The sequence below is a fragment of the Brassica napus genome, chromosome C7 (assembly GCF_020379485.1).
Source record: "Brassica napus cultivar Da-Ae chromosome C7, Da-Ae, whole genome shotgun sequence".
NCBI lineage: Eukaryota > Viridiplantae > Streptophyta > Magnoliopsida > Brassicales > Brassicaceae > Brassica > Brassica napus.
In genome coordinates this window covers 33,716,691-33,788,779 of record NC_063450.1, presented here as the reverse complement: position 1 = coordinate 33,788,779, position 72,089 = coordinate 33,716,691, and the positions used below count along the sequence as shown (strand labels likewise).

The window sequence follows — 72,089 nt, the reverse complement described above, 5'->3', positions numbered from 1 at the left end:
TAAAAATGAGTTCCACTAAAATAAATGAAATGCTGAGGTGGACACCCTAAGCAAAAAGGAAAAACTGAATCATTATAATATAGATTACAATTTATGCCAATAACTTAAAAAAACGAATCTGTTTTTCTCCATCAACTCCTCGTAAGTCAGCATTTATACGAATCTATGCATCTTTCTTTCGATAAAACTTATTCTGTTATATTTTATGATTTGACACTAAAATCGAAACTTGTGATTGTAGAAATGGCGGCAGCTTTAGCTTCAAGAATCTTCCGTGGTAAGAGACTAAATCTGATTAGTATTATTATTGATTGCTAAAAGTGTTTAGGTTGCACCGTTCGATCTTGAGAAACTGTGGGGGTTTTAAAGTTTATGATAAAATGAGATTCAATCTTGTAAGCCGTGATGGGGTTTTTTGAACTTGATGGATAATTTTGAAAATTCGATAGATTATGAAAGAATGATTCAGTTGATTAAACATATGGTTGTTTGTTGTTGATGTTCTCATCAATTATATGCTCAAAATCTGTTTATTTTTATGGGTTTATTGTCTGATTTTGATTCGTACACTAATAATGAGCAGGAGGACGTTCATTACTTGGAGGTCTTAAGAATGATTTAGCTGGATCGATGATTTCTTCCAATGGAATGATGAACGAAAGTATCCTCCTCTCTCAGGTCAGAAACCTTCTTCATTTTTCAGTATTTGTTTGGTTTGATAATAAGTGGATGTTTTGATGTCTGAAAGATTCTTCCTTTTGTTACTGTTAATAAGCAGCAGCAACAGAGAAGGATATTCATTCAAATGGGTACGGTTCTCAAAGTCGTGGACAACTCCGGAGCCAAGAAAGTGATGTGTATTCAAGCTCTCAAGCGTAAGAAAGGAGCTAGGCTTGGCGACACGATCGTTGCTTCGGTGAAAGAAGCCATGCCAAACGGTAAAGTGAAGAAAGGAGCGTGTCGCTGCTCGCTGCTCTGATACCATAAAAGAAGAAAGGGGAAATATCTTCATTAATGTAAATGATGTACAAGTATGACTATATATACAAGTGTGATTTAGACTAAGCTAACTTTACAAGATTAACTTAATACTAAGTGTATACACACTCTATTAGTCGTGTTGATGGAAGCGAAGTTAGGTTCGATGATAACGCAGTTCTTCTTGTTGATAATAAAGGCAAGAAGACTAAAACTGATCGGCAGCCGATTGGGACTCGAGTGGAGTGTTTGGTCCTGTTCCTCACGAGCTTCGCAAGAAGAAACATCTCAAGATCCTTGCTTTGGCTCAACATATTGCTTGAGACAACCAACATAAGCCACCCCTAAACCACTTGGTGTCATCTTTTTCATGTTCTTTCTTCTTTTTTTTGAAAGAATTTTAAATTTATTCACTTTAAAAACCTTTGTACAACAACCTAATGCTACCTTTTATCTACAAGAATAGATCAAAATTTTAATAGTGTTTTGGAAGGTAAAAGAAAGAAACCAAAATTCTCATCTCCTCCCGAACCAGACTTCCATTGCTTTCTCGTGCTTCCACCCAGGTTTTTCATAACCAACTTATCCATGTAGAGAATCAGAAGTGTAGCTGGCTTTGGAGATTCTCCAAAGCATTTTTCTCAGACCAAATGGCATAGACCACAGCTTGAAAAATCTAAAAAACAGAACCATGTTCTTCTGTAAACTCTCTCATAATTATTCTATTTTGTTTTTGTTAAGTCTTCGTTAAACCCACCGGTTATATCTTTTTCTTTGTTAATTTGGAGGTTGAATATTTTTATAAAGGCCTCCAGCTCTGTTTGTGTTATGTTTTTCTTTTGGTTCACGAAATATAAAACTCAATAGTCCTGATCAGATTGAAAATTGGTGTACGTCTACATGCTTAAGACAGCTGGAAGACGTGCAGGTGCGTTTTAAGTTAGGGGTGGTATGGTCCATCGGTTTCACGTGGGGTTTGGTACTGAGACTTGAAATGGTTTTGTGTTGCATAAGTTGGAAACGTATTGAGAGGAGTAGCGAGTGATATTCAACTGAGAATCAGTATGGAAGGGAGGATTGTTAAAGTAGGCGAGTTGAGACGTGGTGAAGAGACGCAAGTAATGTTGCTAGATCTTGGTGTGCATGTCAATGTTCGTCTCTGCTAGCTATGTGGAAGGAGATACGAGTGAGTGTATCAGGAGAAGAGGGTGAGACTACATTGAGCTTGGTTGACGATAAGGAAGGGATAGAAACTGATGATTGTGAATCTGGAGATAGGAGGGATGATGATGACAACATGAACAGCAGTAGTGTGAGGAGAAGCATTAATACTTGAACTTGGGACGATCATGATCCTTTTATGGCCAGAAGATGGGCAATGCGAAACTGTAAATCTCTGATTATGTTAAACATGTTAATTAGTGAGCATTTTTACTTGTAAACTTTCTCAATATTGCTTATGTAGCATGTTACAACATACCATGAATTCATGATTAATTCAAGACTAGAGACTTCATGCAACTGTGATCCACTTAAATTATTGCTAGTCTTTAATGGTGTAGAATGGAATTTTGAAAAACAAAACTTAGATTATTGATTCAAGGGAAAGAGGGACTGATGGAGATAATAACTATCTTTATTATCTCAGTCAGTCCTTTTGTTAATGAGTTTTTTCTTTAAACACTGAATCATTCAATATAGGGAGAAATGAGTTCATGACCAGTTTGGTCGTACATATACGCATAAGAACAAGTAAATACCCCAGTACAATGGAGACAAAAATGAAAAAAAACAGTAGCCAACAAAGACTAGATGAATATCAGTAGGTACCATTCAAGATGGAAAATTTAGTAGACCTCCCATTCAAAGCGGAACTTTGTTAGGATTCGAATCCAAGCTTGATTATTTATATTGCTCCAAAGAACTGAGGAGCCACTGAAATCAAAAGCTTAGAAAACAATCCAGAAAGACGAGGAGAGAAACAATTAACCTTGCTACTTCCCACGAGTAAAGACAATAAGAACCAAAGTATATCATATCGTTGGTCTGTAGCCGGAGAGTCTCAGCCGAGAACCGTTGCACCAAGACCAAAAGAAAACACTCCTTCTTCACCGCCTGAGGCAACAATAAGCAACCTAAATACAGATCTAAACCAGATGAGAACAAGCCAAAGACGAAGCATAAGCCAACACAACTGGCGATTGAGACACAGAGGAACAACACGCATCGCATCCTGGTTTTATTTCATACCAAACTATTATCTTGTTTTCATGTACCGTTATAAATATTTACAAAGTAAATAAAGTATAAAAATTGATCAATATTCTATTTATCTTATTTTTATAATTTACTCCTATACATTATTATTTTAAACAATAGTACCTTATTTTTTGGTTAATCATGAGACTTTATGTTGAATATTTGTCAGTTTGGTTATCATTTTAGTATATTGTGTTGATGTTATGAACCAGATTGTGAATGGCTCATAACCAAGAGATTATGATTTGTAATCTTTCCATTTATCTATGACGGTGTAATCTCCTATACAAAGAACCTCTATGTTATGAACACTACAAGAAACAGACTAATTTCTGACCCTTAATTTCGTTAGATATTGGTCAGAAACACTATAATTTGACCACTTTTTGATCACATAAGACCGTCAAAAATACTCCGTCAGAAAATGAGTTTGGTCAGCGAATGGTCAGAAATTTTTGACCATATTAACTCGACGGAATTGTCGTCAAAAACAAACATCAGAAAGTGGTCAAAATTACTTTTCCATTTTCTGATAAATTTCTGACCATTCTTTTATGTTGACTTTCCAAGAATTTTTCAGATTAATTTTTATTACTATTTTATATTTTATCAGATTTTTCAGATTAATTTTTATTACTATTTGATATTTTATCAGATTATTAATTAACTAAATTATAATAAAAATATGAATATATTAAAACTTAATGGAATAGAATAGATTTAAATTGAAGTTATCTGTAACATAAGAATTGAAGTTTAGCAAGATAAGAATATATATTAAAAAAAAAAGAACTAACTCCTCTCAAGAAAAGTAACTACACTTTGAACTGGTTGTTCTCAAATGCCAGACCCATTTGTTTACAAGATACCAACAACTAACTTCTACCTGGAAACACAGCTATCTATCTTTACGTACACACAGCCTTGTTTAACTTCTATTGCAGCTGGTGTTTTCTTCCCTTTGTACGATGTCGAATCCGGACTTTCTGGAAATATGCATAGGAAATCATTTTTATGTTAGAAAGTTGCATCTTGAATAATATGTTGAATAAACAACAAAAAAGTTCATTAAATAAAACTTACCCGGAATTCATCCTCAGGTGATAGACTGGTCTCACTGATCTCTCGTTCTGAAGTCACAGCTGACTTCAAGTCATCATCTACTATCCATTGACCATCGGATAACCTGCAGTTACAATGAAGAATAAACTGAAATAGCAAAGAAGAAGAAAATCAAAAAGGAGAGAAATAGAAAAAGGGATGAGAAGAAAATGAAAAGAGATTGGATGACGCCGTTTGAGGAGGAAGCTGACCTTAGGACACTACAAGAAAACAGCGGTATTCTGACGCACATTCCGACGGAAAATGAAATCCTCGGAATATCCCGAGGAAGGAAATTCCGAGGAAACACAAAATTGGGTTTCCTCGGAATATACCGACGGAATTCCGAGGAAATATCAATCCGTCGGAATATTCCGAGGAAATTCCGGGGAAAAATGGGTTCCTCGGAAAAAACCGATGAATTCCGAGGAAATATTATAGCCGTTGGGGGATTTTACAAAATTCCGAGGAAATTCCGACGAACTAGCCTTTTCCGTCGGAATTTCCTCGGTCTGTCAGCAGGATTTAAACTATAAATACAAGCACTCCCCTTCCTCTTCATTCACTTCATATCTTCATCCTCCCTCTTACTCTATTTACACACGAATTTGATTCATAAAAAATATGTCTTCTTCAAATTATTTTCGTTCCTGGATCGATCGACCTCATTTGGATCCGAACACGAGATTGCTTACGGAAGAATACCAACGAGGTATAACTGAATTCATGGGGTTAGTTCACCGACAACTGGAAGAAAAAACAGGTATGTTAAGATGTCCTTGCTCTAATTGTAAAAATAGAAAGGTTATTAAAGAGTGGGATGTTTGGACTCATCTATATTTGAGTGGGTTTACACGAAGTTACAAAATTTGGTATCATCATGGGGAAACTGATTATGAACATGGCAGTACTAGCGAACCTCAGCCAGCGGTTAGATTAGAAGAACCAATTAGAACGGATGTAGATTATGGTGTAGGTACTGAGCAGATGGTAAATGATCATTTTAGAGGGGAAGATTTACCCAATGCACAAGCTAGGAGATTTTATGATATGTTGGATGCTGGAAAGCAACCATTGTACGAAGGTTGCAGAGATGGTCATTCAGCTTTATCATCTGCTACAAGATTGATGGGCATTAAAACAGATTATAATTTGGCTGAAGACTGTGTGGATGCGATTGCTGATTTTGTAAAAGGTATTCTACCCGAGGATAATGTAGCTCCTGGTTCATACTACGAGGTTCAGAAACTCGTAGCTGGTCTTGGTTTATCGTATCAGGTAATAGATGTATGCAGCGACAACTGCATGATTTATTGGAGGGCGGATGAACAGCGGGTTACATGCAAATTTTGTGGAAAGCCTCGTTATAAAGATACGAGTGGAAGAGTTCCAGTGCCATATAAAAGGATGTGGTATTTACCTTTGACGGAAAGGTTGCAGAGGTTGTATCTGTCTGAACGCACAGCGCAACCAATGAGATGGCATGCGGAGCACTCAACAGATGGTGAGATCAGACATCCTTCAGATGCAAAAGCGTGGAAGCATTTCCAATCAAAGTATCCCGACTTTGCGTATGAGAGAAGAAATGTCTACCTTGGATTATGTACTGATGGTTTCAGTCCGTTTGGCAAGAGTGGAAGACAGTATTCTCTATGGTCCGTCATTCTTACACCATACAACCTACCCCCAAACTTGTGCTTGCGACGAGAGTTTTTGTTTCTCTCGATTCTCGTTCCCGGACCAGAGCATCCTAAGAGATCACTTGATGTGTTTCTTCAGCCACTAATATATGAGTTGCAACAACTATGGGCTCAAGGTGCTGAAACATACGATGTTTCGTGTAAAAATAACTTTCAAATGCGGGCAGTACTAATGTGGACAATAAGTGATTTTCCAGCATATGGTATGTTGTCTGGATGGACAACGCATGGAAGGCTATCATGTCCATATTGTCAAGATAACACTGATGCTTTCCAACTAAAACACGGAAGGAAAACGTGTTGGTTTGACTGTCACAGGAGATTCCTACCACCTGATCATCCATATCGTAGGAGTAGGAATTTGTTTACGAAGAACAAGAGGGTGTTTGACAGTCCACCTCCGGAAATTTGTGGGAAAGATTTGAAGATACAACTAAGAGATTTTGGTGCAGAAAGGACGCCAGACGTCGGTGGACATGAGCGTTTTCCGGTAGATGCTGTTGGAGAACTACATAACTGGCACAAAAAAAGTATTTTCTGGGATCTGCCATACTGGGAGGATCATCTGCTAAGGCATAATTTAGATGTCATGCATATTGAGAAGAAATTTTTTGACAATCTCATGAACACGATCCTTAATGTTCAAGGTAAAACAAAGGATAATTTGAAGTCAAGACTGGATTTAGTCGATATATGTGCTCGTTCAGAACTTCATGTTGATGAGAATGGTAGGGCTCCTTTTCCCATATACCGACTTGATGCAGCGGGAAAAGATGCGTTCTTTGATTGGATTTCAAACGATGTGGAATTTCCAGACGGTACGCATCAAATTTGCCTTATAATTCTGTTTCCCGCACACGCATCGATCGATGCGTTTTTGAACAAATACGGATCGATCGATCACATTCTTACGCTTTGGTCCATCTTAGTGATCGATCGATCCGTTTTTGGACATATATCCATCGATCGATCCGTTTATAAAAAAACTTACAAGATTTTTCGAGGACATTCCGAGGAACATTTGAGATTCTCGATCGATCGATGGGATAGTCTCATCGATCGATCACATTCTTACGGTCCGGTCCATCTTAGTGATCGATTGATGCGTTTTTGGACATATATCCATCGATTGATTCGTTTATAAAAAAAACTTACAAGATTTTCCGAGGTCATTCCGAGGAACATTTGAGATTATCGATCGATCGATGGGATAATCTCATCGATCGATCACATTCTTACGGTCCGGTGCATCTTAGTGATCGATCGATGTGTTTTTGGACATATATCCATCGATCGATCCGTTTATAAAAAAACTTACAAGATTTTCCGAGGACATTCCGAGGAACACATGAGATTCTCGTTCGATCGATGGGATAATCTCATCGATCGATCACATTCTTACGGTTCGGTCCATCTTAGTGATCGATCGATGCGTTTTTGGATATATATACATCGATCGATCCGTTTATAAAAAAAATTGACGTATTGAAACCCCAAACACTAGTTCCTCGGAATTTCCTCGGAATATTCCGAGGAAATTCCGAGGAAGAAGAGGGTTTCCTCGGAGTTCCCTCGGAATAATCCGAGGAAATTCCGAGGAAATAGGGTTTTTAAACCGAAAACAACGTTTTGCGGTTTGAATAACACCTATATAACCCTTATTAAGTGTCTTACGTTCATTATGAAGTCAAATATTTGTTCCTTACCGTATAATTAACACTTTTCCGATTGTATTAACGAAATCCCACAACATAAGAGAAACACTTATACCTTTTAATGAACGGTAAAGGGAATACTTTCAATTAGTTTTGAAATTTGTTATTTCATGGTTTATGCTCATCTATACAAAGAATCCTCAATGGTATGCATTACAATTGTATAAGAAATGAAATACGGCAAAAAAATTGATGTTTTGAAACCCCAAACACTAGTTCCTAGGTATTTCCTCGGAATATTCCAAGGAAATTCCGACGGATATTTTACTATCCGTCGGAATTTCCTCGGAATATTTTCATTTTACCGGGCAAATATTTCGCGAAAATTGAAATTAGAATTCCGACGGATAATGTCCGTCGGACCCTAGGTTTTATAACCACGAGCCCCTTCTTCTTCCCCATTTCTCTCTTCTTCCTCTGCGCGACTCCTCTCTTCTCTCCGGCGATTTCCCCCTGAAATCCGACGATATCTCCGGCGATCTCCCCCTTCTCTTACACAAATCATGTAAGGACCCTATCTCACTCTCTTAGGTTCTATTTGTTAGGTTTTTGTGTAGTTTTGATAGATTTTTGTTAGGGTGATTGGTTAGGATTGTGATTTGGTTGTATAATAGGTTTAGAATTATGATTTGGTTGAATAATTTGTTTTGTTGAATTGATTAAGAATTTTTTATAATTTTTTTATTTTTTTGTATTTATAAAATCGATTTTTGTATATAAAATCGATTTTTGTATTTTACAAATCGATTTTTCTATATAAATTCGATTTTTTAGATTTTACAAAAAAAATTTTGTATATAAATTCGATTTTTTGGATTTTACAAAACATTTTAAATATCTATAAAACTTTTTTTTGTGATTAAAAACTATTATTTGGGATTTAAAAATATTTTTAATATATATATATATTATTAAAACTATTTTTTTGTAATTATTAAACTATTTTTATTTATTAAAACTATTTTTATATATTTATTAAATATTTTTAATATATATAAATCTTTTTTTGTGATTAAATTATTTGGGATTTTTTTTTAAAAAAAAATTAATTTATATATTTTTCTATTTATTAAATATATTTTTTTAATTTACAGGTCTCATGATTATCAGACCCAGCCTCGACAGCGTCGTGGTCGTGGTAGTACGGGGAGCCCGTCTCGGGATTCCAGCCATTTTCAGGATTCTCCTTCGCCCCACAGCTCCAACCATACATCTCCCTCTGCTGCACCCGCTCCTGCTCCTCTCGCTCCCGCTGCTGCATCCGCTCCTGTTCCCCCGGGTCCTCCAGGAGTGATGCGTGTTGCGGAGTTGGTTCAACAGCCCGGTCGTGACCATCTTCCGTATCTCACTCCGTATCCACATGGACGGTACAAACATGGTAATTAAACATTTTTTTTTCTTTAAATTTGGATTCATTATTAACCGTTTATTCTTTTTATTAGGTTCAACCGATCCGGGAACGGGATCAGCGCATGGATCAACCGTATGATGTACTCGGCCCTCGACAGTGGACATCCGACTTTCACTCACTTCCCTACCGACAAGCAGGTTCTGTGGTTTCGTCAGTTTGCGGTAAGTATTCTAATTTTTTACTTATATTTTTAATCTTTAATATAAATTTTCTACTAATTGTGTTTTTTTTCCAGCAAGAGTTCAACTGGAATTCCGATGAGACGCTCTTTATCTATCACCACTTCGTCCATAAAGTTATGGACAACTATGGGAAGCAGATCCACGAATGGAAGAAGAAGTGGGAAATCAATAAGGTTCGATTTAATTTATTAAACAATTTTTTAATTTATTAAACTATTTTTTAATTTATTAAACTATTTTCTTTTTTTTTTATTAAAAGGTCCCAAAGTCGATGAACGACACGGTCTGGAAGGAGTTGTGTGCTCATTGGGATAAGGAAGAGACGAAAGAAACTTCTTCCACCAACTCCACCAACCGCAGGAGCGACCGTAAAGGGAAGGGCATCTACAAGCATAACTTGGGTGCTCAATCTATTGCCACTCTGGGAGATCGCATGGTAAGTTCAACCGCTTTTTCTTCAATTATCTGAGTTTCAGAATTTTAATTTATTGTGCATTTCTTCTAATTTCTAATGTTTCTTTAATTTATGTTTTTTTTTCAAGGCGGAAGAAAATGATGGCGAGCCGGTTGATGATCTCGCCCTAATGAGGAGGGCGTACACCAACAAGAAGACCGGCCAGATTGATGACGGTCTTGTGAGGGACGTGGTCGACCTGGTCCAAACTCAGGTGGTAGACGAAGTGTCTCAGCTTCAAACCGAGGATGACGCTTCGGCGGCTTCGACCAAGTTGTCCCGGTTTCGAATCAACGAAATCGTTGAATCCGTAAGTTCTTTTTTTTTAAAGTTCAATTCATTTATTTCTTGGTTTAAATTTGTAAATTTGGCTATTTTCTATTCAGTCGGTTTCAAAGAAGAAGGGACGTTTGGTCGGTTTGGGTCGTCGCACCCGGTCGGTTCCTCCTTCTTCTGCACCACCGCCCTTTGTTGATCCAGAAGTACTTACGGCTCAGTTGAAGGACAAAGATGATCGTATATCTTTGTTGGAGACCCAGATGGCGGCTCAACAGGCGGGCTATGAGGCACAGAGGAGGCTGAACCAGCAAATGATGGAGATGATGCAGAGGATGTACCCGAACGAGGTGTTCCCGGACGTGCCAGACCCGTAGTTTTTTTTTTTTCCAAAAACTCAGAATGTTTAATTTTTATTTGTGAAACTTTGAATATTAATTAATATGATTTCAATTTTAATTTTAATTTCATATTTTCGAATTTAAATTTCAGAAATTTTATTTTTTTTTTTAAAAATTAATATTTTTTACATTCCGAGGAAATTAATTATATTTTTTACTCGATCGATCGATGCATTTTTGGACATAAATCCATCGATCGATCTGTTTACAAAAAAACGTTCGGAATATACCGAGGGACCTGTTCCTCGGAATATACCGAGGAACTGTTCCCTCGGTATATACCGAGGGACATTTCCCTCGGAATATTCCGAGGAACCGGTTCCTCGGAATATACCGAGGGACATGTTCCTCGGAATATTCCGAGGAATATGTCCGTCGGTATATTCCTATCGATCGATGTATATATGTCCAAAAACGCATCGATCGATGAACGTCCGAGGAAATATCCCGACGAAGTTCTCCCTCGGTATATTCCGAGGACATTTCTGACAAACTAGTGATCCTCGGAATTTCCTCGGAAGTTTGTTTCCTCGGAATTCCATCGGAAAATTCCGAGGGATTTCCGAGGAAAGAAGAAATTCCGAGGAATTATTTCCGACGACTTGTTTCGTCGGTATGTCGTCGGAATAACGATATTCCGACGAAATTCAGATGATTTTTTCCCTCAAAATCCTTGCTGTTTTCTTGTAGTGGGAGAATGAGGCAAGAAGATTTGATATCTAGGTTAAATTAGAGACATCATCAAAAAATGGTCAAAATGTGGTCAAAATTTTCTGACCACTTTTTGTCTATACATTTTGGTTAAAAGTTTTTGATCATTTTTTGACCATATTTTTTATTTATCACAAACTGGACAAAATAAGGTTACAATTATTTTTGACCATTTTTGTTGGTTAGAAATCAGTCAAAAAATTTGACCACTTATTGATGATACGTTTTGGTTAAAAAAATTTAACCAAATTTTGACCATTTTGTCATTCATCACAAAATGGACAGAATAAAGTGATAATTATTTTTAACCATCTTTATTGGTCAGAAATATGGTCAAAATGTAATGTGTTTTCTTGTAGTGGAATAAACATAGACTTTTCCATTACTTTTATAACACGTTATCAGCACGAAACTCTAAATCCCTAAGCTAATACCCAAATCGAAAAACCCTAAAACCCTAACCCTAGCCGGCGATCCGACGAACCCTAAACCCGATCGCGTCTCTTGTTCCCGCATCTGTTCCAGCTCGCGTCTCCGATCAGCTTCAGCCCAAGGCGTTCATGATCCTAGGTCAGACGTTCGCGACCCGAGAGCAGCTCCAGCACGCGACCTCTTCCTCGTTCGCGACAGCATCAGACTGCTCGCGTCCGACGATCAAGGCGTTCCCGATCAAGCAACAATGGACGTCCGCGACCCGATAGAAGCGACTCGATCCATTCCAGTTCGCGTCCCGTTCGTGTCCAGCTCGCGGCTCAACTCCTTTGGTGGTCCGATTCAACAATCATATAAGGTTATAAGGTAATTAAAAACCTAAGAACCCATAATCGAACATGGATTGATTGATAAAGAATGAAACCCTAAAACCCTAATCTTTATGAATCAAAACCATAGGGTAATAGATCAAAAATCCTAATTGAGTAAATCGAAGCTCTAAAAGTTCGATACCCTAAACCCTAAATCATGTTCCTACATGATTAAAACCCCAAATCGGTTTTTACAAGTTAAAATCCGATAAACCCTAACCCTATATCTATAAACCTTAAACAATATAAGTATCAGAATTAATTATACTATAATTATCAAATCACATATTAAAACCCTAATCGAATATTTTGAAATCAAAACTGTTTTCGGTTTTGATCATTGAGGTTTTAAATCTGATTGAATCTGATGCTATGTTGCTAGAATTGTTTGACGGTTAAATTGATAGATTTATTTTCTCATCCTGCTTAGTTAATTGTTCATCCGATCTAAAATTGTTTAAACCGACCAGCTTGTTAAAACATTGATTGAATCCGATAGGTTGTTAGCTTGCTTTGCTTATATAATCCGATAGGTTGATAGATTGATTGAGGTTTATTTGTTTAAAATCCGAATGATCTGATTGCATTATTCTTGAGGTTTAATATTATCTGCTAGGATTGATAGTTTTGTAATCTGATATGTTTTAAATAAAAACCCTAAATAATCCGTATGATAGGTTATATTGATCTGATTTGGATGTCTTTGAGAATTGAGAATCCGTATGCTAGGTTGATAGATTCATGATAAAATCTAATGTCTTGAGGTTTAAGATTGTATGCTAAGTTCGATTAAATTGATTGATCTGATTATATGTTTTTGAGGTTTGATAAATTTGGATACTAGATAAATTATTTACACATGGTTTATGCTAAATACCAATCAGCCTTGAAACTGATTCATTGAAATTCATGCTTGAAATCAATATTCTAGTATTGCTAAAATCAGCTTTCAAACTGATTCATTGAAATTCATGCTTTGAAATCTATATTCTAGTATTGCTAAAATGAGCCTTGAAACTGATTGAGTGATTAGTAAATCTTTTTACTAGTCTTGCTAAAATCCATTGATTGTTAAACCCTAATTGCATGATTAATTGAATCCGTTTTTGCTAGTCTTGATAAACCATAATATTTTGAGCACATAGAAATAATATTGCTGAGACTTGCTAGAAATTGACTGATTGATTAAATGCCTTTAAGATTGATAGTCTCATTGTCCTCACAAGATTGAAATCCGAATTGATTGTTTTTAAGAGTAAGGTTGCATGAAAATTATACCTAAATATTGAGTGATATATGATTTGAGATGTCAAAAATTAACCTGGATTTTGCTGCCCTAAATCTCTCTGGAGATAATTATTTACGGTGGGCATTGGATACAAAGATTATCCTAAAGTCAAAAAAAAAAGACTTGGTGAATGTATCATAGAAGACAATAATGCCAATGAGAATGATTGATACATGGCAATATTAATTCTTAGCCATCATCTTATTAAGAGTCTCAAAGATCAGTATCTGACTATAGAGAATCCTCTAGACCTTTGGACATAGTTAAAAAAATCGAGATATGATCATCAAAGAACGGTGTTATTACCAAAGGCCCTATTTGATTGAAGGAATCCCAGAATCCAGGACTATAAGTCCGTGGATGAGTCTATTGCTAACTGGGCAAAATAATGGATTACTGATGAGAAACAGTGAATTGAGACCTCCTGGATTAACCCCATTACCTGATACCAATAAGGCCGCAGAAGAAAAAAAAAAAGGTAACTACGTCCAGAATTATAGACCACACGGCCATGGCCGTGGAGGGTGGAAAGGACGTGGCCATGGCCACTATAACACATTTGGCCGTGGGAATCACTATGGCAGAGGCCATGGGTATCAACCCAATTTGAGCCATGGTCAAGGCAGTGGTCGTGGTATATCCTTTAAACCACAAAGCTCGACCAAATCAGTGTGCCATAGATGTGGAATGAGGAACCATTGGGCTAAGATATGAAGAACTCCCAAAGAGAGTCTGAAAGGGAAGAATCCTGAAACCCACTTGGTCTATAAAGATGGTGAAAATAATTCCGAACATGATCAAGATGATCTTATGGAATATGAGACTTATGATTGCCTAAAAGAATCAAGTTGATAATCTGATTTCGACATCAAACTTGTGTGATTACTTTGCTTGTATGCTTTCTCTGATTTTTATCTCCTTGAATTTATTTCTATTACATTGTCTGCTTAGATTAAATGAATGAATGATTTTTCTATATGAGTACACTGAAAAACGCCAATGTAAGTACTAAAGCAGGTATTGTCAGTCTGAAAGAAGACTATGGCTAGGCTAATATATTATTGTCTAAGGGTATGCATCTAGAAATCAGTGATAACTTATATTCACCCAGCTCTAAGAGCAAGAGCAGCCTATTGAGTTTTAAAGATATAAGAATGAATGGTTTCCATATTGAAACAATAGGCGAAGGAAACAAAGAGTTCCTTCAGATATATGTATAAAATCGCCCAAGGCCATAATAAGTCCTAAAGACTATACCTGCATTCTCTACTGGCCTAGAATATGCATAGATCAGTATGATAGAGGCTAAAAGCCTGCGAAAATATACACTTTATGGCACGACTGGATTGGCCATCCTGGTCCAAACATGATGCGAAAATTGATATTCAAAAGGCACACATTAAAAGATAAGAAGAGTTATCCCAAAGAATCTCACGTGTGTAGCATGTACACAAGAGATACTCATTAGGCCATCACCTGTAAAACGGCTACGAGCCCCTTTTTCATAATAAAGACAATATGTCAAGATAATACTGGTGAATACATGTCCCAAGCGTTTAAATGATTATGGTATGTCCATGGGGGTAAGTGTGGACAATTCTGTGATACATGTCCATACCAAGAACGGCTTGGCCGAAATCTTTTAAAACGCAAATAGCTGATTGATAGACCCTAACTTATGAGGTCAAAACTCCCATACACAGCTTGGGCCACACGAAATTTACATGCACCTAAGTTAATACGCATCAGGCCATTTAGTGAGCATAGATATCCCCTATCACAATTATTAATGGGTCAAGAGCCAGACATACCCCATCATAAGACATTTGGATGTGCTGTCTATGTACTAATTGCTCCACCACAGAGAACTAAGATGGGACCTCAAAACGAGGATGAGATATATGTTGGATATGATTCTCCCACAATAATAAAGTACCTTGAGCAAACTATGGGTGATTATATTTGAGGCCATGTACACAGATTATTTGAAGACCAAGAGGAGAAAAAATAATAAAGCTGGTAAAACAAATGGTAAAAGAAATAGAATGGAATCAACCATCAATGTCTTGGCAAGATCCTCGGACTAAAGAATGTGAAATAGACGTCCAAAGATTATACATTTACAAAGCTAGCTAATCAAATGCCAGACATATTTGCTGACCCGAAAAAGAATGACTAAGTCATATATAAACCAGCTTTTAAAGCACCAACGAATTTGATGTCCAAGAAGAGACACAGTCAAGTTGCTACAGATTCTAGACAACGTATGAAACGTGGTAGACCAAATAGGTTCCAAAAGATAAGAATCCTCAGAAACAAAAGAAAGGTCCAGAGAATGATAATCAAAATCCAAATCCGAGGTTACTAAGGAAACCATCCCTGACATGGAGATAAGGCCGGCCGGCTCTAAGGTACATGTACCAAACAATGTAGCTTGGGACGCCAAGCTGCAAAGTATTAAAGGTCCTGATAATAATGAATCTCAATCGATTATATCATGTCTGGAACATAATGGAACCAATAAGGAATGTCGACATAAGATGATTTATTTGCATACAAGGTAGCACTTGAATTTATGAATATAAGCGAGGATCATGAACCCACGTCAATATAAGAGTGCGCACTCGTAGAATAGATTGGATTGAATGGAAACGTGAGGTTAAATAGTTTAAAGAAGAAAGGCGTATTTGGCCATATGATGTTAAAACCAATGGATATAAATGGGTCTTGTGAGGAATAGAAATCGTGAGATATAAAGCTGATGTTGCACAAGGATTCTCACAAAGACCAGTAATAGATTATGAGGAGACATACTTCCGTGTGGTGGATACAATTACTTTTAGATTTCTCATAAGTCTGGCTATATAAGAGAGAAAATTAGACTTGCAGCAAATTGATGTAGTGACTGTATATTTATATGGTCCACTGGATAATGAAAGTACTAGAGGGTATTGAGCTGAAAGAACAGCAAGTTCTCGAGAACAATATTGATAATCATCAAAGTATATGATCTGAATATCCTAGGAACCCCTGGATTCAATTTCTCAAACAGTTGAATATCTCAAGAAAGAGTTTGAGATGAAAGATCTTGGAAAACAAAGTTTTGTTTGAGATTACAGCTTGAGTACATTAACAATGAAATCCTTGTGCATCAAATAGTATATACAGAAAAGGGTACTCAAGAGATTTAATATGGACCAGTCTCACACATTATCTAGTACATGGGCGTGAGATCACTTGTTTTGGACACTGATCCATTCAGTCCAAAGGTGGACGATAAAGAAGTCCATTTAGTCCTGAGATGGACGATACATAAGTCTTGTTTTAGACACTGATCTGATTGGTCCATAAGAAGGACGATGAAGAAGCCTTTGATTTTGGTTTATTTTATACTAACCAGCCCAAAGAGGGGTTATTTGGTTTTGTTGATTTGTTTTTCAGACAAGTTATGTTTTACACATGGTGGTACACGCATATCACAGCAACATCATCCAAGATTTCGTGTGTGTGTATTTGAGGTCGATGACTCAATGTGTTCGATCAGATTGTGGCATGACCGATGGTAAAGAAGAACCAACTATCATGTTCGAGGACGAATCATATTCTGCCCAAGATCTTCATCACCCACAGATTGCAGAAAATTTGAGGGGTCCTAGGGACCTTCAGTAATGTCCAAATCAGGGGGAGTAATGTGTGTTGTACTTTTTTTCCTTCACCATGGTTTTGTCCCAATTGGGTTTTCTTGGTAAGGTTTTAATGAGGCAACATTAAAGCACATTACAAGCTCTAAATGGTTATGACATCCAAGGGAGAGTGTTATGAACCATATTGTGGATGGTTCATAACCAAGAGATTATGATTTGTAATCTTTCTATTTATCTATGACGGTGTAATCTCATATATAAGAAACCTCTATGTTATGAATAAAGATAGACTTTTCCATTGCTTTTATAACAGTTGCATCTATTTTTCAAAATTAACTATAATTTTGTTATAATTAAATTAGAGTTCTGATTAATTTTGTTAGCTGCAATTAGTTTGTTTGTTATCTTAGATTTGTTAATATATTCTAGTGAAATTATACCTGATTTGATTTACATTAAATTTGAGAGTAAATTGAAAAAATAAATTAAAGCATATGATCGATTCATAGAGAATAACAATATTTCCATACCTCGTGCATTATTACAGTATTAAATTTTTATTTATTTACGTTTTGAGTCATCCCATAAGTTTTATATATTAAATAGTATATTATCATTGATAATAATATATTGCTATTTTAGTTATACATTTGATTTGAGTTTACAAATTTGGATTGGTCCAACTAATCATATCGTGAATGTATTGATTTAAAAAATTGGTAAATATTTGTAAACCCTTGCACAAATATCAGTAGTTGGTTAATATCTCAATTATATTATCTAAAAAGTTTTTGCAATTAGTTATTAAAATAGGTTTATAATAAAAAAATATTTTACTTATATTTTCTAATATATATTTCTTATATTAGAAAATGTCTGTATTTTATAGTATTGATTGGATATATAGTTACCAACAAACTAAATGTCTTGGGATTATTTTCCATTTGAAACTTAACAAAATATATAATGTATTTACAATATCACATGCTAACAATATTTATCGTGCATCGACAAAGAGCCGACGTAGTCGAAATACGATAATCTCAATAAAATCCCCTGCGGGAGATCTCATAACAGGAAACAAAGAAATTGGTAAGGAAGCTCAACGATACTATACTGATCTTTTTGAGTCTACAAACCCGGGTGATATGTCCTCAATTTTGGACTCAGTTACGAGGGTAGTTACTCCTGATATGAATGCTTTATTAACGCCAGAGATAACAGATGATGAGGTTAAGAAAAGTGTTTTCTCTATTGGTAGTCATCACCTGGACCCGATGGATTCTCTGCGATTTTTTATAAAACATATTGGGATATTGTGGGACCTTCGGTGATCAAAGAAGTAAGGTATTTCTTTGAAAATGGCAGATTCTCATGTGATATCCATAGGACAAATCTTTGTCTCATTCCTAAAGTCCTCCCACCACAAACAATGAAAGATTTTCGGCCTATTGCTTTATGTAATGTTATATATAAAGTGATATCGAAAATTCTAGTCAGTCGTTTAAAATCTATATTACCATATATAGTATCTGATAAACAGGCAGCTTTCATTCCGGAATGACATATATCTGACAACATCTTACTTGCGAATGAGGCTTTCCATTCTTTAAGGGTACGTAAAAGGTGTGCTCAGAATTACATGGCTATCAAAACCGATATAAGTAAAGCTTATGATCGAATAGAATGGAAATTCTTGGAGGAAGTTATGAGGAAGAAAGGTTTCTCCGATACATGGATAGAGCTGATTATGACATGTGTGTCTACTTCTTCGTTTTCGGTTTTGATTAATTGAAGTTCTTATGGGAATTTTACAGCAACTCGAGGGCTTCGTCAAGGTGACCCTTTCTCACCATCTCTTTTTATCCTATACTCTGATGTACTATCCTGCCTCTTAACTAAGGCTGAGATTACTAATGACATCCAACCATTACGACTGAGCATTGGTGGCCCATCACTTTCACACCTATTATTTGCGGACTATTCTCTCTATTTCCTAAAAGCGGATCTCTCCAACAGCCAAAATTTGACTCGTATTTTCCAAGAATATGAGATAGCTTCAGGGCAACAAATCAACTATGAAAAGTCTTCTATCACTTTTGGATTACAAGTTTTCCAGCACACAAGGGATGCAATACAAACACTTACTTCCATTACAAATATCGGTGGTGGTGGTAAATATTTAGGCTTGCCGGAGCAGTTTGGCCGTAACAAGAAGGAGTTATTTAACTTTGTTAAAAATAACGTGCTACGCAAGACACAAGGATGGCAAACTCGATTTTTAACAATGGCTGGAAAGGAAGTGTTGATAAAGTCTGTTGCATATGCTGTGCCAGTTTTCTCTATGAACTGTTTCCAACTCTCAGTGGAATTATGCAATGAGATAGATAGCATCATATCGTCCTTTTGGTGGGGATCAACGGGGAAAAAACGTAAAATGAGCTACGTTGCTTGGAAAAAAATGACAGTTTCTAAACAGGCAGGAGGAATGGGTTTTAGAGAATTACAAAAGTTTAATCAAGCTCCTTTAGCAAATCAACTATGGAAAATATCTCAGCGTCCTCAGAGTTTAATCTTCCGTATTCTCAAACATAGATATTTTCGCAATGGAACCATCTGGGATGCTACTAAAGGTTGCCAACCTTCCTACGGATGGAGTTCTTTATTATTCGGCCGTGAGCTCCTAGACAAAGGTCTACAAATGCAAATAGGGAATGGAAAAGCTACACGAATGAATGATCACTGGTTACTTACGATCCCACCTAGAGCTCCTTCTATTCTCCCTTATACGAATCCATTATTGGAAGTTTCAAGTTTGATTGATCCGGTTACAAATCAATGGGATCAACAACAGCTGACAGATAGTATTGATCTTAATGATCATCATTTGATTCATATAATCTATTTACCACCCATTCCTCGGTAGAAATGTTGAGCAGTCTACACAAGCTCAACCTGAAGAGAGCTCTGTAGCTCATGATCAAGATGAGATGCCATCAGAATCAGATGTTAAGACTCCAGTAGAGGCGCCAAGTGATGTTAGAATGAGAGAATTATTGAGAGTTTATTTATAGAGAATGAAGAACATGAAGAACATAGAGAGAGAGAAAGTAGATCTCAAGATGTAAGAGAAAGAAGGAGAGAATAGTTTTCTTAATTTAATTGTGGATATGGGTACAAGTATTTAAAGACAAGTGACCTCAGTACACAATATAATAAAATATCTTCTTCTCTTCAATAAAATCGAGCTTATAAAACCCTTATAAAGCCTTATAAAACCTTATAAAACCTTATAAAGCCTTATAAAAGCTTTATAAAACCTTATAAGTCTGGCAGCTTAATTCTCAAGTCTGGCAGCTTACTTCTGCTTCATGTCAACACTCCCCCTCAAGCTTGACCATATGGAACAAGTCAAGCTTGGAAGCCATGAAGTATTCCCTCATTAAAACCTCAACTAGGTAAAACCCTTTGGGAGAAAACCCAAGTCAAGGAAAAATAGTAGAACACTTCATGAAGGAGATATCAGTGACATGAGAGGTCTATGAGTCCCAATTTTGGATGGATAAACTCACAGACTTTAGTGCTTGCTGCCTTGGTGAAGATATCAGCTAACTGATCTTCACTTTTAGTATAGCAGGGTAAAATGATTTTTTGCTCCACAGCTTGTCTCACTTTGTGGCAATCTACCTCTATATGTTTGGTCCTTTCATGGAAGACTCATGGAAGACTGAGTTGCTAGCAATGTGTATAGCAGTCTGGTTATCACAATGCATCGTGATTGGCGTTGTAACTTCAATTCCCAAGTCCTTAAGAAGTCTCTTGATCCAAATCAACTCGCTTGTGAGCTTCCTCATAGCTCTATATTCTGCCTCAGCACTTGAACAAGACACCACCTTCTGCTTCTTGCTCTTCCATGTTACCAAATTGCCTCCAATGAAGGTACAATATCCAGTAGTTGATCTCCTATCAACTCGATCTCCTGCCCAATCCGCATCACAGTACCCAACAATCTCAGTGCTTCTATTGCATCCCATCCATACTCCTTGGCCTGGTGCCTCTCTTAGGTACCTGATAATCCTCTCAACCATGTTCCAGTGGTGTACCTTGGGAGCTTGCATGTGTTGGCTTACTTGGTTTACTGCAAAGCATACATCTGGTCGGGTAATGGTAAGATAAATGAGTTTTCCCACCATTCTCCTATAGTGATTTACATCTTCATATGACTTGTCTTCAATCTCCCCCTCACGCATCACTTTGTATCCTTCCTCTAGAGGTGTTTTGGCAGCTCTTCCACCAAGATCTCCAGCCTCATTTAGTAAGTCAAGGGTGTATTTCCTTTGAGATAGAAACAACCCTTCCTTAGACCTACACATCTCGATCCCTAGGAAGTATTTGAGCTCTCCCAAGTCCTTGATATCAAATGAAGCCTTAAGGAAGGTTTTGGTTGAGATGATCCCTTCTTTGTCACTGCCTGTGATGATAATGTCATCAACATAGATGAGAATGACAATGATTCCTTCCTGGCTAGTGAGGGTGAATAGGGTATGATCAGCTTCAGACTTGACAAAACCTCTTCCATTGAGTGTGGTGCTTAGTTTGTGGTACCACGCTCTTGGTGATTGTTTCAAACCATAGATGGCTTTCTTCAGCCTCAATACATTTCCTGGTTTGGTAAGGTGTTCCATACCAGGTGGTGGTCTCATGTAGACCTCATCTTCTAACTCTCCTTGTAGAAAAGCATTCTTGACATCCATTTTCCACAGATCCCATTCTAAGTTCACAGCCAATGAGAGTACAATCCGTATCGTGTGAAGCTTAGCTACTGGTGCAAAGGTGTCAAGGTAATCTTCACCATAGACTTGAGTGTAGCCTCTTGCAACAAGTCTTGTCTTCTTTCATTCTGGTTTTCCATTGGCTCCATACTTGATAGTGTAGAGAAGCCGGCTTGTCACTGCCTTCTTTCCTTTTGGAAGTTCAGTCTCAAACCATGTATCATTCTTGATCATGGCTCCCATCTCATCTCAAACAGATTCTCTCCACTCCTTGTGTTGCATAGCTTCTTCATATGTTCTTGGAATGTATTCCTGATCCAATTCACTGATTAAGACTTGATGATCTTCTGGATATTGAGCAAGGGAGCATACTGCACTTATTGGGTGAGCTACAGCTTCAGCATTGAAATAAACTTCTGTGTTGATCCACTGTGAGGGTTTCCTGATCCTTGTACTCCTTCTCATCAGTTGTATCTGCTCAGGTTCTGCTTCATTTCTTTCACTTGGCGCCTCTACTTGAGTCTTAACATCTGATTCTGATGGCATCTCATCTTGATCATGAGCTACAGAGCTCTCTTCAGGTTGAGCTTGTGTAGACTGCTCAACATTTCTACTGCCCCCCCTCATGATTAGGATGAGTGCTCTCAACACTATCAACTGCAGTAGATGATAAATTTTCAGGGACAGGTTCCACACTTGGTAAAGAGGGCATACTGATTCCCAGGCTCTCCATTACTCCCCTAAGGTTATTTGCTCTATCTGAGGCTGATTGAGAAAGATCTTTGAGCTCATCCCAACTCTTTCCATTATAATAGCCTCTAGATTCTGCAAACTTCACATCCCTCGAGACAAGAACCCTTCTTGACTCTGGATCATAGCACTTATACCCCTTCTGAGTTGGAGAGTAACCAATGAACATAGCTTTTGAGCTTTTAGCATCAAGCTTGTTCCTCAGCTCCCCAGGTATCATCACAAAACAGAGGCATCCAAACACACGCAAATGGTCCAAAGATGGTTTGGTCTTATTTAGAACCTCAAAAGGAGACATGTCGTTGAGGACTTTAGTTGGAGTTCTATTGATCAGATAAGTAGCAGACATCACAGCATCACTCCAGAATCTTTTTGGAACATTGGTGTGGAACATCATTGATCTTGCTGCCTCCATCAAATGTCTGTTCTTTCTCTCAGCAACTCCATTCTGTTGAGGAATGTAAGGACAGCTTGTCTGGTGAGTAATCACATGTTGAGCAAGATATTGCTTAAATGCATGACTTGTATACTCTCCACCATTATCTGACCTTAGAATTTTTTTCATCTTGGCATTGAAATGGTTGCAGATATAGATCTAGAAATTCTTGAATGCATCCAACACCCTGTCCTTAGACGGAATCAGTGTCACCCAAGTGTATTTGGATTTCTCATCAATGAAGGTGACAAAGTATTTGTGGTTCTCTCTGGACACACATGGAGCAGTCCATACATCAGAGTGAACTAGGTCAAAACATCTTTCATAGATGGTGCTAGACTGTGAGAAGACTGTTCTACAATGCTTACCCAATATGCAAGCTTCACAATCATCATTCTTGAAGACCACACCTGGAAGCATCAAGTTTAGGGCTCTTGTATGAGGATGTCCCAACCTAGCATGCCATAGTGTGCTATCAACCCCGCTGGATGTACTAGCCAAACACTGAGAAGCGGATGGTCTAGACATCTCTGTCTTCTGAAGATGATATAGTTCATTGTGAACGTGCCCCTTTCAAATCACTTGGCCTGTCTTTAAGTCTTGAAATTCAACCTCATCTGATCTGAAGACAACCTGATAACTCAGATCAACAGTAGCCTTTCTCACAGATAGTAAGTTTGATGTAAACTGAGGCATATACAAGGCAGTAGATTCCCTATCAAACAACCTCAGGTTCCCTATCCCTTCTATCTTAATCTTATCACCATTTGCTATTTGAACATTCCCTGAGGAAGGCTGGACATCACTCATCAAGTTTCTATCACTAATCATGTGATGGCTTGCTCCTGAATCTATAATGATAGGTTTAGGGTCAAGAGAGTGTGTACCAGCCTTCTTGAATGAGATAAAGGCTTGGATAAGGGAATGTAGGTCACTCATGGTTGCTGGACCATCAGTGTTGGCTGCACTATCAGTACTTCTCCATGTTCCTTCTTCATTTGAACCACCAATGACAGATGAATACATGGTTCGACCTTGAATCGATGGATGCTCAAACTCTTTGATTACATTCCTGGCTTGATTCAAGTCACTTCTTCTTGGCATATTGTGGTTCTTATGTTGTTCCTTAGCCTTCTTGTACTCTGGAAACAACACCATGTTGGAGTTCTCCCTCATGGAGAGATATGGACCAGTGGACAATAGATTGTTCCTACTGATTTTGAGATAAACTGGACTTTGAAGAAGCTTTTCCTGATATGGTTGAAGCTTTTTTGAGTTCTAGAGAATAGGGTATTCCTCTATCTTGAGTTCTGGTGAGGTTCTTCCCTTTTGAAAGACCTTTGGACCAGTGGATAAAAGGATGTATCCAACAGATTTGAAGATAATCTGAGAAAGAAAGAAAGAAATTTGCGGAAGCTTTTGTGAGTTTCAGGAGCTTAATGCTCTGATACCATGTTAGAATGAGAGAATTATTGAGAGTTTATTTATGGAAAATGAAGAACATGAAGAACATAGAGAGAGAGAAAGTAGATCTCAAGATGTAAAAGAAAGAATGAGAGAATAGTTTCCTTAGTTTAATTGTGGATCTGGGTACAAGTATTTAAAGACAAGTGAACTCAGTACACAATATAATAAAATATCTTCTTCTCTCTTCTTCTTCTCTTCAATAAAATCGAGCTTATAAAACCCTTATAAAGCCTTATAAAACCTTATAAAACCTTATAAAAGCTTTATAAAACCTTATAAGTCTGGCAGCTTAATTCTCAAGTCTGGCAGCTTAATTTTCAAGTCTGGCAGCTTAATTCTCAAGTTTGACAGCTTAATTCTCAAGTCTGGCAGCTTACTTCTGCTTCATGTCAACATCATCAACAAGATATCGTCGTGTGGAGTTACACTCGAGGTGGTAACTATACAGTTAAATCAGGCTATCATATGATGACATCAGACACTCTCTCAGACGTGAATCCCGACCTTGCAAAAAATATATGGTCTGTTGATGCACCACCGAAACTAAAGCTTTTCCTTTGGAGGCTACTATCTAATGCTCTTGGTCTGTGGATCCGATTTGTTCACGATGTTGTTCAGAAGAAGAAACCAAAGATCACCTCTTTTTTGGTTGTCCTTATGCAATTATGATCTGGCATTTAACTGGGATACCTATCACTTTTTTACAGCAACGAGATATCCAGTTTGAAGATAAAATAAGATACTTATTAAAGATTATGGGAGATGCGACTATACCAAGATCAACACGTCTGCTACCTATTTGGACGTTATCGAGATTATGGAAATGCAGGAATGATTTATTGTATTCAGCTAAGGATCACCCCATTAACAAATGTTTTGATTCCATTAATGCTGATATAGTTGAGTGGGTGAGTATTGTGAGTCTGCTCCCTTCTTCATCTGCTGGGAATGGAATTTCTTCGGAACAAATTCCGAAATGGCAACCACCACCTGTGCACTACAAGAAAACAGCGACATACTGAGGGAAAAAATCGTCGGTATGTCGTCGGAATAACGTTATTCCGACGACATACCGACGAAACAAGTCCTCGGAAATAATTCCTCGGAAATTCATTTTTCCTCGGAAATCCCTCGGAATTTTCCGACGGAATTCCGAGGAAACAAATTTCCGAGGAAATTCCGAGGACCACCAGTTCGTCGGAAAGCACCTCGGAATATACCGAGGGAGAGCTTCCTCGGGATATTTCGATGGATTTTCCGATGGTCCAATCCTCGGAAGTTCCGACGAAATGTTCCTCGGAAAATTCCGAGGAACGATGTCCCTCGGAATATTCCGAGGTATATTTCCCTCGGAATATTCCGAGGAACATGTCCCTCGGTATATTCCGAGGAACGGTGTCCCTCGGTATATTCCAATGAACGGTGTCCCTCGGTATATTCCGAGGAACATGCCCCTCAGTATATTCCGAGGAACATGTCCCTCGATATATTCCGAGGGACCCCGTTCCTCGGAAATTTTTAAAAAATTAATTTTTTTTAAAAAATAAAATTTTTGAAATTTAAATTCGAAAATATATAAAATAAAATTAAAATTGAAATCATTAAAATTAAAATTAAAATTAAAATTTAAATTCAAAAATATTCAAAGTTTCACAAATAAAAATAAAACATTCCGAGTTTTTGGAAAAAAAAAACTACGGGTTTGGCACGTCCGGGAACACCTCGTTCGGGTACATCCTCTGCATCATCTCCATCATTTGCTGGTTCAGCCTCCTCTGTGCCTCATAGCCCGCCTGTTGAGTCGTCATCTGGGTCTCCAACAAAGATATGCGATCATCCTTGTCCTTCAACTGAGCCGTAAGTACTTCTGGATCAACAAAGGGCGGTGGTGCAGAAGAAGGAGGAACCGACCGGGTGCGACGACCCAAACCGACCAAACGTCCCTTCTTCTTTGGAACCGACTGAAATAGAAAATAGCCAAATTTAAGTCAAGAAATAAATGAATTAAACTTAAAAAAAAAGAACTTACGGATTCAACGATTTCGTTGATTCGAAACCGGGACAAGTTGGTCGAAGCCGTCGAAGCGTCATCCTCGGTTTGAAGCTGAGACACTTCGTCCCTGCACCTGATTTTGGACCAGGGTGACCACTTCCCTCACAAGACCGTCATCAATCTGGCCGGTCTTCTTGTTGGTATACGCCCTCTTCATTAGGGCGAGATCATCAACCGGCTCGCCATCATTTTCTTCCGCCTTGAAAAAAACATAAATTAAAGAAACATTAGAAATTAGAAGAAATGCACAAAAAATAAAATTTCAAAATTTAAATAATTGAAGAAAAAACGACTGAACTTACCATGCGATCTCCCAGAGAGGCAATAGATTGAGCACCCAAGTTATGCGTGAAGACGCCCTTCCCTTTACGGTCGCTCCTGCGGTTGGTGGAGTTGGTGGAAGAAGTTTCTTTTGTCTCTTCCTTATCCCAATGCGCACACAACTCCGTCCAGACCGTGTTGTTTATCGACTTTGGGACCTTTTAGTAAAAAAAAAAAAAAAATAGTTAAATAAATTAAAAAATCGTTTAATAAATTTAAAAAATTATTTAATAAATTAAAAACAAACCTTGTTGATTTCCCACTTCTTCTTCCACTCGTGGATCTGCTTCCCATAGTTGTCCATAACTTTATGGACGAAGTGGTGATAGATAAAAAGCGTCTCATCGGAATTCCAGTTGAACTCTTGCTGAAAAAAAAGCACAATTAGTAGAAAATTTATAGTAAAGATTAAAAATATAAGTAAAAAATTAGAATACTTACCGCAAACTGACGAAACCACAGATGCTGCTTGTCGGTAGGGAAGTGAGTGAAAGTCGGATGTCCCCTGTCGAGGGCCGAGTACATCATACGGTTGATCCATGTGCTGATCCCGTTCCCGGATCGGTTGAGCCTAATAAAAAGAACAAACAGTTAATAATGAATCAAATTTTAAAGAAAAAAAAATATGTTTAATTACCATGTTTGCCCCCTCCATGTGGATATGGAGTGAGATAGGGAAGATGGTCACGACCGGGCTGTCGAACCAACTCCGCAACACTCATCACTCCCGGAGGACCCGGAGGAGCAGGAGCGGGTGCAGCAGCGGGAGCGAGAGGAGCAGGAGCGGGTGCAGCAGAGGGAGATGTATGGTAGGAGCTGTGGGGCGAAGGGGAATCCTGAAAATGGCTGGAATCCCGAGACTGGCTCCCCGTACCACCACGACCACGACGCTGTCGAGGCCTGGTCTGATCATCATGAGACCTGTAAATTAAAAAAAATATATTTAATAAAATATAGAAATATATAAATTATTTTTTTTAAAAATCTCAAATAATAGTTTTTAATCACAAAAAAAGTTTTATAGATATTAAAAATATTTAATAAATATAGAAATTTATATAATATAAATATATATTTTTTTTTAAAACAAAAAGTCCCAAATAATAGTTTTTAATCACAAAAAAGTTTTATAGATATTAAAAATGTTTAATAAATATATAAAAATAGTTCTAATAAACAAAAAATAGTTTTAATAAATAAAAAATAGTTTAATAATTACAAAAAATAGTTTTAATAATATTAAAAATGTTTAATAAATATAGAAATTTATAAAATATATATATATATATATATATTATTTTTTTTTAAATCCCAAATAATATTTTTTAATCACAAAAAAAGTTTTATAGATATTAAAAAATGTTTTGTAAAATCCAAAAAATTGAATTTATATACAAAAAACGTTTTGTAAAATCCAAAAATCGAATTTATATACAAAAATCGTTTTGTAAAATACAAAAATCGAATTTATACACAAAAATCGAATTTATATATAAAAATTGATTTTATAAATACAAAAAAAAATATAAAAAAAATATAAAAAAATTCTAAATCAATTCAACAAAACAAATTATTCAACCAAATCACAATTCTAAACCTATTATACAACCAAATCACAATCATAACCAATCACCCTAACAAAAATCTATAGAATCTACACAAAAACCTAACAAATAGAACCTAAGAGAGTGGGGTAAGGTCCTTACATGATTTGTGTAAGAGAAGGGGGAGATCGCCGGAGATATCGTCGGAATTCAGGGGGAAATCGCCGGAGAGGAAAGAGGAGCCGCGCAGAGGAAGAAGAGAGAAATGGGGAAGAAGAAGCGGCTCGTGGTTATAAAACCTAGGGTCCGACGGATACTATCCGTCGGAATTCTAATTTCAATTTTCGCGAAATATTTGCCCGGTTAAATGAAAATATTCCGTGGAAATTCCGACGGATACTAAAATATCCGTCGGAATTCCGTCGGAATATTCCGAGGAAATACCGAGGAACTAGTGTTTGGGGTTTCAAAACATCAATTTTTTTTGCCGTATTTCATTTCTTATACATTTGTAATGCATACCATTGAGGATTCTTTGTATAGATGATCATAAACCATGAAATAACAAATTTCAAAACGAATTGAAAGTATTCCCTTTACCGTTTATTAAAGTGTATAAGTGTTTTGTGTGGATTTCGTTCATACAATCGGAAAAGTGTTTATTATAGGGTAAGGAACAAATTTTTGACTTCATAATCAGTCTAAGACACTTAATAAGGGTTATATAAGTGTTATTCAAACCGCAAAACGTTGTTTTCGGTTTAAAAACCCTATTTCCTCGGAATTTCCTCGGAATGTTCCGAGGGAATTCCGAGGAAACCCTTATCTTCCTCGGAATTCCGTCGGAATATTCCGAGGAAATACCGAGGAACTAGTGTTTGGGGTTTCAAAACATCAATTTTTTTGCCGTATTTCATTTCTTATACAATTGTAATGCATACCATTGAGGATTCTTTGTATAGATGATCATAAACCATGAAATAACAAATTTCAAAACGAATTGAAAGTATTCCCTTTACCGTTCAATAAAGTGTATAAGTGTTTCTCTTATGTTGTGGGGATTTCGTTCATACAATCGGAAAAATGTTTATTATAGGGTAAGGAACAAATTTTTGACTTCATAATCAGTTTAAGACACTTAATAAGGGTTATATAAGTGTTATTCAAACCGCAAAACGTTGTTTTCGGTTTAAAAACCCTATTTCCTCAGAATTTCCTCTGAATATTCCGAGGGAATTCCGAGGAAACCCTTATCTTCCTCGGAATTCCGTCGGAATATTCCGAGGAAATACCGAGGAACTAGTGTTTGGGGTTTCAAAACATCAATTTTTTTTTGCCGTATTTCATTTCTTATACAATTGTAATGCATATCATTGAGGATTCTTTGTATAGATGATCATAAACCATGAAATAACAAATTTCAAAACGAATTAAAAGTATTCTCTTTACCGTTCATTAAAGTGTATAAGTGTTTCTCTTATGTTGTGGGGATTTCGTTCATACAATCGGAAAAGTGTTTATTATAGGGTAAGGAACAAATTTTTGACTTCATAATCAGTCTAAGACACTTAATAAGGGTTATATAAGTGTTATTCAAACCGCAAAACATTGTTTTCGGTTTAAAAACCCTATTTCCTCGGAATATTCCGACGGAATTCCGAGGAAACCATTATCTTCCTCGGAATTCCGTCGGAATATCTATTAAAAAAAAAAAAGTCGATGCTAGTCTGTTTCCGAGTCATCATCACCAGATGAATCTGAATCTGGATCTTGGTGAAACTCTCCAATCACTGGTTCATCCTCTACGTGAACGACGGCTTCCTCTCCGAAGTCGGTTAAATCGACTACAAGGCCAACTCCAGCTAAATCTTCTGCTGCACTTAAGTTGCCGGATGTGCTTGGTTGTAGTGGGTCTTCCAGCTCAGAACTTTCCTGAACTCGGCCTCTCGGGTTGAGTCTTGTAACAGTAACCCATGGATCATCTATGTTCCTTACCCGGGGGTACTTGATATAACAAACCTGTAACATTTAAAAAATTATTAGTAAAATTATAAATTAATACACATAATGATGAATCATTCTAAATAATTAACATTTAATTACCTGATCGGTCTGAGAAGCAAGAATGAAAGGATCATAATATTGCAGCTTTCGCCTCGAATTTACTGATGTAACACCAAATGCATCTGTTCTCACACCTCGATCTAGAGTGTTGTCGTGCCAATCACAATAGAAAACAGTACAGCGCAATCCAACCATGCCCAAATACTTGATTTCCAAAATCTCATGTATGTGTCCGTAGTATACATCATCTCCTGATGCAGAACAAACGCCAGCATCATAAGTCGTACTCGAACGTCTCCTCTTCTGAGTTGTGAATGCATATCCTCGAGTACAAAATCTCGGATATGACTTCACAACAAATTTTGGTCCAACGACCATCTCGCGTATCCAATCGTCAAATGTTTCACCTCTGGCCAAACCAGCAGACACCTATATTAATAGCACATATATATGTTATATCAATAAATGTGAATTAGTATAAATATGTGATAAATGATATTTTAATTTGTTTAAAGCACTCACATAAGTAAACATCCATCCAGAAAATTCTCTCTGCTTCATTTCTTCTAGTTCGTCCTCTGTGGCGTATCTATATTCGAACCGCTTTTCTGCCATGAAAATCCTGTACATATGATGACAATAATGTAATTAATTAAGATTTAAATTTCAACTTGTTAAAATAAAAATTTGTAAGCTAATTTATTTACCTCTCATATTGAAGAACATCTTCGCAGTTGGTGAGCAAATATGTTTGCAAATTACTGCGCTCCTGCTCAGTAAGTCGACGGTCCTTTGGTTTTCCGCTAAGTCGTCCAACGTCTGTGAAAATGTCTGGAACCGTAACATGATATGTTGCCCGTTCGCCTCTATCATCATGCCGAGCAGGTCTTCTGTTTTTGGTCTGAACTTCTGCTGGAAAGTAGTACTCGGCAAAGTTTGAAGTTTCTTCATTGATCATCTGTGCGACTATAGAACCTTCCACCCTACTTAAATTTTTCACCATCTTCTTCAAATGGAACATATACCGCTCATACAGATACATCCATCTATACTGCACAGGACCACCAAGTTCCAATTCTCTTGCCAGGTGAATAACAAGATGCTCCATAACATCAAAAAATGAGGGAGGAAATATCTTCTCAAGGTTGCACTGAATCACGGCTATGTTAGTCTTCAAATTTTCAATACCTTCAAGAGTCACTGATCTCGTGCATAAATCGCGGAAGAAACCACTTATCCCTGCAATTGCTTCATGAACATTTCGTGGTAATAGTTCCTTGAAGGCAAACGGAAGGAGGCGCTGCATCATTACATGGCAATCGTGGCTTTTCAAGCCAGTAAACTTTCCTTCCTTTCTGTCGATACAGTTACGCAAATTGATGCGTAACCGTCTGGAAATTCCACATCGTTTGAAATCCAATCAAAGAACGCATCTTTTCCCTCTGCATCAAGTCGGTATATGGGAAAAGGAGCCCTACCATTCTCATCAACATGAAGTTCTGAACGAGCACATATATCGACTAAATCCAGTCTTGACTTCAAATTATCTTTGTTTTACCTTGAACATTAAGGATCGTGTTCATGAGATTGTCAAAAAAGTTCTTCTCAATATGCATGACATCTAAATTATGCCTTAGCAGATGATCCTCCCAGTATGGCAGATCCTAGAAAATATTTTTTTTGTGCCAGTTATATATGTAGGTCTCCAACAGCATCTACCGGAAAACGCTCATGTCCACCGACGTCTGGCGTCCTTTCTGCACCAAAATCTCTTAGTTGTATCTTCAAATCTTTCCCACAAATTTCCGGAGGTGGACTGTCAAACACCCTCTTGTTCTTCGTAAACAAATTCCTACTCCTACGATATGGATGATCAGGTGGTAGGAATCTCCTGTGACAGTCAAACCAACACGTTTTCCTTCCGTGTTTTAGTTGGAAAGCATCAGTGTTATCTTGACAATATGGACATGATAGCCTTCCATGCGTTGTCCATCCAGATAACATACCATATGCTGGAAAATCACTTATTGTCCACATTAGTACTGCCCGCATTTGAAAGTTTTCTTTACACGAAACATCGTATGTTTCAGCACCTTGAGCCCATAGTTGTTGCAACTCATATATTAGTGGCTGAAGAAACACATCAAGTGATCTCTTAGGATGCTCTGGTCCGGGAACGAGAATCGAGAGAAACAAAAACTCTCGTCGCAAGCACAAGTTTGGAGATAGGTTGTATGGTGTAAGAATGACGGGCCATAGAGAATACTGTCTTCCACTCTTGCCAAACGGGCTGAAACCATCAGTACATAATTCAAGGTAGACATTTCTTCTCTCATACGCAAAGTCGGGATACTTTGATTGGAAATGCTTCCACGCTTTTGCATCTGAAGGATGTCTAATCTCACCATCTGTTGAGTGCTCCGCATGCCATCTCATTGGTTGCGCTGTGTGTTCAGACAGATACAACCTCTGCAACCTTTCCGTCAAAGGCAAATACCACATCCTTTATATGGCACTGGAACTCTTCCACTCGTATCTTTATAACGAGGCTTTCCACAAAATTTGCATGTAACCCGCTGTTCATCCGCCCTCCAATAAATCATGCAGTTGTCGCTGCATACATCTATTACCTGATACGATAAACCAAGACCAGCTACGAGTTTCTGAACCTCGTAGTATGAACCAGGAGCTACATTATCCTCGGGTAGAATACCTTTTACAAAATCAGCAATCGCATCCACACAGTCTTCAGCCAAATTATAATCTGTTTTAATGCCCATCAATCTTGTAGCAGATGATAAAGCTGAATGACCATCTCTGCAACCTTCGTACAATGGTTGCTTTCCAGCATCCAACATATCATAAAATCTCCTAGCTTGTGCATTGGGTAAATCTTCCCCTCTAAAATGATCATTTACCATCTGCTCAGTACCTACACCATAATCTACATCCGTTCTAATTGGTTCTTCTAATCTAACCGCTGGCTGAGGTTCGCTAGTACTACCATGTTCATAATCAGTTTCCCCATGATGATACCAAATTTTGTAACTTCGTGTAAACCCACTCAAATATAGATGAGTCCAAACATCCCACTCTTTAATAACCTTTCTATTTTTACAATTAGAGCAAGGACATCTTAACATACCTGTTTTTGCTTCTGGTTGTCGGTGAACTAACCCCATGAATTCGGTTATACCTCGTTGGTATTCTTCCGTAAGCAATCTCGTGTTCGGATCCAAATGAGGTCGATCGATCCAAGAACGAAAATAATTGGAAGAAGACATGTTTTTTATGAATCAAATTCGTGTGTAAAGAGAGTAAGAGGGAGGATGAAGATATGGAGTGAATGAAGAGGAAGAGGGGTGCTTGTATTTATAGTTGAAATCCTACCGACAGCCCGAAGAAATTCCGACGGAATTCCGACGCCAACGGCTAGTTCGTCGGAATTTCCTCAGAATTTTAAAATCCCCCAACGGCTCTCTAACGGCTAAAATATATCCTCGGAATTCATCGGTTTTTTCCGAGGAATACGTTTTTCCTCGGTATTCCATAAGAATATTCCGACGGATTAGTATTTCCTCGGAATTCCCTCGGTATATTCCGAGAAAATTCCGAGGAAACCAAATTTTGTGTTTCCTCGGAATTTCCTCGGAAATTCCGAAGGATATTTCGAGGATTTCATTTTCCGTCGGAATGTCCGTCAGAATACCGCTGTTTTCTTGTAGTGGAGGGATGGGTTAAATGTAACTACGATGCCTCGCTAACACAATATCAGACATCTGGAATGGGCTGGGTCATCCGGAACTCACATGGTATTTTTCTAAACTGTGGAGTGGGTAAATTTGAAGGACGACATGCAGTGGAGGAGGCTGAGGCCCTAGCTCTAATATGGTCAATGCGCGCAATGTGCTTGGTCATTGGGGTATCGTCGAATAATATTTGAAGGTGATAACTTTAACCTGTGTCAACATTTACTGAAGCATTCAAGTGTTCCTAAACTCCGTATCTTCCTTACAACAATAGATGCATGGAAGCAACAATTTACATCCACGGCTTTTCAACATACGCGACGACAAGGAAATACAGTTGCTGATAAATTAGCCAAAACAATTATCTTACAAAATCAAGCTTGGAGCTTGTTCCATACTTGTCCGTCTTTCATAAAACAGTTTGTAAATTCTGATCAATAAAATCATTGAGATGGCAAAAAAAAAATAGTTTGCTTATATTTTACTTATATTTTAACTTTACTTATAATTTCCAATATATTACTTATACTTTATAATAAATAGGCTTATTAGTGATCTTAAGTATAAATCTCTAACAGACCTCTTTACTTATACCATGTTTTATTTATATTTTGTAATATTTGTTATGCTGCTTAAGATTATTTTCAAAATAAATGTTACTTTATCTTTTTGAAACGACACACTAAATTTTGGTTTTGGATTTTTTAGTTTGAGTAACCATGTAATCCTCTTACACACATGTGCAAATCAATTACCTCTCTAATAATATACAATCATTCAGTCCAACTTCTATAGGTGTATCCAGAGCTAAAGACACCTAAAATTCACTGTTTGATTGATGTATGTATGTTAGAGAAGAGATTTTATATACCACGAGTCAGTAGCAAGAATAGTTGTCTGTGACAGTACAACACCACAAAAGTACTTAGGAATTACGCTGTAGAACAAAGAACCATGTGGGAGGTTCTCATGGCAACCCAAAATTGATTTTTTGGAGGTTGCCATGGAGTGAGAACATTCAGTTACACCGTTTGCCTTCCTCCACCCACGGGGGCATAGATTGCAGTCACATTTGTAGGGTTTCTTGTTTGAGTAGAAGAAGACGTAAATTATTTTTCCCTTATCAACTTCTGATGCGCCTTTTGTTCCTCTAGTAGCATAGGTAGGTTCCTCAGCTCCTGCTGCTTCACTCACGACACTCCATGTCAGATCATCATTGTTAAAGACATGATCATCTTGATCATTATTGTCAGAGTTCCCTTCCATTTTTCCCATCAACTATTCATTAATATCATCAATCTATTCTAAGAGAATAGGATCAGTGCTATCACTTCTCTTCATACGACGTTGCAAGGTTCGGTTGTACTTAACAAACACCATGTCATTCAAGCGATGTTGAGCTAATCGGTTCATTCTCTTTGTGTGAAGCTATAAATATTAGAACAACAAACAGTTAGTGAACTTAGGAAACAATCTAACTACAAAATAAGATGAATCTAACAGACTTACAAGCTCAAAAACGCCCCAATTTCTTTCACATTCGGATGCACTTCAAATTAAACTAAGTACTTTCACAGCAAAGTCTCTTAGATCAGGAGCTGATGATCCATAAGTAGACCACCAATCAGCTATACAAACACAAATTGAAAGTGATTAGTTTAAATAAGTTAAACTAAGTACTTTCACAGAAAAGTCTCCAACCAATTCCATTTCTCTCTCTCACTTTCTGTTCGAAATCCCCAATTTATTAGCTTAGAACCCTAACTAATTGATTTGGGGAAATTAGAGTTGTGTCTCGTAAGGTTTAATAAGTTGGGCCGGGTTTTCTTAAAACTCAACAAGATCACCCCCATGAATCGTAAACCTAATCTGACTGAATGACGAAGAGCTCTTTGTGTGGTCTCACTTTACCACCATCTCCTAGACCCACCCCCTTACTGTCTGTTTGGGATTAATTTCAATTAATTACGGATTGAACCCTTTCATTAATCTTAAATCACTAAACCTGATTATGTAGTTTCCACCATATTATTTTTCTTCGTACATGCGGCATGAATTAACATAAACATAGTGACGTTATTAACATATTTTCATACTTTTGATGTTTTCCACCATATTTTATGATACTTGATGTAGCTGGTAAATTTTTTTCCAAATAATAGCCAAATCTTAAATGGTAGAGTTGGCAATACTGAAGAATATATATGATTTAAAGAAAACAGAACTGAAACTGTTACATGCCTTTTGATTGAAGCACTAATAAATGGACTTTATGAGTGTTGTGGGACGAAGGCTTTGAAGAGAGAAAACCGAAACATAGAAAATGGCTGGTTGAGGAAGACGAAAGCGAAGCATTGAGTCGAAGATGATTATGATGGATTGTATTTGAAAGAGATGGACTAAATATCAAGATGACCTTAAAAATCAATATGGATCCCATATGAATACTAGAAATATAATATATTAATTAAGAGTCTTTAATTGAAATTTACCGTGTTATGTTTTAAATTTGGAACAATTGAACATGTTATGACTAAATATAAAAACACAGTAATGGGATGTGAATATCTGATGATTGTTAAAAAAATTAAATTGTAGTGTTATTGGTTAATGGATTCCACCATTCGTACTAAAATCTAGTGTTATTGGTTTTATGATTGTTTACTGACTTACAAAATCTCAAGTTATTCAAAAAGTTTAGTTTTTAATGATTCTATAATTCTATCAAATTTAGTGTTATTGGGACTTGATAGCTTCTATACATCACCAGCTATGGTTTAGAAACGCCAAAAAGCTTATTAACATGAAAAAGAAGAGCAATGGAAAGACTGTTACATACAAGGGATTGGAAGTTGTTGTTTGCGAAGACGCTTCTGAGAAGTCTAAAAAGGCTTTTTGGGCATTTTGCAGATTGAGTTACGTTCAGGTTGTTAGTTATTCTCTCTGAAAATTTGTCGTTTGATATCTTCCATGCTCATTTATGGTTTTGGATTGTGTCGCAGCTTCATCGGAAGAAGTGGTCTGAAGATGTTCAGAGCCTTCAACATGTAACTAGAGGTATCCTACCATGACTGGCCTGTGGGAAGTAATAGTCCTATCTATTTATGATGAGTTATATCAACTAAAGGTACTTTAGTTAAGAATTTGACAAGAATCATTTTAGGTTAGTATTCATTCTCTGATCCTGAAAGGCCTTAACTTTTATTATGTAATGCACATAGGAGTAGAAAAGCTAATGAATTTTAGGTGAATGATCTCTGCTTATTGAGACAACTTGTGTAGAAACAATTCTCATGTCAAATGTTAGATTTTCTAAAGCTTTTTCTCTTTTCAGAAAAAAACCCAACATGAAGAGGATTACACAACAACATGTTTTGTTAAGAAACCATGACAGACATGAAAGCTGGATCGTTGTTTTTAAGTCTTTCTTTGACGTGTTGGTCTTTAAGGATGACAGGTATTATGAGATCATTTATTTATGAAATAAGTTGAGAAACTATGAGTTTGCTTGAGATGAAAATCTTTTTACTTTATCAAGTTATCATTAGTCTTAAGTGGCTTTCTATCCGAGCGACATTTCCCTATTCAATCCACGTGTTCCAATTGAACTCTAAGGATGTGACTGGTGATCATCTGGGAAACAAGAAAAACGAATAAAAAAAATAAATATGGGAATAAAATAGCAGGAATGAAAAAAAATAGTTGTTCCTTATCAAATTTAACAAAGAATAATTTTGTTCTTTAATTCTCTACAAAAAAAGAGAATAAAAAGGAATAAGAGAGAATTATTATTCCTTGTGAATAGTAATTTGTTTTAGGAACGTTAGGCAATACATTATTCTTCACCGTTCCCTGGTCACCATTCATACCAATTTTAATGGATTACTAATAGTGTTATTTAAACCAAACGAAAATAAAAATAACTAAACCAAACCAAACTCATATTCATAAATAACTGAAAGGTTCATATATTTCTTGCATCAAAAACAAAACCCAACCACGAACCGAAATCCAAAAATATAATCTAGAACCGAAAATTTTATTAAATATCGTTAAATTATAGATTTTTAACTTGAAGCCATAAAATTATAAATATTACCGCGCGGTTGCGAGGATCAGAATGTAGTCTTGGTTTATAAGTGTGGTTTATTGAACTCAGATGGCTTGTCACATGTAGCTGAGCTGCCAACTCTTCATTACATGTTGACGGATACGCTGTGAAAGCTTTAAATTAGTGATTTTTATATAGTAGTATTTTTATTTTGTTGTCTGAAATAAATTTTAATATAAAATATGAAATGACTATAAGATATTTCTTTGATAGACAATACTTTTCACAAAGATACTTCAATAAACGGAACTTTTCTACATCATAACAATGATGAATTCCTTTTACTCTTAATATGTAGGACTACGACAAACAAATATTTTTATACGTTACCGGAGATTTCATGTTAATTTGTCTTTATTAATCACATTCTTGTAGATTAAACTTTCATTTTTTTAAGTAGTAACATTAATAAAATATTTGGTCCAACTAATAGACTAAGAATTTTTCATTTATAATATGTGTTCTATGGATGCATTTATTAATTTGTAAAATATTAATCTTTAAATAATTGTAGTATGACAATATGGAAAATATTGTGATTTTCTTTGCATCTTTAACCATGAAATGCACCATAAATTCATAAATTCAATAGTTATAATATTTCTTATATCTTATACAAAACATCTGCTTTCATCATTATTTTTATTTTTATTTAATGATGCTATGAGCAATAAATAAAAATACATACTAGGAGGAAAGTAATTATTGCTCTTTATTTATTTAGACATAATAGTTATAGCTTATTTTTGCATGTCTCGGATATTTTTCATGTATGTTTCATATTCTCGGGGCCTATTGTTTCAGCCGAAAGATCTTGCGGAGGAAAAGGAGATTTATACTAAGCTGGAGGAGTAGGGGTGGATGCAACATGTCTACGTCCACTAGAGATTTCAAACAAGGGACGATTTGCCTGAACCAAAATGTTCTCCGTTCCCATTATTACCAACATCATCATCATAAACATTGCTATATTTTTTGTGTTCATCATTTTTTCAGAAATTGTTTTGATATTACCTAAGAAGTTTTTTTGTTACTATGAATTGTAAAAGTTGATGTTTTATTGTTTTGGTATGGTTGTATATATAGGAAGATGTGAGGGTGAGTTTAATTTGTGGTATAGGTGATATATGAAATTATTAAGGTAAAATGTCTAAAAATAGTTTAAAATCTGGGTACTATTCCAATTATGGGATGTCCCATATATTTTATATTCATTGTTTGAATCTACTATTTTGTAAGATATAAATATATATATATATATATATGTCAATGCTTTTATTATTAATTGGATCTAAAAAATATTAATATAAATCATGAAGATATAGTTTTTCTTAACTAAAACCCGGATAACATCACATTCATTGTTCTTCTAAATTTCTTTATCAAACATTGTCCTAGTAAGATTTAAATTTATGGAAATCCAATTTTACATTTAAATTAATAAATAAATCTGTTTTTTTGTTTATTATTATTTTTTCCCAAACTTGTAATTAATAATTTTCTTTAAAGTAATCCAATATATTTGTCAATTTATTTCTTCTCTTTGTTATTGCAATATTTTCAATTATGTATCTTGGATAAATTTTAAAGATATTTATAATATAAAAAAATTATTTTCTAAACCTATAAAAATAAAATTCTTACAATTCGACTAAAACGGCGGTTTTTAGTTTTCAATAACGTCCAAAACATTCTGAAAGTGATCTCATAAAGTAACTGAACATTGTTGGTGTTGATTTTAGGGATCAGTATACATGTCTATAAATTTGGTGTTATATTTGGAGGTGTTCTCCTTCCACCGTAATGAGTTAATCTTACTAAGGGTCTCGACAATATTTTATCAGTCCGCAACTTTAGAATAAATTGATTTGCATGAAGTGTTTACTATTCATCATTAATATGGGAATACATAATGAGAAACCGTTAAAGATGAGTTCTACATAGCATTAAAAATAGAGTTAATTTGTGAGATAGCTATAGCAAGGACCAAAATTCATCAAATAGCCAATGTAATAATCTGTACACATGATTTTGACACTTTGGCACACAAATGGACCAATTTCTCTTTGATTGTGCGTGAGTGTGCATTGCACAATGCATGCAGTCAAATCTTATTCTATTTTTGTCTATATAGAACAGATTTTGTTTACACAAAATTAAATATAATCATAGTAAAAATTTGAAAACCATCGGCATTGACCATTGCAAGGTTGAATACAATTTTAAGGGATGTTCCATACGTATGGGAAAATTAGTTTCTTGGATACATGTTCATAGATTAGAAGGATTGCATAAAAAAGATTATAATTCGTGTAATTAATCAAAACAAAATTCTTCTAGACAGGAGGGGCATCATTTAAATGTGTTTTAGATACAAAAATCAACATCATTACAAAAATTCTATATATATGATGTACATCGCAATCGTGTAAAATTGTGTAATTAATCAAAACAAAATTCTTCTAGACAGGAGGGGCATCTTCTAGACATGATCCGTCCAATTATTATATGTGTTTTCTTTTTTTTTGTTCTATATATACTAGAATTTCTCAGCAGAGATAGCGATACACCTAAAATGACCATAAACCCTTCAAATACATGGCATCTCCTCGATCATCTTATCCGTAGGTACCGTTGACAGTTAGGATCGAGCAGAAGACTTAACAAACTTATTGAGTTTTCCTTGAAAACTTTGAATCTCGGACTGTCAGGGAAATCAATAAGATCATCGTTATGGAGTAACATGGCATGTATAGTAACGTGAAGATTATCAGCCATAGATTTCCAACAAAGTTCAAACTGCGACAAATTCCGGTGTTTAGTGAAGACAGACGGGGTGAAAGGTCGATAGAAATGAGGCATTAATCACCATTAAGTGAGAAATATTGAATGATAACTTTAAAGGAAACCATGCAGATTTAGCGCTTGGGGATACACCAAAAGGAAAAAGACTTGGAGAGGATGAAGAAGCAGCAATGTAAAAACTGAAACAATTTCGAACAAGAAAGGGACAGTCGATCAATTAAAGAAGTTGAAGGTGTTTTTTGCCTCCGAATTCCATACTTAAATAGTATTTTAAAATGATACAATAACATGAAAATATTATATTCTACAAGAGATTATTTAATAATTTAAACAAAATGCATAAAATAACTAAAAACACCAAAACTAATCGGTTATAATAAACCATACACATATTCAGATTGCAGAAAACAGATCAGGTTCAAGGTAATTTCGATTTTAAGCAACCTGATCAGATCAATTAACACAAAATTCTTAAACCAGAACAGATTGATCACTCATACCCTTAACAGAAACAGATCACACAAATCAGATCAAAAACTCAATCTACAAGGATATGAACAGTCTAAACTCAGAATTGCGATCAAAGTACTCGGATTTATCAGATCTTAACAGCAGACATACATATCTATTCAAACTGATCAAAGAGATGAACATATCAATCGAAATTTTTAGAGAAATAGAACAATTCCTTTCCAGAGTTGCTCTGATACCACCTGATGTAACCCTAGGATGCTCTCTGGAACAGATGCGATAATCCTTTTCAGAAACGAATCAAAAGACTCAAGTTTCTCAAAGGCAGTGGATCGAATGGTGACACAAGAAGGATGGATGATCTCTTGATACTCCTAGGCGACTGATTTGGATATGACACACCAAATAAGAACCCTTAACTCTGGATATATTACACACCAGAACTTAAGCAACTCGACAGAGATGTTTAAGAAGAAGAAAACAAGTTTTAGAATAAAAGATGAGTGCTTTCATAGATAGGTTTTGAAACATATAAATAGAGAGATCCTTGTACATGCACAAGGTCTCGAAACTAGACAGAAACATAAAGAGAACACACTCTTTGGAAACTTAAACAAAGACCAAATACTTAGAGTTTTCGAAACTAAAACATGAAATAAAAAGCATAGCTTATATAACATAAGGTCGTCATGAGGACAGACCAAGATCAATTATCTAGGAGGTAAAAGAAGCAACTTGTGGCCTCATTAAAACCCTTGATTAGAAAATCCAGTGGGACAAAACCAATCAAAGGAAAAAAGAGTACACACAAGCTACTTAGCCTAGATGATGATCAGCTTGAATGTAGATCAAAGTGTCTCTGATGAAAGCAGCTTTATTCCATTCCTTTGTGCTATCCAGAATCAAATCACAAACTGTCTTACATTACAGATTCATCAATCCCAAAGAATTGTACTTTACGTGAAGGTAATGTAGAAACGTATGTTGTTTGTATGAACTCAAAGATCAATAAGAATCACTCTCTTATTAGTTTAAGAAACTCACTTAAAACTTAAGTTTTCACAAGATTTCTAACTCATAAGTTATGCAACAAGTTTGCATGTCCTTATATAGAGATTTAATAACTACTAAACTTAATAGTCTTAACACATATTTCCTAATCTTTTTAGTAAACTATAACTCGGTAGGATTAGGTTACTTCCTCTTTAAACTTTCTTCAAACTTATCTCAACAATTAATGTTTTTTTCCTTCCCAATCAAAAATTATCTTCATTGTTACATATTGGTGGTATTTTTATGACTATCAGTATCTTTATATTTGTATGCATTGACTTGTAGGTACAAAACTATAAGAAAGCTCCCATTTTTTATACTACCAGCTTGATAACTACTGTCAAAACCATCGGCGGTAAATAATAAGATCCCTTGTGTAGTTCAATTAACTGATGATGAGAAAGTCCATCATTTTGCAAGAGCATGATTATTGTTTTAAGGTATGTAAAGAGTAGAAGTGATCAACAACTGTTACATGGACAGGAGTATACCCACACAAGTGCTTGTAAACTCGAGGAGTCATCTAATGGTCTCCCCGTTGTCCCTTGTGGTTTAATAGCTTGGAGTATGCTCTATGATACTAACTTTTCTCGTGAAAGAACGAAACTGAAGGTGAGCAGGAATGACACTGCGTGGAAGAGTGACCATGAACACAAGTTTAGAAAGAATGTGTTTCCTTTCAATTTCCAGAACGGAACTTTGATTAGTGGACCAAAGCTGGATCCAAAAGTTACAGTATGCATTCTTAACCACTACTACCATAGATATCAATAATGTTTTTGAGCTTTAAGAGATTTTGTATACATTAGTGACCAAGAGGACTTTATTGTGTGGATGCCCGTCTAAGCTTCCGGAAACTTTATGGAAGAATGGAAGAGGGACTTGGAACCAGGAAACGTTGTTGTGGTCAATTTGATAAACAATTACAACATTTATAGCTTTAGTGGACAGATGAAGCTTATTCTCTCCACCTCAAGTTGGTTAGGAGGAAGAAAGGACTTCCTCGGTATCACATATCTCGTCGTTGGTGCCTCTTCCATAATCATATCCATCATCTTCATGCTGCTCCATTTGAAAAATCCGAGGTAAAAGATACACTTGGAGACGAATACAATCTTGTTCTTTATTTCACTTGCTTATCCCCTCTATATTTATGCGTTTACTCTAATGTATACACTTTTATGTATACAAATTATTTTTTAAATAGGTGATTTCTAATTTGTTATTTTTGTTCCTAAAAAGATTTTAATGAAATATCATGACAAGATTTCAATCACCTCCTTATGAGTTTGTTCGAAAAATGATAAATTTGATCATTCGTCTAATATTTGTTTCTCTCTAAAACAATATCTACCTATTATAATTGTAAGAACTGGTGAATATATACTAGATAGAATCGAGCATGCACTTATATTGTATAACAGCATGATATATAAGATTTAAATACTAACTTGTGAATAGAGTTTGCCGGTGATTTGTTTTCAAAAATATGATCTTTAGATATGTATCTAGGGTGAAACTAATTTTAACAGATGACCATCTTTTTAAATTGACATTTATGTAATTCACCAAATTCATAGAAGAGGTTAAAAAAACAAAACTCATATCAGTAAAACAGAAACGAAGTGAAAACACAATTTTATAGAGGTAGAAAATAAAATAACTTATAGAGAGTCAATAGTAAATATCGAGAGAAAAAAATATAATCCTCTTTTGTCATTTTACAATCAATGTTGCCTATATGATTTTGGTGATTTGTGTCAGTCGCAAAACTTAATTTACTTTTGTGCATATGAAGTCTTAAAAACAACTAAAATGAATTGTAATACATTAACTCTTCAACAACGATGATACATTTATGAAACCAACATTTGTATTCGTTATTTTACAATCGGTTGCAAAATTTTGAATCATTTAATGAACAAACATTAGTATAAAAAACTCATTTAATGTCATCTAGCATGCATTACTTTCAATCTCAGGCCTTATGGGACAATTCTTGGAACAAGAAGAGCCTTTCGGGTTAAGAAGTTGTTCACTACAAGAAAACATGACCTTAACGAATAGAGTATTAGTAGCTATTTGGTCGTAATATGGGCTTTACGACCAATTAACTTCGAAAACCGATAGGTCGTTACAAGCTGGTCGTAAATAATTATTAGAGGCACATTGGTCGTAATATTATGACTAAATGAATTAGTCGTAAATCAGACATACATGTACGACTCAGACAATTGGTCGTAAGTTAATCGTAAAAGCATTAGTCGTAAAAGTGGTGCACATTTACGTCTCATATATTAGATGTACATTGGTAGTAAATTTACGACCAATTTACCTCTTATGTCGATGTTTATTCGTCATAATGTAACGACCACTTTACATCGAGGTTAGATGTTCATTGGTCGTAATTTGACCAACTTTATTTATTTATTTTCGAATTTTGTATTTATTTACGAATTTTATATATTAATTAAAATAAAATATTTAAATTTAGTTTGATTTAAAATTTTAAAATTTGATAAAATTAAAAGAAAATATCTAACATCCGGAAACATAATAATATCCATAATATAAAACATTCAAAATACAAATTAATTAAAACCGAAAAAAACTAAGTGTTAAGGTTTATTTCGTCGAAGAAGTCGGAACTATGCTCATCCGCACATCGCTCTAAATCCTCCTGCTCTTCCGGTGTGCGCACGGGGATAAAGGTCGGACGTAGAGACTGCCACCTAGAGGCAAGAGCCGGGTTGACGTTTGGGTTTGTCTCTATCATCATATCGAACATATTTGCCATAACCGCAAATTTGTCCCCGTGGTCGGCTATGACTTCTTTGGCAGCTGTCAAATCCCTACGGAGAGAAGATTCTTTTTCCATTCTTGCAGCGTATTCAGCTCTCGCCCTCGGGACATCGTTCACAGACCCAATCCCGACAATACGTCCCCTTTTCTTCGGGGCAACCTTCAATTAATAAATAGATATTAATTAGTACATATGTAAAACTAAGTTAAAGAATAAAAAATTTAAATAAACATATATTTAAAAGATCGAATTTTTTATCTGCTCAAAAATTTTGTCTTGTTCGACGGTGTACAACTGGACCGGTGCACCTTCCGGATTTTGTTGCGACAACTGAGTCTGGACCTCCTGGATCCGAGCCTCAACAGTGTTGTAGATCCTCTCTGCTTGAGGATGCGAAAAGGTGCCATCAGAATGCTGGTGTGTCGTCTTGTAAAGTCGGGCCAGAGATGGTGGTGTTCCTTCTTGGACAGCCTGTATAAAAAAAATTTAAATTAAACTCACGCATTCAATAAATACTTAATTAATATATATTTAATAAAAATTAAGAAAGATCGAAGACTTACAATTTTTAGTGCCCTCCCAGCATGTGGAATCTGTCCGAAAGTCTGAGGTACTGGCAGGTTACCATCATCATCGCGGGTCAACCGAGCCGTAGAGCAAGTGAGAGCTTTGAACTGGCTTAGGCAAATTCCAATAAGCCTTCAAGCCCTTCCAAACGTCATTGCTGAGGTAGAATTCTTTTACGTCGTCCCCCAAAACCCTCCACTTCTCCTTCCAATCACCAACAATGTTCTTTAGGCGAGCCATCGCCTTTTTGTAGAACTCTGCCTTCGCCGTTTCGTTGACAGCAATGGACCAATTCCATTTTTGCTACAAAAAATCATTAATAGAAAAAACTGAATTAAATAAATTATTATTTTTAAATAAATAATAAAAAAAATATATTTAAAACTAACTGCAATGCACTTGAACCAAGTCCTCCGAACGTGGTCAGGTGTAAGAGACCAGTTCGGATGCGCTTCCCGGAAGTTTGCCCTGATGATATCTCCAACGCTCTGTCCCACACAATTGTCCGTCAAAAACCTACAAAATTTGAAAGAATACATATATTTAGACCAATATGTATAATTAGTATATTTAAATGCAATTAAAACTTTAATATATTAAAAATTACCAGTAAGTGTTGGGTGGTCGATCTGGATTGATGATCGGTAAACCTTCTCATCCCGGCATCTGGAGAAGGTTTACCACTGTATATCTTGTATATGGTGCATTCGGTGGCACCATCAAATCTGGATGAACAGCTGCAGGAGCCGGAGCAGCTGCAGGAGCCGGAGTAGCTTCGGGAGCAGTGGACTGCTGCTGAGGATGGTGTGGAGGATGATGCTGCTCATACCGAGGCTTCTGTGGAGCCTCATCGTACTGGGGAAAGAATTGAGCAGGGTCATCAAACTGCGGATAGTAAGCTTCAGGGTCATATGCCTGTGGAGGCACATACGGAGCAGTAGGAACTTGGCTCTCAGGGATATTCTCTTAGCCGGATGCAGTGCCGGAAGTAGAAGCTGATGGATCCGTCTGTGGGAGAAAGGTACTCGCGTAAGAGTTTTTAGGCGCAAGGTTCCTAAGTCTCTGTCTACCGCCAGCCATAGCAATATCGTCACTCTGGAAAAAAAAACCAAAAAAATATATGGTTATAAACAATTCAAATTTTTTATATAAAAATAATCTAAACCTATTCTAATTCGATCATAATCTAACTACATCCTAATCTACTTCCATCCGAAACTAATTCCAAACCTAATCTAATCACCTAACTAACCACCTAAAACTAAAAAAAAAAAAATTTACCTAGAGAGAGATGGGAAGTCGTTGTTAGAGAGAAGAGAATGAGCAACCAAATGGCTTCGTGAGGTCTGTGTATATATAGAGTTTTGGTGTTAGTCGTAAATTAGTTGTAAATTTACGAGCAATGAGAGACTTGCAGTCGTAACTTTACGACTAATGGGGGACCAAGTGCTATTACGACCAATTAGGAACTAATTAATTTTTCCATTTACGACCAATGAGAGACTAGCAATCGTAAAAGAGACGTAAATTTACGACCAATGTGGGATGAAGGAAAATTACGACCAACTAGGGACGAAGTACTTAACGACCAATTAGGGACTACCGTTGTAATATTTGAAAAAAGAAGAGAAGAAAGATACTGGAATCACAGGTGGGAAGAAAATATATTTCTTCTCCTTCTTTTTTTTTCAAATCTTTCTAATTTGAGAAGCAAAATTGTGAGTAATTATCTCTGATTTGAGAAGAAAATTGGTGAGTTTATCTTTGATTTGAGAAGCAAACTGGTAAGGATTTATAGGAAATTTCGAAAGATTTTACGACCAATTAGCTTCGTCTCATTTTAGGTTAGTCGTATATTACGACTAATTAGCTTCAATTCATTTTTGATTAGTCGTAACTGAGTCGTATTTTACGACTAATTAGCTTCGACGTATTTTATATTAGTCGTAACTTAGTCGTACCTAACGACTAATTAGCCTCGATACATTTGAGATTACTCGTAACTGAGTCGTTTCTTACGACTAATTAGCTTCGGTTTTTGTTTATACCCTAAAACCGAAACCCCAAACCCCAAACCACAAACATAATAAGTTTTATACACTTCTAAACCCCAAACCACAAACATCATAATTGAGCAAACATGATCGGATAAGTTATATATATATTATTTGTAATACAAAGAGTTTAATAATACAATAGAACACAAACACTGTAACATAATCAAACTCTATCACTCATCATCAGAAACATCATCCACTTCATCATTTTCTTCAAATTTATCTTCGTGGGCTTCGTCTGTTGCATCGTCTGGAAGTTCTTCATATCCCTGGTTGTATGGATCAACAAGTAAGATATCATTTGTAGCTTGCTCAGGTACTTCTACTTCATTTACGGCATCTTCTTGTAAAGGCGGTTGTTCATCAGTCAAGACTCGGCCCCGAGGTGTAACTTTTATAGCGACTAACCAAGATATTCCAGATTGTTTGATCCTCGGATATGAAATAAAACAAACTTGGTCTGCTTGAGATGCCAATATGTAGGGTTCAAATTTGTTGTACCTCCGTGTAGCATTTATATCAACAATTCCAAACTTGCCATACCGAACACCTCTATTGATGGTGGGGTCAAATCAGTCACATTTGAAGAGAACGCATTTCAGCTTCACCAGGCTGGGGAACTCCACTTCGATGATCTCTTGTAAGATTCCATAGAAATCAGTTTCACCTTTCACACATACTCCGTAGTTCATTGTTGTTCGCCGACTTCCATATTCGTAAGTGTGAAAAGTGTAGCCTCGTGTGAAATATATAGATGTTGTGGTGACCTTGGCTCATTAGCTGCTGCTAACATTTCATAAAATCTTTTTGCATCCAAGTTAGGCCCCTCTACATTTTCTACCTCCTCTATTACTGATCTTGTTTCACGAAATGCATTTGTAACCATATCATGCATCCTATCATGATCTACCATTTGATCCTCTTGAAGGTTACAACTTTCAAAAGGCAAATGTTGTTCATCTCTGTTACGAACATTTTCAACCTGATTACTACTACTAGCTTCATTCCTATTATCACCTTCTCCGTGGTTAAACCATATATAGTAATGTGGAGTAAATCTTCTATTTACTATATCTTTCCAAACCGTTTTACTAGCAGCAAACTTGGTATTGGTGCATTTACGACAGGGACATAACATTTTACATGTTTCCAGTGTGAGAGACGTATGTCCGGCCTAGTACATGAACATCTCTGCTCCGTTGAGAAATTCTTTTGTTACTCTTCCCCTTGAATCTTTATGCGCATACATCCAACTTCGAATCTCATAGATATTTCTAGGCATTTTTTTTTACTCTTTTTCGTTTTTTTTTTGTGCATCTTAAGAATGAGGGAGAAGATCATATTTACAGGGAAATTTCGATTTTGATAGGTAACAATGTTACAACGAATTTACGTTTGATAATAACTTAACCACCAATGTGCAACTACGTTTCTCGTAAATTGGTCGTTAATCAGATGGTAGATCTTCGATGTCATTTAGTCGCAAATTTACGGCTACATTACGACTACCTGAAAGTGTAGTCGTAAATGCGAAGTTAATTTACGACCAATTTACGACTAACCCGATTAGTAGCAAAATTACGTCTAAGTTACGACGAACTTTACTGTAGTCGTAACTTAGATGTAAAATCGAAGTTAATTTACGACTACACATTTGTAGTCGTAAATCGTAGTCGTTACTCCCACGTTCTCTTGTAGTGGTTGTATTATTTCTCTGATACATTCCCATTCCAGGTTAATATATATTCTTGCGTACTAAAGAGCTGTATACGAGATCATATAGATATATAGGAGTATAACCAATTTATTAGCTTATAGTTCTAGAAAACTGATAAGGTTCCTCTGTTTTTTCTATGACCGCTATGTTTTTGGGTCTAAAGATAACTGTTTTGACCCTTTTCAACTCTTAAACCTCTAATGCTATGTGTTTGTTTTGGGTACTATCTGTTTTTAGAGTTTCTAAATTTAGCTAGCCTAACAAAAGCATTGCATTGGCGATATGCAAACCGCACATATTGTTCTTCTGACATCCCGAAAAACATTCTTGTTTTCTTCTCATTTTCCATATTTGTCACCTTTAGTCTTCTCTATTTAACCTCTCCCATCCGTCTCCTCCATTTCATAAGCTCTCCCGTCGAAAGATCTTTTCATTTGTTAAGTCAAAATCACCTTTCTTCCCTCCTCAACCGCAAAAGAAACACACCGTTTCTTATTCTTTCTCAAACTAAACCTGCGGTTTGCTTCTACATTGTGAAAAGAAAACTAGGTGAAAGAAGGGGAAAAAAAGATGGCCAAGGGAATGAGGTTTGTTCAAACATGGGGAGAGGTAGCACCAAGGCTTATTGTGTCTCACAAGAAACAACAACAACAATTCTCAAACTTGCCAAAGCTTGAGACTATTGTTGAAGAAGGTTGCTGGATTGATAGTTTTGCTGTTAGGGCGCCTAATAGGATTGTGATCTTTCTTCCTCTTGTACTATCATTGATTATGTACATGGTGTTGCACAAGAGTATCAAAGATTATTGATTCTTATCTGTCTTCCTTTTCTTTTGGTTATGCGACTTTTTAATGTGTGATGGTGAGAAGAAGAGAATGTTCTCGCTTCTTATAGAGAGAGATTCAGTTCTCCGGTAAAATAAAAAATTTAATTTAATAAACAAGTTGTAGTTTGGGTTTCCCAGTTTAATTTGAGTTTGCTTTAACAATAATTTGATATAGAATTATATAAATCATTGTTGTGTGAGCACAATTACCAAGAAAAAACTAATTACAGAAAGAAACAAATTTAAGTCGAAGATGATGGGTAAAATGCTCCAAGAGAAAGAGAAAAGAATAAATACATTATTATGCTTTTCATCTGCTCAGATAAGTGCAATGCAGAAGAAATTGCAACAATGTTGTCCACTGGAAGAAAAGACGCAGAATAAAAAAATAATATATAAGCTTTAAAAAGAAAAACAACGAGAAGAGAAACTCAAAAACAATGTTTGATTGTACGATACAAAATACTATTGCATTTTCGGTTATTTTATTATATAGATATTCATCGGAGGAATTGTTTACGCAACCGTCGACCGCCGTCGGCCGTAGCTCTCTACGCCGTCTTACCTTGCTGAAGGAAAAAAAATGACATATTAATCATCTAATTATCTCAAATTACAATATACAAAATAATTTTGTTATTAATTTTATTAGAAAATGGCAATGAATAATGATGAACTGACCCGTTTCTCTTCTTCGATCTTGGCCTTAATGACAGAGTAGAGTGCAACGCCAGCAATGGCTATTCCAGTTCCGATACCTGTCTGCGTCGATATCTTGTTTCCTGCAAAAGATGATAATTTTCAGAAGTTTATTTAATTTTTCAACATCTATAGTAATGCCTATAACACGAAAGATGAATGGAGTTGTAGTTTTTTTTTACCGAAGATAACGATGGAGAATCCGATCACGAAGACACGTTTCAGAACGTTTCCAACAGCGTGAGTCAACGGTGCTACCCTCTCCAACGTATTAGTAGCCAACTACAACCATACACATGGTTTTCTTTAGTTTTACCTCTTCTTTTTTTATATTAAACACGAGTCTTAAGGTCAAAGATGGAAACTGCGTAACCTGATTGTAGAGATGGTAAAACATTCCAACCCAGAAGAGATCAGAGATGAACTTAGTCATTCCCACTTTAGCAATCGCGTCATTGAAACCGTGCTTCAACAGTTGAGGCCCTTCGACCTACCATACGATAAACCAATAACCCTAATAAAATTAATTGCAACTCACGTAACCAAGGAGAAATACAATTGAGAGTATTCAAAAGACTTAACGATGATGGCAGGAGGAAGGCAGACGAAGAGAGCGATGATGGAGATGTAAGCGTAGACATTTGTACTGTCCATATCAGTCTGCAAAAGAAAAGAAAAACACAATCCGATTCTCAACATCAAAACTTCAGAGACATAGTTAAGAGCGTGAAGAAGAGCATCAAGAACCATGGCTTTCTTGGAGAAGATGCTTCTGTAAGTGAAAGAGATGTTTGATATCATGGCGCTGATGAAACCAAGCCAGTTGAATGACAACTCAGTGAGTGAAGCCATTGCAACTCCTGCAATTTTCCTTAAAGGTTAATCCAATAAACGTAGGACACAAGAAATCCAAGAAAGGAGTTTAATTAGAGTGGTTACCGAGTACAACAGGAGCTAAAGACAACCATAGTGTTATGGGGATCGGTTGTCCAAGAAGGAACTGAGAAGCAGACGCATTGAAGAATGGCTCCAGTGCTGCGTTTAGGACATGATAAATGTTAGGTTTTGTTATTATGTATAGATTAGTATCAAATGGTTTTGCAAGCAGCTGAGATACCTTTTATGGTGTGAGTGAAGGACACAGCGACGGCTGCGAAGGACACGTTGCTAGTAACATGGCCTATGGCATGACACACTGCAACTGGTATCAATACCTTGAGGATGTCCGAGTTAATTGGCTGCGATAAATCATCACGAAAATAGACACAGACACAAGTTAAATACATACAACATAGACAATATAGCAAGTGGGCGTTTGGTTTAGTGGTATAATTCTCGCTTTGGGTGCGAGAGGTCACGAGTTCGATTCTCAGAACGCCCCATATTTCGTTTGGCGTATAATGTACAAATAGTAACCTAATGAAAAAATGTAGTGATGAAAAAAAATCAAAAATGTGGAACTTACAGCCCGTTTAGGAAGACCCACGGACCAGCTCACCAAGCAGTAGACAACTCCAACGAACAAGTGAATAACCGATACAAAACTGAAAATAACAAATATTAATTTATATTTAAATACAAAAGAATAAATGGATTCTCTTTTTTTTTAAAGAAAATTACTAAATGGATTCTCTTTATATAACTATTCAGATTCGATTCTTCACTGGACCAACAGAATATGGTTCGATCATATTTAGCCAGAAGTTTAATCTTGCAACATTAATTTACAGATAATCAAAATTGAGACAAGATATTAAGCATGTTGTGTTGGGTGTGTTTAGTCTTAAACATTAAACATTAAACATTAATTAGTGTATATGTGTTTTGTTAATGTAAGAAAAAGCTAAATGTGTTTACTTACTAGGGGTAAGGGAAGTAATTGTAGATCTTCTTGTTAAGGATGTTGAAAATCACGTTCAAGAAGTACCTGTATATAAAATCAACAAGGGCTTCCCCGTTACAGTAACTCGATACTAAACTTTGGCGGTAAAACCACATGAAACTGCTATAATGCGCCTAATAACGTGCGCATGTTATGGGGAGAGGATAATAAGCGCGTGACGGGCACGTACCACATGAAGAAGAAGAATCCGGTGACAAGCCACGGATACTTCCCGAGGAATCCAACTTTCGTCTCCCTACCAAAAAAAAACGAGTCAGACCACTCGAGTCAACACCGAGTGAGCCAGAAACGGACCTCATTGCTTACCCAGCTGAATCACCACCCTCGGCAGCGGCGGCTCTAACCGGCTTGAGAATCTCTCTTTTCTCCGGCAAGCTATCGAGAAGGAGCAACGGACGGAGCTGACGACCGGAGATCAAGTTCCCTCCCTCTCCGATTGATCCGATCGGCTTAGCGAAAGCCGTGAACGACGACGACGCAGTGCTGAACTGGCGGTTGATCGCTCTGATCGGTCGCCTCAGTTGCGGTACGCCGGTGACCGTTGCGGTGGCGCGTAGCAGCACGCGTGACTCCATCTCGAGATTGGTTCAGTGGTTTTTCGACGATGAGTTGTGACAGTGAGAGGGAAGGAAGCGGAGTATGAGGCTGTCGCGTATTTCAAGATGAGATACTTCGTGATCACGTGTTTCGCGGTCTATTGTGTTACAGTGGAAGTGATTGTGTGATATGATCCAACGGTGGAGAGTGATGATATTAGATAAGAATCTTGAGATACTGGTTTAGATTGGATGAGGTAGGACCCATCTTATCCTGTGGTGGATGGTTTAAGACAAATAGTGAGTATTGTCCAAGCGAAGTTCCATATCATCATCTGTTTCGTATTTTTTTTTGTTCTTTTGTTATTTTGAGGATAATAATAGTGAAATATTTTGTAGATTTTTCCTCTTATTTACCTTGTGTTGAGTGGTCTTCAATTGTTCAAAAAAAAAAAAAGAGTGGTCTTCAAATTATTGAACGTGAAAAAGTCACAAGAAAGTATATTTTTATAAATATTACTAGTTCAACTGAATGATTTCTGTTAATTTATTTGTTTTTAGTGGTGGCATGTCGGCATTTGATTTGCAACTTTAGTGCGTCTAATATTTTTCCAAAATTTAAATATATAATCAAATTATTGCTGTTAGTGATAAACTTTTGTAATAGTCCAAAATATAGCTTTTAATAAATAAATAAAATATAGTCATGTTCTTTTAATATAATCTCACATTTTCAGCTAAAGCAGCTTTCTTTCTGTATTTTTCCAAAATATCACTATATGTACGTAGATAAATTATTTTTTCGTCATAAATCTTTTTATACATAACAATATGATGTCTTATGTTAGAAAATGACGAGACAAAAAATCACATATTTTTGCGTGCCCCTCTGCTTGTACGGTCTGGTTAGGTCATCGGCAAACTGCCGGGTTAGTTCACTTTGGGAGACTGGTATGACACTCTTCACTCTTTGCAGAATACAAGATTATCGTCCAATGATCCGGTGCGGGTTCGAATGATTTGCGAAATAAAAATCTAACCACATTTTGAAAGAAATGAATGGTCAAATACACCATCGAGGATGGACAACTATCGAATAACTAAAGAAACTTAAAGACATAGCAATTTGCAGCAGAGTGGTCTCACTCAACTGCAAAGTTTCCCCAAGTTCGAAAAATGCTTTGAAGTGGTTTAAGGCTTTTTCTTTTCTGATTATTAAGCTTAAAGTATCGATATGATTTGACCCCAAAAAAATTATCGATATGATAAGTGGATGAATCCTGCTGATGTTTGATTTTCAAACCTAGACATGTTGTTCTTTTTATACATATAGCATTCTCTAAAGTGATCAATAAATTTTATTTAAAAAAAAATGTATACTTGAAAAACTAAAAAACATAAAAGCATATGCAATGTAAAATTCATTTTTTTTTCACAATGGAGTGAAATGAAATATGAAATTAAAATGCTCTAATCCTACTCCATAGTGGAGTAATGATGGAGTAATGAACAAACAAAAAATGGATTACTCCACTTATATAGTAAATTTCATTGTGCAGTGAAAAATAAAGTATGGGTGAAGTATCATGTACTCCATATTCCATTTTACTCCTTCTGTTTCAAAATAGTTGATGTTTTGGTTAAATGCACAAGAATTAAGACATTCACCTTTTATCTAAAAAGTAGCATTAAAAATATAAATAAAATTAATTCAACCAATCATAAAAAAACTATAAAACATCATTGGTCAAACAGTTCTCAATAAAACTAAAATTAATATAAAATATCAAAATATCATGTATTTTGAAACATTATAAACTCTCAAAACATCTTCTATTTTGAAACGGGGTGAGTATATTTTAGAATAAAAAAATAGAATGGAATTGGAGATGCCCTAAATATAAATATCTAAAATATTGGCTTTTGGATATTATAAATTGTAAAATAGTTTCAAATTCATAAAGGAAACTAGAACAAGAACAGTGTAGATTTTTAAATAGATATATAACTATAGATTTGTTTAACTACATTGCTTAATTATATATTTCATAAAGTCGAGAGACCCTCTAAATCAGCGAGAGACTCAGCCAGCTGTTCCCATTTGTAAAAGCCCTTTTTGTTTGTTTTATTCCTTCCATAAACCCTCCCTCATCAAAGTCTGCAAACTGGTTAAGGATTCTTCTCCAGTGATTGGATTCAAGTTCTATCTCGTAAGGAGTTTCATCGCTGCTTCATTTGATTTCGGTGAGTTACCGAGAAGGGTTATATAACTACGAGAAATGTTTTATTGATCTGGGTTTGAAACACTAATGCGCACAAACTGTTCGACGTAATGCGTAGCTGAGATTTTGCAACTCGCCATCTTTTTGATTATCTTATAATCGTTTTATCATCTCTCTTTATTGTAGAAAGGCATCATTTTTGAAGTAAATGGGAAGCAAAGCGAAGATGTTCAAGTGGTCAAAAGACATCACACCTTCACAGGTTATCAAACTGATGCGAGCTGAAAAAGACGTGGAGAAGCTGATCTCCGTTTTCGATTCCGCAACAGCAGAATACGCAAATGGGTTCTTACACGACCAGAGCTCTTTCAGTTACATGGTCTCGAGGTTGGTCTCCGCCAATAAGTTCAAAGCAGCTGAAGACCTTGTTGCAAGAATGAAGATTGAGAACTGTGTTGTTACTGAAGATACATTGCTTTCGATATGCAGAGGGTACGGTCGAGTTCACAGGCCGTTTGATTCTTTGAGGGTATTTGACAAGATGAAGGATTTTGACTGTGATCCTAGCCACAAGGGTTACGTGACTCTTCTTGCTATTCTCGTTGAAGAGAATCAGCTGAAACTGGCTTTTAAGTTTTACAAGAACATGAGAGAGATTGGTTTGCCTCCCACCGTTGCGTCTCTCAATGTTTTGATCAAAGCTCTTTGTAGAAACGAGAAGACGGTGGATGCTGGTGTTAAGATATTTCTCGAAATGCCTAAACGAGGGTGTGAACCTGATTCCTACACGTATGGAACTTTGATTAGCGGTTTGTGTCGGTTCGGAAGGGTAGATGAGGCGAAGAATTTTTTTGAGGAGATGGTTGAGAAAGACTGTTCACCAACTGTTGTTACGTATACCTCTATGATTCACGGTTTGTGTGGATCGAAAAACGTTGAGGAAGCAATGAGATATCTAGAAGAGATGAGGAGTAAAGGCGTCGAGCCGAATGTTTTCACTTACAGTTCTTTAATGGACGGTCTTTGCAAAGATGGGAGACCTTTGCAAGCCATGGAGTTGTTTGAGACGATGATGGCTAAAGGATGCAGGCCAAACATGGTAACCTATAGCACTTTGATCACTGGTCTCTGTAAGGAGCAGAAGATTCAAGAAGCCGTTGAGCTTCTCGATAGAATGAATCTTCAGGGTTTGAAACCTGATGCTGGATTATACGGGAAAGTAATCAGTGGGTTCTGTAGTGTCAGTAAGTTTCGTGAAGCTGCCAATTTCCTCGACGAGATGATCCTTGGAGGAATAACTCCAAATCGTTTAACTTGGAACATCCATGTTAAGACGAGTAATGAAGTAGTCCGAGGTCTTTGTGCCAGTTATCCAACTCGCGCGTTTACTCTTTATCTAAGCATGAGGAGTAGAGGCATCTCTGTTGAGGTTGAGACACTAGACTCTTTGGTGAAGTGTTTGTGCAAAAAGGGTGAGTTTCAGAAAGCTGTTCAGTTAGTTAACGAGATAGTGGCTGATGGGTGTATCCCAAATAAAGGAACATGGAAGGTACTAATAGGTCATACATTGGACAAAACGATTGTAGGAGAAGCTTCAGAATCTCTTCTCAGAGATTTGGAGATCTAAATACAAGAAAGATTAGATGAAGACAGCTGAAACAAACAAGTCGAAGAGGTTATGAAGATATTACATTTAGAATCAGAACATCATTTAGCAATGGGCAGAGAGTGGAAAGCCAATTCCATGGCGTGTAGTAGGAAATGTAGCAAACATCATACTGCAAAAGACTCCTATGGCTACGGGTAAAGCTGAGAGAAGCTCGGCTACTTCAGCTGATGGTTTGGGGAAGAAACAGTTGACCACATTATGATCAAACATAACCACGGCTCCAAACACTAGAAGCGTCATAAAGGCATGTGCGAAGTCTATAAACTGTAGTCTGTAGCTTTTGGAACGTTCTTTAGGAAGAACAGCTTTGCCATCGATTATCCAGAGGCCGTTGGTCATGGCGAATCCATAGCAAACAGTTCCATTCAAGTCCCTGTAAGAGTCACTGAAGCTGAGTATGAAGCAAGTGAATGCGCAGATGGAAACAAGCATTTCTGTCATGTATCTGCTAGCGAAATCGCAGCGTCCACCGTTAGTGAGAACTGGCGATAAGACCTGGTACGCAAGAGCTGTCCCTGTGGGTAAATGGTTAGCTAGATGAGCTGTGGTCTTAAATGTCTGACCTATTGCCTTGTGTATCCAGTTGTTCCTTTCGACTTCAGGAAACTCTTGAGCTTTCAAGAGTGGAGCTTTCTCTTCTTTGATGGCGCCACCAGCACCATTGACCCCAGCTTCTTCATCAACCTTAGTCTCCATGACACTCTCCAACTCTGTTTCTTTTTTTTTTCTTAGGTGCTTTGTTGTTTCTCTGTGTGAGCAAATGTGCGAGTCTAATATAACAGTGGCTGCTTACTTAGTTATGGATAGCAAGGAAGCAAACCTAAGTGTCTGTTTAAGTGAAGTGTAAACTTTGCTTTTGTTGTCTATTTACAAAGGATTGTAGTTTTCAGTTTTGGTTTGCATCAGTTAATATCTTTTTTCTAGGGTTGGTTAGATTTATGACTGTAAGGACCATCTTATCTTGAAGTGGATGGCTTAAAGGGTACCTTACTATTGAGTGGTCTGAAAAATATTTACGATACAGTCACAAGTAAAACGTGTGACAGTACAGTCACAAGGAAGTGAATTTTCTTCTTATTTTTTGTAAAACTATTTTCTTGTTAAATTTTCAATATCTTTATTTAATTTTCTCTCGGTTTGCTGGTTCAGTGCTTGATATATTTCTTTCATAGTTGATAAATGCTTCAAAAAAAAATTGTAGTACATGTTCTTTTATTGGACAAGTTAGACAAAATAACTATTAAAAATAGACAAATGCATTTGGACTGTATTCTGTTTGGTACTATAATTAAGGATTATAGGTTTGTAGGAAGAATATATGTTGGTGAAAAAAAAAGGAAGAATATATGTTGGTGAAAAAAAAAAGGAAGAATATATGTTGTTCCTGAACCTTTTTTCAAAGGTATTTTTTATATGATTCTGATTTGAATATACTAAAAAATATTCCGATTTGATTTTTTCTCTAACAAAATAATGTAACCTCAAGCTTTATGCTATATTTCTTTCGTTTGACCAACTATACGCCATGTTCTAAAAATCGGCCGCCTAGGCGTTACACGTCACTCTTCCGCTCTGATTTATGCCAAATCGGTTTAAAAAATCAGATATTCGATTTTTTTCGCCTAGACCGCCTAAATGACCGCCTAGCCGCCTAAATGACCGCCTAGCCGCCTAATCTATTTTTTTTTATTTTGATTTTTATTTTATTTTTAATAATATTTTTATTTGCTTATTTGATCTAAAATTTTATAAATATCATTTATATTCATAATTTTGATGAAAATTACACTATATTAAGTTTATATATTCTATTTGTGTGTTTTATACAATCTTAAACATGAAAATATATTAATGTTATACACAATTAAAGATTAACATGTTTTATAACATAGTAAACCATCTAAAAATTCTGCCCCGCATAATTTCCGATTAATCTCTGATTTTCTGTTTAGGCGCTAAGCCCAACCCGACCGTCCGACTAGCGCCTAACGCGTTCCCGAACAGGGACTATATGTTGCTTCAGAATCATTTTTCAAGGCTTGATTCTCATTTGAATACTCCATGGACAATTTATTTGAATCACTCTCTCTTTTTGATAAACCAAATTTTTCTTATCATAAAACTTTTATTTTCTTAAAATGTTTTATTTAATCACAAAACAATGTAATCTTAGTCAGATTCTTTCTATATGAAGACAGCTGAAAATTGTTAAATTATAATCTAATCTCTCCTTAATACATTTACATAAGTTAGTTATTTATGTTATTACACAAAGAGTTGTAACTCTTCATGTTGTGTCCTTTAGTATAAAGAGTTGTGTCTCTTATACTTGTAATGATTCGATCTCTATATAAAGATCAATCATTTGTTGTAAACAATAACATAGAATATCAATAATACAAAAGTATTTTCAGAAAAGTTTATAAGCCTGAAACGTCTATCTTATTCTTTCTCTCGAACTCGTGTGTAACACACAGTGATCGTTGTATAACACAAGCGGTTGGTAAAAGATTAACATGGTATCAGAGCTTTACGTTTGAGAGGACGAAGAAGAAAGCACTAGTAAGAGAAACACTTGGCTTGGAGAAAAGGAGGCTAGAGGATTTTGGCATACGATTTCGGAAGCACACGAAACGATGAAGAATCAAGTAATTCCCATATTTGATGGAGAGAAGTACGACTTCTGGAGCATTAAGATGACAACCATTCTCAAGACCAGGAAGTTCTGGTCTGTGGTTGAAGAAGGCGTAGGAGCCCCACCAGCACAAGTGGATGAAACCCCTGAAATAGAAAGGGCAAGATTGCTTAGAGAAGAAGCGATGATGAACAATACATTGGCTTTGCAAATTTTGCAAACTGCCATATTGGATCATATTTTCTCACGGATTGCAGCAGCATCAACATCCAAAAAGGCGTGGGATGCATTGAAGGAAGAGTATGAAGGCTCTCTTCAAGTTCGTTTGATTAAACTTCAAACGTTGCGAAGGGAGTACGAGAATCTGAAGATGTATGAGAATGAAGACATTAAGGTCTTCACAGATAAGATAGTTGAATTGGCAAATCAATTAACTTATCATGGTGAACAGAAGACATATGTTCAACTCATACAGAAGATACTCATCTCTCTCCCAGCCAAGTTCGATAGCATATTCAGTGCATTGGAGCAAACAAGCGATTTGACTTCAACAAAGATGGCAGAGTTGATCGGGATTTTGAAGGCTCATGAAGCAAGGCTGGCTGCAAGAGAAGAAAGCACCAGTTAAGGAGCATTCGATGCTCGTGTTAAACACAAATATTCTGGTGTCACACAAGACAACTCAAAGCGCCGAGGTGGCAAGAAGTAGTGTGGTTACTACAAGAAGAAAGACAATACCGAGAGCGAGTGTCTGAAGAAACAGAAGAAGGATGATCCAAAGAAGGATCACAGAAGTAACAAGGAGTGTTACAATTGTGGCAAGTTAGGCCACTTTGCAAATCAGTGCTACTCAAAGAAGAAAGAGAAGGCACATGTAAGTCTCGAAGAAGACTTGAATGAAGATCACATGTTGTTCAGTGCAAGCAAAGCATCAACAACAGTGATGGAAGAAGACTGGTTAGTAGACAGTGGAGCAACTAATCATATGACAAAGGAGGAGAATTACTTCTCAAGGCTTGATAAGAGTATCAAGGTTCCAATAAAGATTGGAAATGGAAGCACGGTCATGACAGCCGGTAAAGGAGATATTACCGTCATGACTAAAGGTGGCAAGAGGACCATAATAAATGTGTTCTTGGTTCCGGGTTTGACAAAGAATTTGTTGAGTGTTCCACAAATTGTTTCAAGCGGATACCGGGTGAAATTCCAAGAGAAGAGATGCATCATAGATGATGCAAAAGGAAGGAGGATAATGGATATCCCAATGACTCACAAAAGCTATCGAATCAGGATGAGTTCGGCTCAGGTAGAAGAAGCCATGAGCGCTAGTGAGCAAGGAAAGATGGAGACATGGCACAAGAGACTTGGTCATGTAGGCGACAAAAAGTTGCAACAAATGCAAGACAAAGACTTGGTAAAGGGATTACCAAAGTTTAAAGTCAAGAAGGAAGCGTGTGAGGCGTGTAGACTTGGAAAGCAATCACGCAAAAGCTTCCCAAAAGAATATCAAACTAAGACAAGAGAAAAGCTTGAGATTGTACATACGGATGTATGTGGGCCGATGCAGCACCAGTCTGTTGATGGAAGCCGATACTTTTTGATATTCTTGGATGATCATACTCACATGTGTTGGGTATACTTCATGAAGTAAAAGTCAGAGACATTCTCACTGTTCAAGAAGTTCAAAGCAATGGTGGAGAAGCAATCGGATTGTACCATCAAGACGCTGAGATCAGATGGAGGTGGTGAGTTCACTTCACGAGAATTCAACCGGTTCTGTGAAGAAGAAGGAATCAATAAGCAAGTCACCTTGCCTTATTCACCACAACAAAATGGTTCAGCGGAGCGCATGAATAGGACCTTGGTGGAGATGGCTAGATCGATGTTGGCAGAGCAAGACTTACCGCTCAAGTTATGGGCAGAAGCGGTATACACTGCCTCATATCTTCAAAACCGTCTGCCATCAAAGGCAATAGAAGAAGATGTCACTCCTATAGAGAAGTGGTGTGGACACAAGCCAGATGTGTCACACATGAGAATGTTTGGTAGCATATGCTACATACATGTCCCAGATCAAAAGAGGAGGAAGCTAGATGTCAAGGCAAAGCGTGGAATCTTTATTGGATATAGCAACCAATCCAAAGGCTATAGAGTTCTCATCTTGGAGAATGAGAAGATTGAAGTATTAAGAGATGTCGAGTTTGAAGAAAGCAAGAAGTGGGATTGGAAAAGGCAAGAAGAAGTGAGGAAGACATTGGAGTTGTTTATGGAAGACTCTCACTCGTCTGAGGAACAAACCGAAGTCACATCCAGCCCTGAGGAACAAACCGAAGGTACTTTCAGTCTTGTTTTCATTCAAAATGATGATCATGATACTAGTAGTGGAGATGAAGAAGCTTCTGAGGCACCAAGGAAGTTCAGGTCCATGGTTAATATCATGGAAAGGGCACCGAGAGTAGAGCTTGATGAAGCGGCTCAAGCTATAGAAGCTTGTCTTCATGCACATGAAGAACCATACACTTATGATGAAGCGTGTGGTACCAAGGAATGGAGAGAAGCAATGAATGAGGTAATAGCCATGATTGAGAAGAACAAGACGTGGGAACTAGTGGACAAGCCAAAGAAGAAGAATGTGATAAGTGTGAAGTGGATCTACAAGATCAAGACTGATGCAAACGGCAATCACATCAAGCACAAGGCGCGGCTAGTTGCAAGAGGGTTCTCTCAAGAGTATGGTGTTGACTACCTTGAGACGTTTGCCCGTCTCAAGACATGATACAATACGAGCCATACTTGCCTATGCGGCTCAGATGAAGTGGCGATTGTATCAGATGGACGTGAAGTCAGCTTTTCTCAATGGCGACCTCAAGGAAGAAGTGTATGTCACACAACCACCCGGGTATGTGACACACGGGAAGAAACACAAGGTGTTAAGGCTACACAAAGCTTTATATGGTTTAAAGCCCCAAGGGCATGGTATTGAAGGATAGATTCATATTTTCTTCAAAACGGCTTTGAGAGGAGTATGAATGATGTGGCCTTATACATCATGAAGCAAGGAAGAGATGTGTTGATCGTGAGTCTATATGTGGATGATATAATCATCACAGGAAGCAACATTCAGAGCATCAGCACATTCAAGAAGAACATGAAGAAAGAATTCGAGATGGTGGATCTTGGATTGTTGAACTACTTTCTTGGAATGGAAGTAATTCAAGACGATGGAGGCATATTTCTTTCACAAGAAAAGTATGCAAACAAACTTGTAGACAAGTTTGGGATGCGAGATAGCAAGAGTGTAAGCAACCCACTTACACCACAAGGAAAAGGAGTTGAGGATGACAAGGAGTATGGAGATCTGACTAAGTATAGAAGCATCGTTGGAGGGCTTTTGTACTTGTGTGCATCAAGACCTGATGTGATGTATGCAAGCGCCTATCTCTCAAGATACATGTCATCACCTCACATGAAGCACTACCAAGAAGCCAAAAGGGTGCTAAGATATGTCAAAGGAACATCAAGCTTTGGAGTGTACTTCACAAGCGTGAAAGAACCAAGACTTGTAGGCTACTCGGACAGCGATTGGGGTGGTTCTAAGGAAGACAAGAAAAGAACTTCAGGTTATGTGTTTACTCTTGGATCAGCTATGTTTTGTTGGCAATCAAGTAAGCAACAAACAGTGGCGCAATCAACGGTTGAAGCGGAGTACATAGCCGTATGTGCAGCAGCAAATCAAGCCGTGTGGTTACAAAGACTATTTGAAGATTTTGGTCAGAAGTTTGAAGGAGGCATTCCGATCTTATGTGACAACAAATCAGCAATAGCAATTGGGAAGAATCCGGTGCAACACAGAAGGACGAAGCACATAGAGATCAAGTACCATTTCGTGAGGGAAGTTGAGCAAAAAGGAATCATTGAACTAGAGTATTGCAAAGGGGATGATCAACTCGCAGACATTCTCACAAAGGCATTGGGCGGTTCAAGGTTTGAAGATCTAAGGAAGCATCTTGGAGTCAAGTCGAGGTATGATTAAGGAGGAGTGTTAAATTATAATCTAATCTCTCTTTAATACATTTACATAAGTTAGTTATTTATGTTATTACACAAAGAGTTGTAACTCTTCATGTTGTGTCCTTTAGTATAAAGAGTTGTGTCTCTTATACTTGTAATGATTTGATCTCTATATAAAGATCAATCATTTGTTGTAAACAATAATACAAAATCTTAATAATACAAAAGTATTTTCAGAAAAGTTTATAAGCCTGAAACGTCTATCTTATTCTTTCTCTCGAACTCGTGTGTATCGTTGTATAACACAAGCGGTTGGTAAAAGATTAACAAAAATGAACATGCCAGGTGGAACAAATTTACACAAACATTGAGATACTCTATTAAGATGATCATCTCAGATACAACAGAGAATAAGTTCAGAATCCAAAGAAGTTCCAAAAGATTTTGACATTTTAAATGATTTAATCAGAACATCATTTATCAGAGAGGGAGAAACCAATACCATGACGTGTAGTAGGAAATGTAGCAAACAACATACTACAAAACACACCTATTCCTACGGGCAAAGCTGTAAGAATCTCAGCTTCTTCAGCTGATGGTACAGGGATGAAACACTTAACCGCATTCTGGTCAAACATAACCACAGCTCCAAACACCAGAAACGACATTATAGCGTGTGCAAAGTCTATAAACCGTAACTTATAAGTTGTGGCACGTTCTGGAGGAAGAGTAGCTGAGCCATCGATGATCCAGAAGCCATTGAACGTAGCAAATCCATAGCAAGAGTTTCCATTCAAGTCCTTGTAAGAATCTGTGAAGCTAAGTATGAAACAAGAGAATCCACAGATGAAAACTAGCGTTGCGGTCATGAATCTGCTAGCCAAACTGCAGCTTCCAGCGTTTGTGAAAATTGGTGACAAGATTTGGTATGCAAGAACTGTCCCTGTTGGTAAAAGGTTAGCTAGATGAGATGTGGTTTGAAATGTTTGACCTATTGCCTTTTGTATCCATGTGTTTCTTTCTATTGCAGGAAACTCCCGAGTTTGGATTAGAATTTTATCATCCTCCAGAAGTGGAACTTTCTCTTCTTGGATCATGCGACGAAGTTTCTCTGCTTCTATCCTGCGACGAACTTTCTCTGCTTCTATTATGCGATGAGCATCATCGATCCCAGCTTCTTCATCAACCTTGATCTCCATAACACTCAAGCCCTTTTATCAGGTTCTATGTTTTTTTGCTTCTCTTTTTTGATGACAAAATGTTTGTGTTTAAATATATATGTATATATATATATATAACAATGACAATGATGCTTGATTTGTTATGTATCGCACGCAAGTCTGAAACCAAACCTAAGTATTTGTTTATGTGAAGGATAAGCTTTGACCTTGTGTAATGAATTAAACTAATGTGATTCTGATTCAAATGTTCCAGGAACATTTGCTTCAACGACTTTCTCTCTCTCGCTCTAGTCGTTTTTTATCATAAAAATTTGGTTTTGTTAGAAGCTTTTCACATAAAAGAAGTAATGGGTTGTGTGGGATTCATTCTAAGAAAATGATGTTTACGTTAATTTGATAAATTTTTCTCTGACGCGTTTGGTTAGTTTTGATTAGTAAATTTCGTGGAGGCCAAGAAAGACTATTATAATTTGCTAACATACTTTTTTTTTCTTTTTCTTAATGTAATATATTAGTATACGATTAGTTAAATGATAACTAACGTCAAAATCAGATTAGTTGCTTCCTTGGGTGTGTCATTGAGATTAGACTTGCACGTTACAATTTTTTCATTATGATATTTCAAATATCAACGAACTAATAACGAAGAAAGAACGAAATGCGATATCGTTAACAAACCGAAATTCAAACAAGTTGCTCTTCTCAAGCATGTTTTCTAGGAACAGTTTGGCTAAAGTGAAGAAAAGCCCATATAAAGATTATTCCAAAACTGGGCTTCAGGCCTGTTAATTGAACAATGTTGTAGGAATAAAATTTTCCGCAAGTCCTATAACTCTATCCTAACGCTTTTGACTCTATTAAACAAGATTCTTGTTTATGTTGCCTCAGATCACTTCAACTGCTCAATCTTTCCCGTGTTGTGTATAAAGACGAAGATTCTTAAGATAGTCTTTTATCGAGCTGACATGTTCTCAAAGACTTGTTTGTACGAGTATGATGACGACAATAAGGTTCAGTGTGAAAATTGCATTCCTCGGAGTCGGAAAGATTAATCATGGTGTCCAAAAGGAGATTCTCCTAGGCTCTTGGTTATAGAGTCCCACGGGGATTAAACCACGTTACCATTAATGATTCTTTTTAGAGACAGATTCTGTTGAAATTGTTTTCACCGAGGTTATTTACCATTTTGATATTTATTCTTCTCTCTGTCTTCTGTTCGTATATGTGATCTCTTCTTCTATATATTTCTATCCTTCTTATGTTTCACTCGATTGCAGCTTAGGTGTTGTTGCGTAACCGGTTGAAAAGTTATTACTAGTAGTGTAACTGTACACTATAGTTTGTACGTTAGATATTTGTATTCACATACTATACATAACTTGTAAATTAGTTAATGATATATCAGTTTTTAATCTCTTTGATCTCTAAACTTAATATCGTATCAGAGAATTCTAGTAAACTTCGTTCTTCCACATTTCCTTCATTTTCTCATATTAAATAATGAAAACTCTTCTAAGATAATACAGTGTATATGCCTTCGTTTTGCAAACACAATTCATTACTCTCCTTTTCCTTAAAAAAATAGAAAATCTACGAACATATTATATACCAAAATTCCATTGGCAGTGGTGATCATTGAGCATGGGCTTTAGATAACAAAACAATTGGTACAACTTATCATATAACATATGTATATTATATCTGTTTGTATTAAGTAATTTCTGAAATTAAGAAAACTTGATGGTGTAAATTATTCATACGAGGGTCATCAATAAATTGTTAATTTATTTTAAAAAATTGCAGGATTTAAGGTGTTTTGTAGATATGAACAAACGTAATATACAATCATTTTTTGGTTGGTACAGTTAATAAACATATATGCTATTCATAAAATGACAATATATTTAAGTTCATTTCCAACTTTTGGTCTTTCAGATCTGTGACTGATCTTGAATATTAACCAGTGTTTTGAAATCCGATCCGGACCCCCGGTTGAATCGGTAAACCCCCAGAAAAATTCGGTTTGGATTTTGTGAAAAATTCAATATTTAGAAACTCGTAAAAACTCGGAACCCAAAACCGGTTGAGTCACCGGTTGAACCAATAAATAATTTTTACATAGTTTTAAATATGTTTTTAGATTATGTTTTATATTCTAAGTTTCCAATTAAGAAGTTCGGTGATGACGAAAAAAGAAGTTACGTTTTTCCTTTTCAGTTTTATATTTATGATTTTTAGATTTTGATGAAAATTATACTATACCACTTAAAGAAAATGAAGTGAATGATGGTAGACAGAACCAAAATTAGTTTATGTGATTTGGTGTTATTTTATTTCCGTTATTGACAATTTATTACAATGATCTTTTATTTTTGGTTTATTTTGGATTTGAAGTTTAATTTATTATTCACATTAGATATTTAAATATTTATGAATTTTATGTCTTGATTTTTTTTTAGATGTCATAACTCTTACTTTTTTACAGAAAAATTTAAATAGTCTAAACTATTTTTTGATATTTTGTAAGTCAAATGAAAATAAAAATATAGAAACTTAAGTTTAATATTTTCTAAATACTTTTTAAAACATAAAATAATAGTTCACTTATATTTTATGTTTAAAAACATAAAATATATATATTTTATGTTTAAAAACATTTATAAAATACTTAACTTATATTTTTTCTATTTTTATTTTCATAGCTACTATATACTAATATAATAAAATTAATTCACTTATTAACCTGCGGTTCACCCACAGTCGATCCAGTGATCCAACGATCCGGTAAGTCGTCCGGTTTAGTGTCCAGGTCGGGTTTAAAAACATTGCTAATAACATATACTAGGTTAAGACTCGCGCCTTGCGCATAAATTATTTTATATATTATATTGTTTTAACATATTATGAAATAATAAATATATATTAAATAATTAAAAAGTCAGTAACTGTTACTTATATAATTACATTGGTGCAAACATATAATAAATTTTATAATCCAAAATAATATTTTTTTCTATTTGATATGATATATAATTAAATTTAAATGATAGTAACATATATATATATAGTATATTTTAATATTAATATCTATTAAATTATGTTTTCTACTCATATGTTTTTTTTGATCATTTGTATCTGTTATATCAAAAACTTTAAATTACGGATAACAAAATTTTGATTGTGAGATTAATAGTTTAAGTAATTTATAATATTTAAAAAAAGTTAAAATGATATATATATTTTTTTTTATCAAAAAAGAATTTTTTGTATCAAAAAAAAAAATTGTTCAAGTTAAAATTCAAAATTAAAGTATTTATGTATTTTTATATGGTATATAGTTTAATTTAAAAAGATATATATATATATATATCTTTTAATCTTAATACTTACTAAATGAGACTTTCGACTTATATGATTTTGTAATCATTTGTATCATGTCATAACAAAAAATTTAAATCATGGATCACAAAATTTGAATGTGAGACTTTTAATACTTTAGTAATTTATACTCGTTTTTAGAAATTCAAAATATAACATATATAGAAAAATCTAAAATTTTATTATATGGTTAATATGGTTGTTTAATTTATTTTAATAGTTTAAAATTAAACAAATATAATATAAGATACACTTATTTTTATCAAATCTTTATTATTCAAAATCATTAATTGTTATATATACTTTAGCCACATTAGACGATTCTGTAATTTTATTTAAGGAAATAATGAAGTACATTAATAATGTATTTATGGTTAGTTTAATAAAAAGCTTATTATATATTTAGATGGATTAACATATTTCTCTAAAGATTCTAAAAATCATACTAGTAATGACACGTGGATACAAAAGAAATGTTTTAATGTTTCTCAATTAATATATAAAGGATTCGTGTCATAGGTTATGTTAAACAATTAATTAGTACATACCTAACATAAAAGTAAAAGAGGGTTTCCTTAACAAATTGAGTTAGTAATAAATGTATTTTTGTATAAATATACACTAGTTCAAACTGTTGAGCTTCTAAACCATAATCTCTCTTCACAGAAAGACATCGAGGATGAGAAATGAGATTAGTTTAGCTTGTTTTGATCTGAAAATATTAAATATATACAATTGTTATGAAAGAAAGTATACAGTAAGTATATCCTAGTAAACAGCATTAGTTATTCATTAGGTGCGAGTTTCACCTGCCAAAGTTAGATGGGTCCATCTTGAATATTTGGACCTCATAAAATTCATTATAGTTTTTATAACATATTTTGGTACTAATTGGTGACGGATTGAATAATTAATTAACGTTGAGCCATAATCTGGGGAAAACATTAACACATCTAACAATAATGCATTTTGCAACTATAACAAACTGAAGACAGTAACGATGATTTGTCTGGGACCTTGTGGTTAGATGGTAAAGAGTTGGATGGTAAAGAGTTGGATGGTAAGACGCGAAACTAATATACATTTTTCTGAACACGCACCTAGATATATATCTTTGCTTTATGTTCATTTGAATATCCAAAGAAGAAAATGTATCCATTACACCTCACTTTGAAAATTAGTCTAGGACTTTCTATAGACATGAATACTTCAAAGTTAGTCAAAAAGATAATGTAAAAGATATTGTAATAATATGATCTTTCATATTTAATCATTGTTTAAATTTAGCTATATCATATATATGTCATTAAACTAATTATCTCTAACAAATCTCTAGCTAATTTTATTCGTTGCATAGATATTATAGACGTTTATGTTGTTTTCTTTCTCAAAATTGATTGAACACAATTGCATTCTTTATGTTTGTTTTCATTGGTACTTTTTAAACACATATTCTCAGTAATAAAGATCTTTTATCTATACTCATTAATTGAATTGTAGAAATGCATAACTAATGACATTTTGAACTAAGCAGTAAAAGGAGTGACATTATGGATAGAGGATCAACCAATAACTAAAAATGTCGACATTTGGTAGTTAGTTCCAACTCTGTCCTACCCAAAGTCCAACACGCTCATTAATTATGATAAGGAATTAATAATTATCATTCCGCGCCATTTTTACAACTAGGGGCATTGCCCTCGTGCAAGTGCGGAGGTCGTGGACAGAATTTTTGTTTCATCTCAATATTTATTAGGGTTATTGTAGTTGTGAATTTTACGTTTTGAATTGTTTTTCAAGTATTTTTATTGTTATAAGGTTAGAGTTGTGATGATGAATTGTGTATGCATTGTTCTCCACTTATGAAATACTAAACTGTGTTAGTAATGTGATTGATATAGTTCGTGGTGTTGTTTGTTGTGTCACTGAGACTTATTGTTTGTTTGTCTTTTTAATTTGTTTCTTGTACTATTAAGAGTACATAAATTATATTAAAGTTGTTGAGAATACCTTTTGCTTCGGGATATTTTTTTTCTCCAGTTTAGTTGTGTAAGTTTTCTGTATTAAGTAATAATTTTTATTATTTTTATTATGTTTGTTATATGTTTTTTTTTTTAAACTTGTTGCTCTTACTGGATCTTTAAAACAAATACATGAAGACTTGTAGAAATAACTATAAAATGAGTGACAATTCTGAGTATTTAGGCCTTAATGGGTTTTAAACGAATTTATGTATTTCTCATAAGAAGAAAATAACATTGACCTGTTGACATTGGGCATGTAAGTTGTTTTTATAAGACAAGAGGAGTGAGCAGGTGGAGATGTTGTTGCCGTCATTGTGTCTGTCGGGATTTTATCTTGTATCTTCTGGTTTGGTTGTATTTGTTTCTCTTTTATTTGATGTGTAATATGTAAACAAAAATCATTGTTAGTTGTATTTATCAGAGTTCATAATTTACTTTGCTTTTTTTGTTTAGGTAATTTCACTGATGTCGTCTTCGTCTTCTTCTTTGCGAAAGTAAGTTTGTAAATTGTTAAATAGTTGGCCGTATAGTTTGTATTTTTTTAGCTGACTCGATGTATGCGTCGTTGAGTTTTAATTGAGGTGATTGATTTGGTATATTTGTTTTGAAGTTTATTTCTAAGATTAGACAAAAAAAGAGGTGATCATTAATGATTTGTCTTTTTTGGAATTCTAGTTTTTGGTGTTTTGATTGTTTGAGATGTAGTGGTTTCTTTTAATCTGTAAAATAAAGGTTTGTGTAAAATTAGTTTGGTAAGTAAGGGAGATAAATAGACGACCACATATTTTGGGTAGAAAATATTTTTGATTATGATGTTAGCACAATATAGATAATAATATAAAGGGAATTGTGTGTTGATTGTTTCTTATGGGAACGGATAACGACTCGGGTTGTTTCTTTGGTAAGGTCAGAGCCCTGGACATAACGGATTTGTCCAACCACATCTGCGAGTTTAAATATCAATTATGATATCGAAACATAATATAAACTCAGATGCAATATGATAATATACCTGGGAGTTCTAGGTTTGTGTTCGCAATCACTTGGAAACTGTCGAACAATCTAATTATGACTGGAGATTGATCTTAGGAGCATCTGTGATGACTTCATCAATAATAGTTGGTGAGATGAAATGAATGAGGAATGAATGATCAGTTATCTTGTACATGCTTAAGCACCTATCAACCCCAAAACGATCGACTTACACAATGGAACCAGCTTTCAAAGATGGCATGTAATGATTAGCACGTCCGGCGGGAATAAACTCATGAATCACAGAATCTGCAAATAATATTATTCAACAAAGAATCAGGAAATCAATTAAAAACAATCTATATTATT

The 72,089-nt window shown here is 35.8% G+C and overlaps 4 protein-coding genes and 2 pseudogenes across 5 annotated transcripts; 3 read left to right on the top strand and 3 right to left on the bottom strand.

Moving 5' to 3' along the window:
• Nucleotides 1–163: 163 nt before the first annotated feature.
• On the top strand, nt 164–1,761 carry LOC106414166 (annotated as a pseudogene).
• A 37,497-nt stretch (nt 1,762–39,258) lies between these two features.
• LOC111208931 lies at nt 39,259–44,053 on the top strand (annotated as a pseudogene).
• Nucleotides 44,054–50,770: 6,717 nt separating this feature from the next.
• Nucleotides 50,771–53,832, bottom strand: LOC111208754 (triose phosphate/phosphate translocator, chloroplastic). The gene is made up of 12 exons (XM_022708160.2): nt 53,399–53,832; nt 53,262–53,327; nt 53,051–53,116; nt 52,655–52,733; nt 52,307–52,427; nt 52,129–52,224; nt 51,937–52,049; nt 51,772–51,849; nt 51,563–51,679; nt 51,372–51,471; nt 51,172–51,272; nt 50,771–51,059 (listed from the first exon to the last, which is right to left on the bottom strand). The coding sequence occupies exons 1-12, from the start codon at nt 53,665–53,667 to the stop codon at nt 51,042–51,044; spliced, it is 1,224 nt and encodes a 407-aa protein (XP_022563881.1). The 5' UTR covers nt 53,668–53,832; the 3' UTR covers nt 50,771–51,041.
• Nucleotides 53,833–54,063: 231 nt separating this feature from the next.
• Nucleotides 54,064–58,512, top strand: LOC111198768 (pentatricopeptide repeat-containing protein At5g46100). Of its 2 annotated transcripts, XR_007326003.1 has the most exons (3): nt 54,064–55,872; nt 56,037–58,017; nt 58,103–58,512. XR_007326003.1 is itself a non-coding variant. In XM_022688024.2 (2 exons), the coding sequence occupies exon 2, from the start codon at nt 56,059–56,061 to the stop codon at nt 57,475–57,477; it is 1,419 nt and encodes a 472-aa protein (XP_022543745.2). In that variant the 5' UTR covers nt 54,064–55,872; nt 56,037–56,058; the 3' UTR covers nt 57,478–58,512. The 2 variants fall into 2 exon arrangements, 1 of the variants encoding a protein (XP_022543745.2); XM_022688024.2 differs by having other exon boundaries at nt 56,037–58,512.
• Nucleotides 57,384–58,215, bottom strand: LOC111198769 (protein DMP6-like). Its single transcript, XM_048762368.1, has one exon. It carries the CDS (start codon nt 58,213–58,215, stop codon nt 57,562–57,564), a length of 654 nt encoding a protein of 217 aa, XP_048618325.1. The 3' UTR covers nt 57,384–57,561.
• Nucleotides 58,513–64,592: 6,080 nt separating the features above from the next.
• On the bottom strand, nt 64,593–66,157 carry LOC106400155 (protein DMP6-like). Its single transcript, XM_013840551.3, has one exon. It carries the CDS (start codon nt 65,362–65,364, stop codon nt 64,639–64,641), a length of 726 nt encoding a protein of 241 aa, XP_013696005.2. The 5' UTR covers nt 65,365–66,157; the 3' UTR covers nt 64,593–64,638.
• Between the last annotated feature and the right edge of the window lie 5,932 nt (nt 66,158–72,089).

Coding starts and splice junctions, on each gene's coding strand:
- LOC111198768 (XM_022688024.2), top strand. CDS start 56,059: ATGGGAAGCAAAGCGAAGATGTTCAAGTGGTCAAAAGACATCACACCT.
- LOC111208754 (XM_022708160.2), bottom strand. CDS start 53,667: ATGGAGTCACGCGTGCTGCTACGCGCCACCGCAACGGTCACCGGCGTA. Junction 53,328..53,398: donor GAGGGTGGTGATTCAGCTGG/GTAAGCAATGAG, acceptor TTTTTTTGGTAG/GGAGACGAAAGTTGGATTCC. Junction 52,225..52,306: donor CTTCACTCACACCATAAAAG/GTATCTCAGCTG, acceptor TCCTAAACGCAG/CACTGGAGCCATTCTTCAAT.
- LOC111198769 (XM_048762368.1), bottom strand. CDS start 58,215: ATGGAGACTAAGGTTGATGAAGAAGCTGGGGTCAATGGTGCTGGTGGC.
- LOC106400155 (XM_013840551.3), bottom strand. CDS start 65,364: ATGGAGATCAAGGTTGATGAAGAAGCTGGGATCGATGATGCTCATCGC.